General features: G+C 36.7%; 1 pseudogene; it reads right to left on the reverse strand.

Moving 5' to 3' along the window:
- Positions 1-16,086: 16,086 nt before the first annotated feature.
- LOC129034590 (transmembrane protein 248-like) lies at positions 16,087-39,119 on the reverse strand (annotated as a pseudogene).
- Positions 39,120-72,089: the final 32,970 nt, after the last annotated feature.

The raw sequence follows: 72,089 nt of genomic DNA on the forward strand, positions 1-72,089 counted from the left end.
CAGGGTTTCTTGCCTTGGTGTTCCGGAAGAACTGGATCACACGTGGGCTTGGAGAATGAATGTAAAGTTTTATTGACTGGAATAGCTCTCAGCTGATGGGAGAGCCAGAAGGGAGATGCTCCTCCCCAGGAGGAGCTGGGCCACTCCGCGGCCGCGGCTATCCTCTGACTGCCCCTGCCAAACTCTGCCTTCTCCCACCGGCGTGCGGGTGCCTGTGTGTGTGCTCTTCTGCCGGGGTGCTCTTCTGGCCGCCTGGCCGCCTGTGTATCTGCCTGCTAGGGTCTCGGGTTTCTGTAGGCCCTGGATGGGAGCATGGTGGGCCAGGTTTGTCCTGGGAAATGCAACATTTGGGCTGCAAATGCCCGTCCCTAGGTCCATGAGAGTGGAGCCCTAGCCAGGGACCACGCCCTCCTCTACCCAGCACTTCTCTCCCCGACTTCCTTATTATTTACAGAGAACACGCAGCCAAGTGCGGTGGCTCACGCCTGTAATCCTAGCACTTTGGGACGCCGAGGCGGGTGGATCACGTGAGGTCAGGAGTTTGAGACCAGCCTGACCAATATGGTGAAACTTTGTCTCTACTAAAAATACTAAAATTAGCCAGGCGTGGTTGCTTGCACCCCTACTCCCAGCTACTAGGGAGGTTGAGACAGGAGAATTGCTTGAACCTGGGAGGCGGAGGTTGGAGGTTGCAGTGAGCTGAGATCGCGCCACTGCACTCCAGCCTGGGAGACAGAGTGAGACTCCTTCTCGAAAAATAAAAAATAAAAAATAAATAAATAAATAAATGGGACCACACTCTTCCCTTCCCAGCACTCCCGTATCAATACCATCATAGAGGTTTCCTTGGCCTTTCAAAGACTTCACCCTGCATGCACAAAGGGCTTAAGATTACACAGGGGAGATGTCTTTCTCCCTACTGCTGCTTTTTCTGGAGATTGGCTCTCACTAGCTAATAGCAGAGAGGCAGCAGTTTAGGCTTCTTGGGTGCTATTAGAAATTACCTTCCCAGAGTTTTCCTGAAAGTCTCCATGTGGTTTCCAGAGCCTCTCATCATCCATCCATAGGGCAAGCCTAAATTAACATGAAGTACACCTTAGATGGAAGTCTTTGATAAATTGGGTCCCTTTACTATGCAAGCTATTAGATAAAACAATCCTTTTACTTCTACTATTAAAATATAATTTAAAATAATGGATATAGAATAAACTGCAGTAAGAAAACAGTAATACAATCTAAAAGGAGGATAACCTTCTGGTGTCAGGCAAGATGCTAATGCTTTATATGCACTATTTCATTCAACCCACTAAGCATCCTTTCAGATAACACAGGATAAGTAACTTGCTTACAAATTGCACAAGTAACTAATGGGAAAGAGCTGTCTAAGTCAAATGCCTATTTTAACAGAATATTCTAATTTTAATTGCTATACTATATGCCCTCCCTCTGGATTACTATTGTTTAAGGGTAAAACAGATAGCATCAGGGAGAATACTATTGTTTAAGGGTAAAAATGATAGCATCAGGGAGAATTAGGAAGAAGCCTCTCACGGTATTTAGGAAAACTTCATTCAAATAAGGCTCTGCTTCAAATCCTAAAATTTGTTTAAATTGAAAATACTTTTGAGAAAGCCAAAGTAAAAGCATCAAAAATTACTAAAGCATTTGGAAATATGCTTGTAAGAGCAGGTTTGTGAGGGCTATTTAGAATTTTGACAGCAAAATGATGGTGTGGGATTGGCTAATATATTTATTTTTAATGATGGAAGAGTAGTATCAGAATCCTACTCTTCACTTTATGTATTTAAAATACCCCCCTTCCTTTTATTTTTTTTTTAAATGATTGAGCCTAATCTTGAGCATTTCAATGCATTTGACTTTATTTGTAATGATTCATTTAGACAGTATCAACAGGAAGAGAGGTTTTTGAAAACCTAAAACAAAAGAAATAGATTTAGTAAAAGGGTTTGTGCTTCTGTGTCAGTATGAGTTAAAGAGCTAGTCTCAATTAATATATTTAAGTAGATATTTTGTTTAATGTCCCATTCCAACTTTTCTCATTTCCACCCCTTCATCCTGCCTTCCATTCTCTAATCCACCAACAGATATTCCTCAACAAACTCTTAACCCAGCTCTCAGCCACATCCACCCCTACCACCAAACTCATTCACTCAGATATGCTGTTAATACTTCATTCTTTCTTCTTACCAAACTTATCCTAAAAAAATAAATCACATGGCAGAAAGTAGCCTAAATTTTATCCTCAGGAGTTTTTTCCAATTTAATATAGGTCAAAGTAATCATTTAAAAAATTGAACTTTATAATTTTACTGCCCCAAACCTCCCCCTATAAATAGTAGAGACATTTGGGAGGAAAATGTCACTACTCCTTTTCTTTTACTCTGTCCTCAAAAATGTTCCTAATTCTTAAGAGTAAATTTTAACTTTTAGAGAATGTGTTTCCTTTTCTTTGAGTTGTATATTAAAGAGAATAATCATTGACATGAAAATAGCTCAAGTAATTGTGACTGGTTATGGATTATACAAAGAATGAATACTTCTCTGAATATGGGGAAAGAAAGAAATTACTTAAATAATACTGCATGATATTTTAAAAGGCCTTTTTATATGCAAACAAGTGCCACACATTTGGTAGGTTTTAGAAATTCCATTTTATAAAAATTCAAAATATAAAAAATTGTTAAATATTGGATTCTTTATTAGTTTTGGAAATTTTTCAGAAAAAATTATTAAGCTAGTTAAACTAGTCTGCTAGAAATCTTGAAACCTGACTAAATTGGAAATTTAGGAAGTTTTATTTTGCCTTTTGTATTTGATCTGCATATTTAGTTTTACATTTTAGCTGCTAACTTTAACTATCCAAAGATTTTTGAATGTTTAAGTTACATCTTAGTTATGGACTGCTGAATTGTGTCCCCTAAAATATATATGCGTTGAACTTCTGACCTCTCATACCTCAGAATTTGACTATATTTGGAGACCGGACCTTTACAGAGGTAATTAAGTTACAATGAGGCCATTAGGGAGGGCCCTAATCCAATATGGCTGGGATCATTATAAGAAGAGGAGATTAGGACACAGACAACACAGACAGAGGGAAGACCTTGTGAAGATAGAAGAAGGTAGCCATTGGCAAGCCAAAGAGAGAGAGGCCTTAGAAGAAGCCAAACCTGCCTACACTTTGATCTAGGACATCCGGCATCCTGAATTATGAGAAAATGAATTTCTGTTATTTAAGCCACTCATTTTGTTATTGCAGCCTAGCAAACTCAATAACAACCTTTCAGTCTAAGAGTAATTTAAAATGTACACTCTGACTTATTATGGTCTTTATTTAAAAGTATAAATCATTAAGTCTTTAAGTCCTAGAAATGTAGCTACTTTCAGACTGGTTAATGTGACCAGTTTCAGATGGAAAGATCCTATAAGGACCAAATGCAAACAATCTAAAATATAAGGAGTAAAAGATGAATTTAGTTATAACTTTGATAAAAGATACAAATTATAAATGTTTGTGACCATTGCGTGTTGTCATCCATAGTTTTACTAAAAAGCCACTAAGCATGTGCTTGGTAACATTTACTGTGGTTGCAGTTCATAATAGTCTGTACATCTCCTTTATCATATGGAAGGATGTGTCACCTGCCCTTATCTCCCAGATCTGTTAATTCCAGACAGAGAATAGCTTTTAGAGAAGACATGGACAGGGGAAGATTGCCTGGGAAAAGGTAGCCACCAGAGAAGCTGTGAACCATCTGTTTACATTTACAGGGGTTGTCTTCTCTGATCCTATAAAGCCTGTTGAATGAATACAAGTTCCCTTTGTTGCCTTATATTCCTATTTTTTTCTAATGCTTTATATAAGTATCAGAACTTAATAAATGATTTAATATGTATGAAGGGAATTCATACTACTCTCGTTATTCTTTTTGGAAGAGTAAATCAGTAAGGATTAAGAGGACAGAATTATATAAGGAAATGTGGTATTTGGCAAACCATATTAACAATATAGATGCTATACTGTTACTATGTCTTCCGAAATCTGATGTGAAATATTTATCTATATTAAACAAATCAGAAAATAGCATCTTTTCACTAGATTTATGTGATATTCTGTGTATTTCTTTTTAGAATTTTTTTGTAACATTCATTTCTAAAGTTTAGTCTGCCTGGTTTATGTTCAAATGGTTTATCATTATTACAAAATCTGAACTTATATCTGAGAAAAAATTAGAGTAATATTCCATTTTTCATTAAAAAGACAACATTGCTTTGCTAGCAGATTGTTTTTTTCTGGATGGCACAAATAAACTTCTAATACTGATTTTGGAATTACCTAATAGTGTGCATACAGGAAGAAATACACATGCTGCACAAACCTAAGCAAATTGTCTTTCTCCTCTTTATAAGAATTAAAATTTTGCTGTAAGGGTGTTTAGATTTAAAGGCAAAATTCAAAGAAATACAACTCACAATAGAAATATAAAATACTCAGATCAATGTCTCTGTCTTTTTTGTTTCTTATTCTAGTTGTCTTCATATCATCTATTTTGCTTGATGTAATGACTGACTGAGAATATCAATGGGTGTGTTTTTTAGGATAGAATAAGTACCATAAAATATATCCCCAAAACATACACTGGCTCAAACATAATGGAAGGGTACAGTAACCTCTGCTACATAACTTGAAAAATGTTTCTCTTTCTTCTTCCACATGGATGAAATACTTTTGTTTTGCCATGGCCCAAAAAGAGAACATGAACTCATTCTCAGATCCATATTGCTTGCAGTCATCTCATCTGGTAGATCAATTTAAAAACTAATATTTAATTTACCATATTAAAATTAAGTAAAAGTGATAAGTCTTGTTAGTTGCCTCTTCTCTGAGAGTGAGCAGAAGAAAACACATTCTTTTTTTTTTAATTATACTTTAAGTTTTAGGGTACATGTGCACAAGCCAAATGTCCAACAATGATAGACTGGATTAAGAAAACATGGCACATATACACCATGGAATACTATGCAGCCATAAAAAATGATGAGTTCATGTCCTTTGTAGGGACATGGATGAAGCTGGAAACCATCATTCTCAGCAAACTATCGCAAGGACAAAAACACATTCTTGATATGTGGATAGGAGAATAAATCTTTAAAATAATTTAACCAGAAAAAAAACACAAGAAATAAAATGATTTTCAGGACCTCAAAATGGCTTTATCTTCCAGAAATATATGCTGAATTCCTATTAGTTCAACTCTTTAGGTGATTCCTGAAGTTGATATAGACTGACAATTGCCGTTTGTGGCATGTGATATGGGAACCAGCATAAAATATTGGTACCAACACTACACAGTGATCTTCTTGAACAACTTCAAATTCATAAACTTCACTTTCACTTCCAGATATTACATTTTGATTCCTGAGTACTTACTCAAGGCTTATAATGAATAGATATTATTTAAACAAATATATTTTAGCTGTGTAATTTTAGACTAGCATAATGTCTGACATATAATACTTAAAAGACTTTTGTTGACTGAAGTAACAGATTTCCACTTGGGGCTAAGGAATAATACTGCTTTAAAAGTTCAATTTGAGAAGTTTATATTAAAATTTCATTCTCTAATGTTTTACAAGCCATTTTACCAAGGTAAAAACATTAAACTTCACAGCTGTATATATTTTTGCTGTGTACTATAAATATAATTCAAGAGTTTGCTAATAGCATTTATTATTTATCTTCTTTCCTCTTTCCCTTTTAATAGTTTTCATTATGAGCTCTTGAGGTATACATAGGGCAGGAACATTCCAAATAGCCTCTTTACTTTCTCTCTCTTCCTCCATTTGGTGATGGCTTATTGATCTCATATAAGTTAGAATTTTATTGACTGGTATTCTTAAGAATACATACATACATTTGTGTATATATACGTATATACACACACATTTATATATACACATACACATACATTTATATACACATACACACACTTGCATATATATGTGTGTATATATATGTGTGTGTGATATGGTTTGACTGTGTCCCCACCCACATCTCATTTTGAATTGTAATCCCCATGTGTTGGGAGTGGGACCTCGTGGGAGGTGATTAGATTATGGGGGCGTTTCCTTCATGCTGTTCTCATGATAGCCAGTGAGTTCTCACAAGAGTTAATGGTTTTATAAGGGGCTTTTCCTCGCTTTGCTCTCCACTTCTCTCTCCTGCCACCATGTGAAGAAGGACCTGTTTTCTTCCCCTTTTGCCATGATTGTAAGTTTCCTGAGGCCTCCCTAACCATGATGAACTGTGAGTCAATTAAACTTCTTTCCTTTGTAAATTACCCAGTCTCAAGTGTGTTCTTACAGCAGTGTGAGAATGGACTAATACCAATGCAATGGACCTTAAGGATACAAACACATAAGAATACACACATACACACACATATATATATACACTTTTACTACTGGATAGTTAAATTGTACATAGAGTAAAGTATGACAGCCAAAGAGCACTGTATTTGTTATTGTGATGGTTAATTGTATGTGTCCACTTGTCAGGGCCACTGAGTTCAGATATGTGGTCAAATCTGGATGTTTCTGTGACGGTGTTTTCAGATGAGATTAATATTTAAATTGGTGGACTTGGAGTAAAGCAGATTGCTCTCCATAATGTGGATGGGCCTCATCCAATCAATTGAAGGACTTAATAGAACAAAAGACTGGCCATCTCCTGGGCAAGAGGACATTCTGCAGCATATAACCTCCAGAGATGAACTACAAAACTGGCTTATTTTGTGTTTCCATCCTGCCAGCCAGTCCTTCAGATTTTGCACTTAGTGCTTGGTGATCTCTGTAGTCACATGAGCCAATTTCTTAAAATAAATCTCTTTCTCTCTCTCTCTGTCTGTCTCTCTCTCCAAACACACACACACACGCACACACACACACACACACACACCCATGTGCTATTGGCCCTGTTTCTCAGTTGTGGTTAGAAAACTAAAGAAAATGCATGTTCTGTTGGTTAAATGATATATACATTAGAATAAATTCATGTGAAATTGTGAAAAATAGAAATGCAATTACAGTTGGGACTCTTAATTGACTTCAGATCTCTCTCTCTCTCTCCCCTTCCTGTAACTTAACAGACTCAAGTCTTTAACAGAGAATAACACCACTCCTATAAAGACAGGCTTTTCTGGCCTCCAATGCAGATAATTACATAAGCATGCGATAGACTGCTGGTGCCTTCTGCTACTTTATGATATGATGTCTAGGGTTAGAGTTTAACTACCTTGAACCACAAGCTAACTTTAGAAATGAATAAAACAAGTCCATTTATATTGTAATAATAAGGTAGAAGGAGCCTGGATTTCCAAGGACATTTTGCACAGAGCCACCATACCAATCTTGGATTGCTTACTGTTGGACTTTTTACACATGATAAAATATACTTCAAATGTATCTAAACTACTGCTGTTTTGTATTTCTATTGCTCACAGTTTAACCTAATACTGATACAAAAGTATGATCAAAGTAACTTAAAATGGTTATATAATAGCCTAGATATTGCATTTTACACTATGAAATTCAGAGTTCATTAAGACACTGTAGAGGACATCTACTCTTTGTTCCTTTTCATTGCCTGTGCTTTTTCTTTGGTAACAGCATCCTGACTTTCCTTTGTGAATGGTATAGAGTCTTCTTGTGATGCTCATTCAAGGTGTCCTGGCATGCAATGTCTTTAGCCCTCCCTGGTAACTTAAATTCTAAGTAAAGAGTGAAGAATAGAAAGTATTTACTTCTGATGCAAAGTGGGAACACCCTAAGGAATTCCCCATCAGGTTCCTGGTATTCACAGCCCTGGCATTGCTAAGCTTGCAGAAATTTCCGAGCCTATTTCAATTTTATCTTTAATTCTATTGAGCTTCTAAGACCTATCATATAACTTTTTTCTGTTCTGATGATTTTATTCAGAGTTTGTTTGTTATTGCTCATAAGAGAAAAAGAAAAAAAATAAAAAAGGAAGGAAGGAAGGGAGTAAGGAAAGAAGGTAGGAAGGGCAATATTAAAACAACAAATTTAAAACTCAATAAGATACTGCAGTGGATGAATATCTGTGTCCCCTCAAAATGTATATGTTGAAATCCTAATGCTTGGCCGGGCGTGGTGGCTCATGCCTGTAATCCCAGCACTTTGGGAAGCCGAGGCGTGCAAATCACCTGAGGTCAGGAATTCAAGACCAGCCTGGCCAACGTGGTAAAACCCGGCCTCTACTAAAAATACAAAAAAAATACCTGGGCATGGTGGCGGGCACCTGTAAGTAATTCCAGCTACTTGGGAGGCTGAGGCAGGAGAATCACTTGAACCTGGGAGGTGGAAGTTGCAGTGAGCCAAGACGGCGCCATTGGACTCCAGCCTGGGCAACAAGAGTGAAACTCCATCTCAAAAAACAAAAACCAAAAAAAAAGAAAGAAAAGAAAAGAAATCCTAATCCCCAATGTGAGTGGTCCTTTTAGGTGGTATGGCCTTTAAGAGGTGATTAGATCATGAGGAAAGAGACCTGATGAACGAGATTAGTGTCCTTATAAAAGAGGCCCAAGAGCACTCCCTTTTCCCTTCACCATGTGAGGACACAGTAAAAAGATGGTTGTCTATAATCCAGTAAGAGGCTCCTCACCAGACAGTTCGTCTGTTGGCATCTCACTTTTGGACTTCCTAGCCTCCAGAACTGTGAGAAATACATTTCTGTTGTTTATTAGCCATGCAGTCTACAGTATCTTCTTTTTTCCCTCAGCCTCCTGAGTAGCTGGGATTACAGGTGCCCACCACCACGCCTGCCTAGTTTTTATATTTTTAGTAGATACGGGGTTTTACCATGTTGGCCAGGTTGGTCTTGAACTCCTGACCTCAAGTGATTACAGGCATAGTGTAATCCACTAGGATTACAGGCATAAGCCACTGTGCCTGGCCATCTACAGTATTTTATTACAGAAGCCCCAAAAGTCTAAGATGGATACTTAATCATTAAGCACCAGGTTACACCAATTACTTTGTAATTTGCTTATACTTTTCTCTCTAAATTTGGAGAAAAAAATGTTTTTCTAATTTTCTCTATAACTTTCATAGTTTCCAGAATTAGTCTATGGCTCACAGATAATAGACTCTGTCTTTAGTATTGAAAACCCTTTTATATAACCTCTTAGTAAAACTCATTTATTAGGGTTACTTTGAAGATCAGAAAGAAATATTTTAAAACATTTCCTAAGATATAGAATGTTTCAAATTAAAAGGTGATTATTGTTTTTCTAGAACAAGAGGACAGTATACTTCTAAAGTATTATTTTCTTATTCATTTATTAGAAGCCATTCATCAAAAACTAATCTCTGGAAAGTATTTGGAATTTTTTAAAACTATCTGTTGTGCCATCTTAAAGTTATGGTAAGAACAAATTAGAATTTTGCCTGACATTTTGTCACTTACGAGAATTTTGTTAACCAAAAAAGTGTAGGAAACTATAAAATCCCTAAATCTTTTGATCATGACAAACAAGGTTTATATATTAAGCAGTGTCCTGTTCAAGAGGAATTGTACGTTTGTACAGAAATGTGTTTTTTGGTGTTATTGGTTATTGCTCTAGATCAAGTGCAATACTTCCTACCCATCGCTCTGAGTGAAAGATGTAACATACATTTTTCTTGGCTTCACAAAGACTGCTTCTTGCTCTTATATGGAGAATCTTAATACCAGAAAATGAGATGGACACATTTTGTAGAAAACAGAGTATTTAATGTGAGGTGAAAAAGACTCAAGCCCATACAAGTTAAAGGAATATATAACTAGGTTTATTCCTGTCAGTTATATGCCCTCCCTACCTTTGCCTTCCACATTTTGTAGAAGTGAGAAGGAAGTATTAAAGTCCTAGGTGTTCTTAAGTTGGAGTTTGATAGAATTTTGTCCCATGAACTTGGATGAAGAGATTACTTAAAATAAGCTGGACACGGTGGCTCACACCTGCAATCCCAGCAATTTGGGAGGCCAAGGCGGGCAGATCACCTGAGGTCAGGAGTTTGAGACCAGCCTAGCCAATGTGGTGAAACCCAGCCAGGCATGGTGGTGCACACCTGTAGTCCTACTTACTCAGGAGGCTGAGGCAGGAGAATGGCTTGAACCAGAGAGGTGGAGGTTTCAGTGAGCTGAGATCACACCATTGTGCTCCAGCCTGGGCAACGAGCGAAACTCCATCTCAAAAAAATAAAAATAAATAAATAAATAAAATAGAATAAGCATTAATTAAAGAAACTAAAGAAGACCAAATAAATGGAGGGCTATCCCATGTTCAAGATTGGAAGAATTAATATTTTTAAAATGTTCATACTGCCCAAAGAGATTCACAGATTCAATGCAATTCCTAGCAAAATTCCAATGTCATTCATCACAGAAATAGAAAAAAAATCCTAAAATTTCTATACAACCACAAAAGACCCAGAAGAGCTAAAGCAATCTAGAAAAAAAGAACAAAGCTACAGGCACTACCTGACTTCAAAATATATTACAAAGCTGTAGTAATCAAAACAACATAGTATTGGCATAAAACAGACACATTGAGCAATGGAATAGAATAGAAAGTCCAGAAATAAGCCCATTTATCTACGGTCAATTGGTTTTCTAGAAAAGTGTCAAGAACACACAATAGGGAAAAGACAGCCTGTTCAATAAAGGATGTTGGAAAACTAAATATTCACATGGAGAAAATGAAAATAGACCTTTATCTTACCCCTTATACAAGAATAAATTCAAACTGGATGAAACCATAAATCTAAGACTGGAGATTGTAGAATTACTAGAAGAAAACAGGGGAAAAGCTCCAGGGCATTAGTTTGGATGGACCATAAGCTCCCTGAAAGAAAATGGCATTCCATTCACTCTTTTGGTTACCAATTAGTTGAATAAGCATATTTGAATGAATGAATGAATGACTACTATAAATGCTGTAAATTCATAACATCGCTTTGCTATTCACTCCCTTCACAACAATCCTGTTACACTTATATATGTTTATTTCCAAAGTTGCTAGGTGAGCTGAATTCATACACTTGTTTATCACAGATTGCAATGACTAGAGTCATTGTTTAGTTCTGTGGAGCTGCTGTAACAAATTTCCACAAACTACATGGCTTAAAACAATAGAAATTTATTCTCTCACAGTTTTGGTGGCTTAGAAGTCCAAATGCAAGGTGTCAGCCGGGGCACCTTCCCTCTGATGGAAGGATCCTTCCTTACCTCCTCCTAGCTTCTGACTTGCAGTGGGCTCCTTGGTGTTCCTTAGCTTGTGGCAGCATGACCCCAATCTCTGTCTCTGTCATCACACAGCCTTCGTCTGTGCATCTCTCCATATTTACAAATTTCTCTCTCCTTATATGGACATCAGTATTGGATTTAGGGCTCACACTAATCCAGTATGACTTCATCTTTATTTGATTACATCTGCAAATACCCTATTTCCAAATAAGTTCACATTCACTGGAAATTGAACATCCAACACTTATAATCCTAAGTTGTACTTATATAGTTCTTCCTATGTGCCAGGCACTACTTTAAGGAGTTTACCTATATTGGTTTATTTAATTATCACAAGGGTTCTATGAAGTAGGTACTATCATTATCTCCATATTGTAGAATAGCCAACTGAGACAGAAAGAGATTATATAACCTTCATGGTCACATTGTGACATGGTCACATGGTCAAATAGGACTGGCCTTTCCCTATGGTCACATTTTAGATTCAAAACCTGGACAATTGGCTAAAATGTTCGTGCTTTTAATCATTACAGACTATAGTCTCTTGGTTAAGATGGGACTCATTCAATGAAGCAAATATTTTTGAGGATCTCTTTTGTTATGGAACCTATGCTTAATGATAAAGCTAGAGGGATGAAGATAAAAGTCTAACATTTTAAGATATATATCTATATATAACTATATAGATATATATCTTATTTTCGTTAGCTTGCATTAAATGCTTCAATATGTAACACAGTCATCTTCCTTAGGAAGCGTATACTTGTGGAATTCCTTGTGGTATCTCTGGGAATCCCTTTACCGTGTATCCATGGCATTCTGCTTTTACTGGGCTAATTTCTTCCTACTGCCTGGAATATTTATCAAGGGAAGTTTTTCCTTTTCTCCTCTACTCTATAATATATATATAGCTATATAACTATATATATATAGAGAGAGAGAGCTATATAACTATATATATATAGCTATATAACTATATATATATATATACACACACACACACATATATATACACATATATATGTAACTTGAGAGATGGTTTGGATCTGGAGACAGACTGCTTATCCTCTCGGTGTGACCTTGGACAAATTATTATATATATACATATTTGCTTCAGACTTGTGAAGTGTTGAAGATTAAACAAGTTTATTGTGTATAGATTGCTTAGAATAGTGCCTGGCAAATATACTATTTTTATGCCATTAATTATTAACATTACCATTATTAACAATACCATTACTATTGAAAATAAATTCTAAATTATTTATTTTACATAGATGATCTATTAGGAGAAAATAAACCTTTACGTCAAAATGAATATTATTTGAATATATGTTTCACTTCTTCCACCTAACCTTGATGAGAATTGCTTATTTGCTTCAAAATACCTATAAACATCTGGACTTGAAAAAATATTCTTCTCTCTCCTGCTGTCTGGTGTGGTTCTTCTCACTCCACAAGTGGGGCAGATGAAACCAGAAGGATAGGTATATGCAGCATAACTTATGAGCACCTAAGTGTTAGGTCTGTGGCTGCCATCTCTCCCACCTTCTGTGAAATTCCTCCAGTCAGCGTAGGAAGTGACAAAGGTTCAGGAATCCTTGGATAAATATAAACACAAGTTTGAAAACTGTGACTGTGAGTTTGTTTGTTATAATGACTCATCCAGATGCAAGCAAACAATCTCATCAAGCTCTATACTTACTGGATTTCTAGAGTCACTTTCTTTTATGCTTAGTTATCAAAGTATGCCATACACCCTCAGAAGTTTTTGTTCTTTCTAGGTGGCAAACTTCCTGAATAAATTTGTATTTAAATTAATATGTAACAACTGAATTTCACTTAGAATTGTTTTATTCTGATGTCTCACCTTTGTTACTAGCTTGGTGCAACAATAATTGTGAGTTTTGCAATTACTTTTAATGGATATTAAATATTAATGTTTTTCCCAGTACAAACACAAATAAGGGCTTGTTTGCTTTTTATATTTCAAAAGAAATAGGTCATTTGCCTTCAAAATGAACACATTGATGGCTTTCAGCTAGTGAAGTAGAAAATTTGGAAATGATATGCATTTGGGACATGAATTTTACTTTGACTAAAAAGAAACCTTATTAATTATGTATTATCTGTCTGGACCACTACTGTCAACGTGATTTAAAAGATGAATGGTTAAGCTAGGATAGTGAAGAGAAAAACCACTGTACATATGTTATCTGATGTTTACACAAGCATATTTATAAAGTAATGTTTAAATGTTGGGGCACATTTGCATTTATTTTTTCAGGAATAACATAATTAAAGAATGTGGGAAAAAGAAGTTTTAAGATAAACTATCTTTAAGTTCATACGTAGACTGTATGCTTTGTAGCAGAGAATAGAAGTGTGTACAAAAATAATTATTCCCTTCCCATATTCACTCTGGCGAATAGGTATGAATGATGAAATTTCCCTACTTGGAAAATATTTGCTTTCTTCGTTCTGCTACTTTGGGCCTTAACCTAGGTCTAAAGTAAAGTAGTCTGGGGGTAAAGATGAGAGAAGAAAACTTCTGTTTCTGCCTTTAAGTAAGAAAACAGATACTGTGCAGTAATTTCTAGTAGTGTTAGATTCTTTCCTCAAATATATTGTTCTTTGCCTTTGCTTTCAGTTCAAAAACGGTAGCTTGGGGACAAAAAGCAAAACCTTAGAGTAGGAAAGGAAAAACTTCCCTTGATAAATATTCCAGGGAGTAGGAAGAAATGATCCCAGTAAAGGCAGAATGCCATGGATACACGGTAAAGGGATTCCCAGGGATACCACAAAGAATTCCACAAGTATACGCTTCCTAAGGAAGATGACTGTGTTACATATTGAAGCATTTAATGCAATTTAATGAAAATAAGCAGATACTATATACTGAAATGCACATATGCGTTACAGATTGGAGCTTTTCATCAGTAACATAATAACTCCCCTTAGGTTTCATAGGCCTTTCCCAAACAGGCAGACAGACACATGTGATACTTGTGGAAAAAGATGGCTTTGCTTTTGTGAGATACGTAGTTGGATTAAGCTGATCAGAACAGAGGTTGTTCATTTTGTTTCTACTCAATAATTTCTGGCCTCTTGACAAACCTAATTTACTTTTTTTTTTAAAAATAGAAAAGTACCATAAATATATGAACTACATAATGTATGAATCTATTAGGAAAATTTGACATTTTCTCCACGTATGTGTAATTTGTTTCATTATATAACACATTTATCATATATTGTCTGGCTATTTACCCCACAAAAATAGGCATGTGAGTTATGTTTGCACACAGTCTCTCAAATATAACTATCCCTGATGTGCAAGTATTTTTGAACTCAGAGGACTGTGTTGTAATTAATACTGATGGAGAAACCAGAGTTAGAAATGTCTTTAGCAGACACTATAACACATTTCCAGCTTGGGCCTGGACACTGTAGGTGGCACTACACATGTGCAACACTGGTTGAAAATAACTGAGCAGATTTAACACAATCATCTAGAGCAGGTATCAGCAAACTTTTTCTGTAATGGGACGGATAGTAAACATTGGGATTTGCAGGACATGTGCTCTCTGTACAACTTTTTAACTCTGCCACTATAGGCAAAAAGCAGCCACAGACAATGTGTAAATGAATGAATGTAGCTGTGTTCCAATAAAACTTTATTTAGATTTGGCTTATCAAGGCCTGATCTAAACATGGTAGATTTTTTAAAAAATTGTGAGTTTGGAATGAATTTGGCCATAAATGTGAGTGTCCTTTTGGATTTACATTTATTTCTACTTACTTGATGTTGTTCTTTCCTTTTTTACATTTTAAAGTGTTGATATGACTGCATTTTTTTTTGTTTTAAAATGCAACTATTTTATTTTTTCTTCAAAAAGAAAAAAAACGTTTTTTTTGCAAGCAAAATGGGAAAAAAGGCATTTTTTTTACTGTAATTATTAAGCCATAGACATGTAAAATCCACAAAACGGATTGATGACTTTGGAAATGCAATATCATACCAAAGGTACAGGCTGTTTCAAACAGTCTGTACATACTGGGCTAAAACAAAAACCAAACTAAACCTTAATTCCACCAGCAATGAAACGTGTCTGTGGCCTTGGTAGAAACATCATGACTTGCTCTAACATGGCAAGATCCACAAATCCTCTCTAGTGCTATGTGGAAATATCCCACCAGGTCCCCAAGTCCAGAGGTGAGGTGGAAGACTGTGGTTGCACCCAGTGCAAAGCATTTGCATCATTGGACCAACTTCCAAATTGATTTTTATAAATATGTACAAATAGGCTAGGCACAGTGTCTCACACCTGTAATCCCAGCACTTTGGGAGGCCGAGGCGGGCAGATCACGAGGTCGAGAGTTTGAGACAAGCCTGACCAACCTGGTGAAACCCCATCTCTACTAAAAATAAGAAAATTAGCCAGGTATGGTGGCACACACCTGTAATCCCAGCTACTCAGGAGGCTAAGGCAGGAGAATGGCTTGAACCCCAGAGGCTGAGGTTGCAGTGAGCTGTGATCGTGCCACTGCACTCCAGCCTGGGAGATAGAGTGAGACTCCATCTCAAAATAAATAAATAAATAAATACATACATACAAATAAGTTACAGGCACTTTAGTCTTTGGTTCGAATAACCCAACATTGCAAGATAATGTATTACAGATTGTCCAGGCCCAGGCTGGGTTCAACAGGCAAGGATTATGGTTCTCTCAATCTCTCTCAGAAAACAAGAAACTGTGGGATTAGGTGTCAGCCAAAGCTGTCTTCTCAGGACAATATTTAGGATTGCTCTGACACAATTTGTTGGGTCTGCCTTTGATAACAGTATAGCAAAACACTATTATCACCATCGTGAGGAGGAAGTAACTGGTATGCATTAGATGCAAATTTATTAATGAGCAGTCATCATCTGGAGCAATAACTGTATGCTTGGGATTAAAAGCACAATAGCCTTTTTCAGTGGGCCTTTTCTAACACCAGAAAAGACTAATCTTGAGCGTATTCTGTGTTGGCCTTTCTGTCTGTTCTAAAGATCTTGCACCAGAGTGTGGCATTGCTGTATGTGTCAGAAACATGGTGCGGTGGCTGCACAGTGATGGGGAATACACCCGGGGTGTCCGTGAGGGTCATGCAGGCTGTGAACACCATCTGCTCATGGTGACCATCAAGAGCACAGCTATCTGATGTCCAAGCTGCAGGCAGAGTAAAGGTAATATTTATCTCTTTGTGGGCTTCTCTGTCGGAAAGTCCAATCTGATGACCTAAAATGACTGAATACAGATGAGTGATGCCATGAGAGTACCCTCCAAATAATTTGAGTGGGTCCAGGGTTAGGGTGATTTTGACTGAGATGTTAACTGGGCCTGAATCCTCCAGGGCCTGGGAAGACCTGGTGGATGCTCTGGCAATGCTCTGGCCTGCATGGTCATGCTTCCCGAAGTTTTGGTGTCATTTTTGAGATGCCTTAATGTTTCATTTTCTGGTGCACACAAGTCCAAATCATTAAACCGTAGCGGAAAATATTCCAATCTTCTGCCATTTCTGGTGACTTAATCTCCTTGATTTTGAAGAAACAGTCCAGGGTTGGGAAAGCTATGCCATGGAGCCCACAGTGATCATAAAGACCAACAAGGAGGCTGACTGATGATGTATACCTTCAGATTCTCCAGGGGGTTGATGTTAAAAATTATTCTTATAAGCTCCACCCAAACTTGGCTGGCACCTGTATGCCTGCAGGCCCAGCTAGCCAACTGCTCAATGGTGTGCATCAGTCCCAGGGCCACTGGGCACCAGGCTCGCCACTGTGCTGGGGGCAATGTCCAGCTGGGTCCATAGGGCCAAGGTGAGGACCAGAGACCAGCTGAGCTCCTGAAGCTGCAACACAGGGTCTGCTTGACTCCTGTAACCACATTTAAATATTCTTAAAAATTGCTCAGTCTTGAACTTTCCCACAGAAGTTCCTTTGTTGAATATCTTTAATTAAATGTAAGGGATATAACCTGTTATATTTTAGAAAGTTTTAATAGATATTGACTAAGATGTCTGCAGGACAAGATAAAGTTAAATTAAGTAAGGAATATGAGACATAGGGTTACAGTAGGATAGAAAATTAAGATGTAATATGATGAGATGCACAAAAGACAGTATTCACATGCTAGATGTAGATCATGTTTTTATCTCAAAGCCTTCTAAACAGGTAATGTGAAAAAAGAAACATGATTTATGTCAGAATGTTCAAAAGTTGAAATCTTATTTGTGCCACCAGCAAAGTACAATGTGGGATTACTAATTCCAAGATATGAGAGAAATTTTTCTTGTGGTCTCCATCACTAAAACAATAGTAATGTCCTTGCAATTTATAAAATCTTTGTAAAAGGAGATTTTTGGTAAACACATTGGTTGCTTAGGGCACCTTAACTGAAACTTTTGGTTAAAATATTGGTTATATAATTGCTTCAATATTACTTTACAGTTGACCCTTGAAAAACATAGGGGTTAGAGATGCTGACCCTCTGCTCAGTTGAAAATTCATGAACAACTTTTCACTCCCCCAAACCTAATTACTAATAGTCTACTATTAACCAGAAGTCTTACTGATAACACAAATAGTCAATTAACACATATGATGTGTATGTATTATATAATGTATTCTCACAATAAATTAAGTCAGAGAAAGGAAAATAGTATTAAGAAAATTGTAAGGAAGAGAAAATATATTTACTATACAATAAGTGGAAATTGATCATCATAAAGGTCTTTGTCCTGATTGTGTTCACACTGAATAGGCTGAGGAAGAGAAGGAAAAGAAAGGGTTGGTCTTGCTGTCTCATGGGTGGCAGAGGTGGATGAGGTGAAGGAGGTGGAAGAAGAGGCAGGAGAATTAGGTACACCATGTGTAACGTTAAGGAAATACATTGTAATTTCTAACTTTTTTCTTTTTCATTTCTCTAGAAATGTTTCTAATGGTACCAATACTCTTTACACCATTTTACTTTAGTTTTAGCACTCATATAGAAAAATCCGTGTCATAAAAGAAGTCCAAAGCAGCCCTAAATAATCAGAACCCTCCGCCAAGTTGTCCAATGTCAATTTGTTTTCTGGCACTGCTTCTTCTATGACTTCTTTCTCATCACCTGGGACTGGGTCAGAAATACTGACCTCCATCAAGTTCCTTCTGTTAATACCTCCAGTGTGATGTTTATTAGCACTTGAATTTATGTAAGATCCACATCTTGAAACCCTTTCCTCCCTAATTTTTTTTTATATATATCCAGAAGCTCTTTCATTATTTCCTTGATTGGCTATGTTGTAAATCTGGTGATGTTACAGAATTTTCTCCAGCAGAAATTTATTGTTTTGATCTTGATAACTTTCATGACTTTTTCTATCACAATGTGGGCATCTTCACTGGTGTAATTTTCCAGACTCATGGTCTCTCAATCGTGTTTCTCTTCCACAGCTTTGACAATCTTTTTTATAGAGTACCATTTATTATGAGCCTTAATAATCCTTATGACCCCTTGATCTAGAAGCTGAATTAGAGATATGTTTGGTGGCAAATAGACTTCTTTGATGCCTTTGATGTTGAACTCATGGGATTCTGAGCGGCCAAGGGTTTGTCTAATCAAAAGAATGCTAAAAGGCAGCCCCTTACTGGAAAGGTACCTTCTGGCATCAAGGACAAAGCATCAATTGAACCAATCCAGAAAAACGGTTCTTGTCCAGGTCTCCTTGTTGTAAAACCAAAAGACTAGCAGCTGGTGTTTATCTTTCCCTTCAAGGCTTGGGGGTTCGTAGCTTTATACAAAAGGTCAGTCCTGATCATAAACTCAACTTCATTTATATAAAACAGTAGAGTTAGCCTATCCCTTTCTGCCTTAAATCATAGTGCTCACTTCTCTTCCTTATTAATATCCTTTAAGACATTTTTTTTCCAGAATAGGGTGCTTTTGTCTACATTAAAATCCCCTTCAGGTCGATATCTTTTCTCCTCAATACTTTTCTTAATGGGAATTCATCTGCTATCTCTTGGTCAATAGAAAGTGCTTCTCCTGTTATTTTGATATTTTTTAAGCCAAACTTCTTTCTAAAACTATTAAATCATTCTTTGCTGGCATTAAATCCTCCAGCTTTAGATTCTACATTTTCCTTTTGCTTTGTCATAAAATGACTTCATTTTTTATCAAATCATGTTAGAGTCTATCTAGGCTTTAACTATATTAAAGTCTAAAGACTCTATCTTATTGCTATAAAGAAAGAGAATTTCTTATAGCAATCTTGTATCCACATAAAAGCTACATTTTCAATATAAGATAATAAGATATTTTGCAAAAAGTACAAGGTTTGTTCACCTGCTGGCATAGCTGTAGAAAGGGCTTCATGTATCTTTTTTTTTTTTTTTTTTTTTAACAATGATCCTTACCCTGGATTCATTTATCTTGAAATGGCAGGCAAACACAACTGCAGACCTCAATTTAAAGTATATGTCAAGCAATTAACCTTTTTTCTTGCAATTTCATGACTTTTCTCTGCTTTTGGGAGCACTTTCTGCATCACTAATGGCACTTTATTTTGGGTCCTATCATGTTATTCAAGGTTTATGATATTGCACTAAACGTGGCAAATATATGAGTATAATGAGAGATCTCTTTTTACTGTGATAAACAGTTTACTGTAGTGAGGAACTGCTCACATAGAGATGATTAACATCACAAGGTGTTTTCAGCAGATACAACACTTCAACTCACTGCAATAGCAACAAGAGGTGGCTGCAAAATTATTACAGTAGTACAGTATGTATTGCAGTTAATTTTATGTGGTTTTGATTTAATACTGGATCTTTACATTTGTTTACATTTCCGTGGACTGTGAATGAGGTCATGTATTTTCAATAAGTGTGTGTATAAATTTTGATAAATTTTAACTTTTGTAATAGATTTGTGTGTATTTTATGGTAGTAAAGGATAAAATAGAATAATATCTACATATATTTTACTCATTCATGACATATAATTTTTTTTTTAGTTATTTCTAGGCTATGAGGTTTATCTGTGAGTTTTTTCAAATTTTCTCAAGTCTCCTGAAAATTTTCTAATATATTTGTTGAAAAAGATCTGTGTATAAATGGTCCTGCGCAGTGAAAATCCCTGTTATTCAAAGGTCAACTGTATTTTGAAGAAAACCTTAGTGTTAATATAACAGATCTCTAAAGGGGCAATGATAAAATGTGTTAAATAAAGTAAAAGGGAAGATTGGAGATTAAAATAGTAATTGGAATTAAACCCATCTTCAATGTACTGAGAACTGTGGCTCAGAAAACACCAGAAGTCACAGAATCTTTGGAAAAGAATAGAGGGAAAAACCTTAACAAGTACATTATTTCTTATGGCATAGGTAGCCTTTTGCCCAAATCATAAGGCAGAGGAATGTTCTCCTGGCAGCCCACTGAGGGTGCGAGAAAAAGACAGAGCTGAGAATCAGGCTGGGACAGATATGAAGAAAATACTGTACTTGGGGTTTGTACCTCAAAAACATGTAGGGAGGAATAAAGGCAGCCAGAAACCAGAATTTAGTGCAACACTGGGAAACTGAAAGCAACAAGAGTGGAGTCATGGGATTTCTGTATAAGCAGAGACAGCCAGCTACAACTTAGTTTTACAGTATAGTAAATGAATAGGTAAAGCCAAGGAGACAACAAAGCAGTGGAATGGAAACAGTAGCAGCAAAATTCCTTGAATTAGAAAAAGAACTCAAATCTAAAGGAAGTCTTACAAACATTTTCAAGAATTACCTTTTTAGAGTTATTTCTCTCAGAATATGATCACCTTGGCAGTAACAAGCTTGGAATCCCCAAAAAGGATGAGTAAAAAGCACCTGAGTACATAAATGCATAAATATGAAACAAAAGGAAAATAGGCAGAGGTCAGATTTCTACTGTAAAATATGAACCTATAATTGAATCTTAATATTTGTCTATTTATAGGTAGCTTGGGTGAAATTATACAAGTCACTTTGTGTAGGGAAGAGCTAGCATTTACTAGGTGAAAAAAATACACTTCATTTTACGTTTGCAATTTCATTTAAACTTTGGAAGAATGCTGATTCTGCATCTAAATCGCAGGACTATTAAACAGCTTTCCTAAGGCCTCACATCTATGTGAGTCAGTCTTGAATCTTACTTTCACTTCCCTGGCTGACTCCTCTCCAGGGCACTCCTTCCCATCACAGGTTGACGTTGGGTCTGGACACAGCATTGTTGCAACAAGAATGTAAACTAGAGCAACTGCTGTGCTTTGAATCCTGACTCAGCCACTCATGCCTGTCTAGGACTTGAGGCATGTTAGTTACTTTTCCTGCACGTCAGTTTCTGCCTCTATAGAGTGGGACGACAGAACCTGCCTCACAGTCACAGAGCGAGGATGAAATGAGATAGTGAAAGCCCAGCACTTCTTTGGAGCTCGCAGGACTGCCATATCTTAAAGTTCCCATTAAATATCTGGACAGGGGCAAAGCTGCAGCACTGAATTACAAGCACATAGTAAGCACTCAACATGAAGTTACTGTGATTCAAACAAAGCAAAATGGATATTTTTGACAATATTTATTGGCTACATATGACATTATTATAGCTTCTTCTACAAAAAAAAATGCAAGAAATCTTTGCATCCCACCAAAAAATAGCTAAAATGGGAATTTCTTATCATTATAATTCTTCATTTCAACTTTGTTTAATTATAGCCTAGACAACGAGGGATTTAGTTTATTTTCTTTAGCTATTCTAGTAAAAGCTTCACATACAAATGTTCAGTTTCATTCACAGCTAATATTTTTTCAATAAATAACATAATACTTCTTTTACAAAATACAGTTAGAATCTATATTTGCCTGGCTTATCATAAATAATCACAATTCTTGCTCCACATTCATTGAAGTTAATACAAAAACTTGTCAGAAAACCAACAATCTAACCACAGTAAGTTATGTAGATTTTAAAGTCATGTAGATTTTACCAAATATTTCAACCCCTCTTAACATAAACTTTTATGAAATACATTCCGGGCTGAGCATAGTGGCTCATGCCTATAATCCCAACACTTTGGGAGACAGAGGAGGGCAGATAACTTGAGCCCAGGAGTTCGAGATCAGCCTGGGCAACATAGGGAGACCCTGTTTCTACAAATATACAAAAATTATTCGGGCATGGTGGTGCGTGACTGTTGTCACAGGTATTTGGGAGGCTGAGGTGGGAAAAATGCCAGCACCCAGGAAGTTGAGGTTGCAGTGAGCTTTGATCACGCCACTGCACTCCAGTCCAGCCAGGGCAAGGAGAGTGAGACTGTTTCGAACACACACACACACACACATACACACACACACACACACACTCTTAAATTCTTTTAGTTTTATCCCTTTAAGATCTCCCTGCAATTGCAACCTCTTTCTTCTGTCTTCCCCACACAGTCACATCCAATCCTTCCTATTTTGCACAGATTCTCTCCTTAGTTTAAATTACTTACTCAGGAAAACAAACTAAAAAATTAGCTAATTTTTAATGAAAGCCACTGAGAAAAGAGCTCAGCTGAAAGAAAGAGCTGAGTCCCTTGTTTCTTAAATGTTGCCTTCCTGTTCTCACCCTGAGAGATGTCATCTACCCCAGTGAAATCTTTGTCAGAAATAGTTTCAATGCTTGAGAGATACTTGAAGCTACCTATTTGTACGTTTTGACCACTCTGTGCCCTTTCTCTCTACCTGAGTGTTCCTCTAGACTAAAGTAGTCTCAGACTGGGGCTAGCAGGCCCTCCATGGTGTCTATGCAACCTTCTGTCCCTGACCTACCAGCAGCCAGCACAGACTGAGGCAACAGTATTCAAATAGGATGAAAAGATGTTCATAGCTTATTTGAATGTTAAGTGTCTTTCTTTATGCAGTGGCTTTGTTGTTTATGTTGTCATAGAATAAATAGTATGGTGGTTTATTTTTGTTTCTTTTGAAAAGTGCATAGCTGATTTAATGTATATTCATGTTTCATAATGTATTCTCTGATATGTCTCTCTATATATGTATTCTGTATTCTCTCTCTATATATATTCTCTCTCTCTCTCTCTCTCTCTCTCTCTCTCTCTCTCTCTCTCTCTATATATATATATATATATATATATGCCCTTCTGGCATATATGGAGGTTACTTTATGATCTTGGTATAGGGGAGATGTTACAACGTCATGTTTCTTAAGGCTTTGATGCTGTCTCATTATTTTTACCTAGATAATAAATACTCTTTTCCAGAAACATATGCAAATGTAGGCTTCTTTATGAACCCTTCCTTTCCCTTCCTGAGACAAGTTAATCACAGCCTCTTCTGAATTGCTTCTATTGTTTGCTCCTCAAAGGCATTCCATATTGTTCTAATATAAAGTTTCTTCTCCCTGACTCTTACAGAGGTATTCCTGTTGCATAGAAAACTACCTGCCACATAGAACATGAAATATTTATGTTAATTGAATATATTGAAGCCAGTGAGGCAGATTACTGGTTTGAATTTTCAGATATTAATTTTGATAAGCAATGGTTTTGCAATTGGTTTTTAACCAGATAAACAAAAATGTATTTAATGTAGATGGGCACAAGTGAACAACACTCATGATTGGACTTGCAAAACAAAAATCTCTATGTGCACTTTTTTTGAAATCAAGGCAAACCAAAGGATTTTTTATAAATATTGTTATTCTACTAGAAATTACATCACTTTTCCCCATTGCTATGAAATTTAGTGGTTTATATTGTTCAGTGTAGATATGTTATCATAGAAATTATTGTTCTGACTTTCCTCAAAACTAGCTTTGTGAACCCATGTGTGTGTGCGTGTGTGTGAGGGAGTATACAGAATAGAATTAATTCTTGTTCAGTGATCACATTATGGAAAGTGCATTGAACAACGGCCAGTGGCAATTATATATGTGCATGTAAACACAGCAACACACCAGCCCTGGCCTCCTTCTGGTGCAACAGCCAGTGTCATGACTTTACTATGTCCAATGGAATTAAAATTGGACATGTGTAATTCTATCATTCATCACTGTTTCTCTTTCTTAGATATGGTGATAGAGTATATTATTTATTACAGAAAAATTTAAATTAATACCTATAAACTCTTGCAAAATAATTGAAGAATACACCAATTAACCTTCCTCCCATTTTGGAGTAATTTCTTTAAAATAATTTCTGTCTTCTAAGTGTTTTAATTCATTTTGCTTGCAACTATTTCAAGAGCAGGCTGTTGTCTTTATAAAGCTCTCTAAACGGGCTCCAATGAGAAAAGAAGAAAATGTCTTTACAATTATGAATATTTCTGTAAATTTCAAGAGATTCTTGTGTTATTTGCCTCATTTCCCAAAGTGTTAGATGGAAGTGAAAATTACTCCCTACTAATAATGCCAACACTATAATTCAGTTACTTTTCTATGCTCAAATAATTATCTGACATTAAAATTAAGAATAACCGACTTGATCTCACTTAACTTTATGTTCAGGTCTTTCATCTTGTGCACTGATGACAGCTGGAGTCCTGAACTACTCTGCAATATTTCCTTCAAAATACCAGCACTGAGGTATAGTCTTGTGACAGTTAATAAAGACAGGAACATGGCATAAAAATCCTCTAAGACTTAATCACAATTGGATAGATAGCAACAAAGTATTCTAAAAATGTAATAAAATGTCTGTATTGATGATAATGAACCTGGAGGTGTTTTCTGGAGAGAAGAATTGTGTTTATAATTACTCCTCAAATGTATTAATTTTTACTTCTTGGGGATTCTAATGGTATTGCTGATTTTGTTAGCTTGGTTTGACTTTGGGTTTTACAATTTTTTCCTTAACTCCCTTGTCTGTATTGAATATTCTTCACTTCATCCTCATCATCACTGTCCATCATCATCACAGTCCATCATCACTGTCCTAACCAACATCACTGTCCTAACCATGATTGTAAACAGTAGGACTAAAGAGAAGGAAAGTATCCTTTCTTTCATTTACACTGCTTACTTTTATATGTAAGATATCTCTTACATAGTATTTTGTTTACTGAAAATGGGCAGCTTTAAGATCATATGAAAGAACTTATTTCCCTTAAGATTAAATTATATGAAAATGTTGAATCTAAATTCAGGCTTTATAATCAAGCTAGAGGGAAAAATGCTCCTTCTGGAGTTCAAATTTTTGGCAGCACTTTAGGATGGGACCGGTGGCTGTGATACTGGATAGCTACTGAACAAGAAATAACATCACTTAGAGTTTGGAGCCCAGTGCTAGTTTGTGCCAAATTCTTTGTCTTCATAAATATTTATGAGTGATTTCTGCCATCTCGTTAGAATGTAATTCAAAGACAACAGGTGCAAGCAATGATTGCTCAAGCTAGGCCAACTAACTTTGTTATTGTGTTCCAAGTTTTACATTTAGAAGAATCTGTAGAAAGTTGTCTCTGTGACATCTTTGGTTTATTGATTTCATTTAAAAGATGTTGGTTGGGCACTTCTAAATTTCAGTGACCTGCTTCCAGTGAGCTGCAGTCTAGTTTGAAAAACAAATGCTAAAGGAAAAATTATACAAATAATCCTTTAGTTACCTTTGGGAAGAGTGTCATGGAAGAAATATAGAGTGAACTGTGAGAGTCTGCCTCATACAGACTGTTAAACAAGGCATACTGGGACTTGCAGAATGAGTCGGAGTTCCCCAGGCCAAGTGGAGCTGAAAAGGAATGGAGGGAGACCACTCAGGAGAGACTGAGATGCCTGGGTTAGGGTCTTGAGGCAGAATGGCACTTGCTCCTCCTAAAAGCAGAAAGAAGACAACAGTGGCTGGGGCACAGTGAGTCAAGGAGTGAGGTGAGACTAGCAAAATAATCAGAAATGAGATCTTAAAAAGTTTTGTAAGTCATGCTAAACAATCATATTCATCCAAGGCATTGGACAGACATCTGTTGATGGCTTACTGTTACTGTGTACCAAGCACTTTTCTAGGTGCTGGAAATATGGCAGTGATTGAAAGAAAAGAAAACCACTCTTGCACTTAAACATTAGGGAGACAGGAAATATGTAAGTGAGTAAAAATATGGTAGGTCAATAAGGGTTATGGAGAAAAATAAAATAATGAGGATATAAAATTGCAAACATGGCCGGGTGCGGTGGCTCACGTCTGTAATCCCAGCACTTTGGGAGGCCGAGGAGGGCGGATCACGAGGTCAGGAGATGAAGACCATCTGGCTAATATGGTGAAACCCTGTCTCTACTAAAATACAAAAAATTAGCTGGGCATGGTGGCACACACCTGTAGTCCCAGCTACTCGGGAGGCTGAGGCAGGAGAATCGCTTGAACCCAGGACAGGAGGTGGAGATTGCAGAGAGCTGAGATCGTGCCACTGCACCTAGCCTGGGTGACAGAGAGACACTCCGTCTAAAAGAAAAAAAAATTGCAAACAAAGGTGTGCTATTTTATTAGGATACTCAGAGAAAACCTTATTATAAAGAGACACGTAAGTAGATAATTGAAGAATGTGAAAACTGAGTAACATCTTGGAAAATGATGATTCATTAAACAGGAGTTTTCAGTCTGGCCTCCCTCCTAGAATTCAGGTAGCCTATGAACTTGATTTGGAAAAAAATATGGAAATATTCCTCCCAATAACCTGTATGTGAAATTTAGTGTTCCCTTCAATTTTGAATTTTGTCAGTAATCTACAAGAGTCCTAGCAGCACCTGTAATGTTGTTACTCAATTTACAGATATTGTATTTTATATAACAGTGTTAAGACACCCTGAAATATCATTTACTCTCATCTCTATTTTGGCATTATGATTATTCTTAGATGTGCTGCTAGATCTCATTTTGATGAATTAATTAAAAAGCATATATGTTACTATAAAAATTTGCTTTAAAATATTTTTGATACTTTTGTTTCAATATAATTGATTACATTTGTAATTCTGTGAGTTTTGTATGCATTATGAAACATCATTCTGAGAAACCTCTATCTGCTTTACTCAACCCTCCTTCCAGAAAGGGTCCATGGTGCAGAAAATATGAAGAGTCTCCATGTTAGAGGGAATAAGGGGAAAAGCCCTGATATAAAAGTGTTCTTGATATGTTCAAGAGACAGCTCTGAGAACAGTGAGGAGGAAGCAGAAGGGTCGGGCAGGAGTGGTGAAAAAAGAGAGCAGGAGGTAGAAGGCAGATCAGCCGATCATGGCAGGGCTTTGCACCTGAACAGTGAGAGGTTATTAAAGGGTTTAAAGTTAGGGAGCCAAATTAAAAACATTCAGAAAGCCTAGTGATAAAGAGAAATATTAAAAACTAATTAATACCAATAACATTTTATCTAACTGAACTAATCGCCTTGCTCCCTATGAGAGCTATGAAAATACATTGCTTTCCTTCGAAGCACTTTGCTTGTTAAATCAAATGTTTCAGGGTCAAGGCTGTGCTATACTTTATCAGTTGAAAATTAAACCTTGTGAATTAGAATACTATCTAGAAACAATTTCCTTCTCTGTTTTCAATTTTCTACATGCTGAGCTTTCTAAATTTGCATTTGCTTTTTTTTTTTTTAACCAGTAAAGTCGCATCCTTTTCTCTTAATTTATTTTACATCTGCAATATCAGGGTTTTCAAGTGTAAGACTTGAAGTTAAATGGCAGCATTTACTGTCTTACGTACTAGGAGAGAAAGCACATGTGTTTTTATCAGCTCTGCCACTGTGTGATTTTTAACACTGCATTTGTCTGGCCAGGCCTGCCTGTACTTCTCAGTGTTGCTCTGTGACATCTCGTCCTCCCGCTCACATTCCAATCGAGCTGCTCATTGCCCTCAGAGTGGATTCCAGTGGATGATTCTTTCTTGTGACATGTGAAAAATCATTTTCATTCCTATTACACAAACCTTTCTAAGTTACCTCTTCAGGTTTATTTACCAGCTTATTTTCTTTCTCCAGTCAAGAACAGCCTGGTTTTAACTGCTTTTTTTTAAAAAATTAGCAAATCTGATGTTATTTCCGTTATTGTTCCAATAGAAAATTTATTCTCTTAGACTTTTCATAGATTCAAATTTCAATACTTTTTTAAATCATAATTTATACTTTTTTCTTTCCATGATATGTTTGATTTGTTTATCTTCCTCAATTTACTTTCTTGATACATTATTTTCTTTTTTTCTTAGCTGATATTTACAGAACTGTTAATGACTTTTTTTCTAGGATAAAGAAATAGCTTTTAAACACAGAGAGAAATGAAAGAGTATAATGATTTGCAAAGAGACATTACACAAGTTTTCTCTTGGCAGCTAAGAATTTTGAATGGGCTTCTTAAAATTGAAACAGCAGCTTGGGGAACACAAACTTGGCCATAATAATGATTGTTTTTGTTCACTCACTTATCAAATATTGAATGAGTTTTTACTATATATTAGGCATTGTGACAGATATTTTGGGACACAGAGATGACCATGCTTGGCATGATTTCTTGCCTTCATGGTACTTGCAGTAAAAAGGAAAAGGTAAGCATTAAGAGAAATTATATTATGCTCAATTATTACAAGTTTAAAAAAATTTTCAAGCCCTAAAAGGCTTGGTGGAAATGCATGTAAGAGGAAATCAGCATGACTTCTCTAAGGAGATGATGTTTACAGTGACCCCTGAAGAATGCATGCTGGTAACCTAGGTGATGGGAGCGGGGAACATTTCGGGCACATGAATTGGCATTTTTATGCATTATGACCAAAGCTGAGAGACTGCAGGGTGCAGTGTTCAGAAATGAGACTGAAGCAAAGCCAGATAGATCATGGAGGTCATTGTAGGCCATATTAAGCATTTTGGATCACGTTTCCACGGGAAGTGGGAAGAAAATAAAGAATTTATAGCATAAATTTGAAGCTTATGACTTGTATTTTATAAAAGCAATGTTTTGAAAATAATATGTGAAATAAATTTAAGAAATAAAAGAGTAAACCCTGGCATATTTTTGAAGGAAATAATTTCAGTGGTAGCTTTTAAATGAGACAAGAATGAATTGTACTTACTTAGGCAATATAAGGGAAGCATAAACAATAGAACCCAGTAATAGATTGTGTGTGAGGTGAGGACAAGAAAGGAAATAAGGATGTCTTAGAATATTGGACTAAAGACTTGAATGGGTAATAGTGCTTAGTACTGAGCAAGGATACACTGGAGGAAAGCAGTTTTATGGAGAAGAAGAGGATTATGCTCTTAGTTTGAGTTGTGTTGAGCTTGAGATGTTGGTGAGAAACTCAAATGGAGATTTCAAGTGGTCATTTAGGTATATGAACCCAGAGCTGACTTGTCTGGGTTTAAGACAACAAGGAAACATAGAACATAGATTCAGAGAATGAACAAAGCCATGGCTTTGAAGACTGTGAGCCCAGGAAAGGGCCCAGAAAATGGTTATGGGCATTTAACATTCAAAGTTGGCGAATTTGTGGATGGATGAAAAATGTTCATGTTTTGTCAGGTTCAGTTGAATCTGGCTTCTTACACAGGGATCAGATACAGGCAGGGGCATGTGACTTTGCTCTGCGTTAAGACTAAATAGAGTTGTCAGAGTGTTTCAAGTTCTTGAACTGTCCAGTAACCACATGTCTGGGGTGCAAACCTGAGAGGACTGGAGGCCCACATGAGCCACATGAGAGTGCTGGTTCCTGGAGATTCAGGTCTGTCAATCTAAGACCCAGATGGGGAAGGCTCATGAAAAACACTGGAAAAGTTTACCTCATTATTGAATCTTTTCTTTCTACTGGATGACTGATTTGGGGAGGCCTTCTCAAGTTGTCTAAGTCTCTAATGCAGAAAAAAAAATGTGGTAAGGAAAGTAGAAGAACAAACTCACTGTCCTTTCTGCTGCACCACAATGCATATTAAACTCTGGCTGGCGGCTGGGCACGGTGGCTCACGCCTGTAATCCCAGCACTTTGGGAGGCAGAGGCAGGCAGATCATGAGGTCAGGAGATCGAGGCCATCCTGGCTAATATGGTGAAAACCCATCTCTACTGAAAATACAAAAAATTAGCCAGGTGTGGTGCCATGCGCCTGTGGTCTCAGCAACTCGGGAGGCTGAGGCAGGAGATCGCTTGAACCCAGGAGGCAGAGGTTTCAGTGAGCCAAGGTCATGCCACTGTACTCCAGCCTGGGCGACAGAGAGAGACTCTGTCTCAAAAAAACAAGCAAACAAACAAACAAAAAAGAAACTCTGGCTTGCTTTGATATCCAGAATGACAGAGGAACCAGAGTCAACCAATGTACCAGCAACTTCATGTGTTGAAATAAGCAAAATTGCCTGATCAATCTTTCTTCTCCCTAACCTGTAAAACCCAATTGAGGGCTTAAAATTTAAATACAAATTCAGTTTTAATAAAATTGTACCTCTTTGATACTTATTTATATTTTCTATGTTTCTTCTATTTTTAAAGATATTCTTAAAGCATTAAATGTTGGCCGAAGGGAGCAATATCTGAAATATTCTAAATACCAATCAACTTAAAATTCTCTAGTACTTATAACTGACTTCTAAAGAATGAACAAAAGGCCGCATGGTGGCTCACGCCTGTAATCCCAGCACTTTGGGAGGCAAAAGAAGGCGGTTCACTTGAGGCCAGGAGTTTAAAGCCAGCCTGGCCAACATGGTGAAACCCCATCTCTACTAAAAATACACAAATTAGCTGGGCGTGGTGGCATGCACCTGTAATCCCAGCCACTCTGGAGGCTAAGGCAGGAGAATCACTTGAACCTGGGAGGCAGAGGCTGCAGTGAGCGGAGATCACACCACTGCACTCCAGCCTGGGCGACAGAGTGAGATTTGGTCTCCAAAAAAAAAAAGAATGAACAAAAAACACTGCCAAAAATTGATGAATAAATCTGGGATAGATACTGGAGGATTTTAGTAGACATTGAGGGAAACTACATATTAGTAAAGTTTGTGGGGTTGAAAGGGTATTGCTCTTTGGTATGCAGATGTAAATGTTTGCATGATTAAATTCATGATCATTTAATGTTAAATTATTAGGGAAAATAAACAGTGGGTGAGGGAAAGAATAACAATGATAAATTAATTATATCTCAGCTCCTTTCTTAGTGTTCAGTAGTTGGTTATCTTCCTGGGCACATACAAATTTTTTTTTTCCTGTGACTTTCATGGACTTTTATTAATAATATCTAGGGAAAATCTTTCATATACATTAGAATATATTGCTATAATTTCAATTTATTTGAACTATTTAGATGAATAAGAGGAAAGATAACTGGAATTAAGTGTACTCCATGACCAACTAAGAAGTATCTAGAAATCAACTTATTCAACCATTCCACACTTTCTTATTGAGCGTCTGCCACTTGCCATGGCCCGCTCTCTCCTCATGCTTGGGGTGCCACAGTAAACAAAACAAAGTCTCTGCTTACATGGGCCTTACCTTCCTTTGAGGAGAAATTTTTTTTTTTTTTTGAGACGGAGTCTCGCTGTCGCCCAGGCTGGAGTGCAATGGCGCGATCTCAGCTCACTGCAGGCTCCGCCCCCCAGGGTTCACACCATTCTCCTGCCTCAGCCTGCTGAGTAGCCAGGACTACAGGCGCCCGCCACCTCGCCCGGCTAATTTTTTGTATTTTTAGTAGAGACGGGGTTTCACTGTGTTAGCCAGGATGGTCTCGATCTCCTGACCTCGTGATCTGCCCGCCTCGGCCTCCCAAAGTGCTGGGATTACAGGCGTGAGCCACCGCGCATGGCCGAGGAGAAATTGTTAATAAATAAACACAGGACAAACAACAGGTGCTGGAGAGGATGTGGAGAAATTGGAACACTTTTACACTGTTGGTGGGACTGTAAACTAGTTCAACCATTGTGGAAGTCAGTGTGGCGATTCCTCAGGGATCTAGAACTAGAAATACCATCTGACCCAGCCATCCCATTACTGGGTATATACCCAAAGGACTATAAATCATGCTGCTATAAAGACACATGCACATGTATGTTTATTGCGGCACTTTTCACAATAGCAAAGACTTGGAACCAACCCAAATGTCCAACAGTGATAGACTGGATTAAGAAAATGTGGCACATATACACCACGGAATACTATGCAGCCATAAAAAATGATGAGTTCATGTCCTTTGTAGGGACATGGATGAAACTGGAAATCATCATTCTCAGTAAACTATGGCAAGGACAAAAAAGCAAACACCACATGTTGTCACTCATAGATGGGAATTGAACAATGAGAACACATGGACACAGGAAGGGGAACATCACACTCTGGGGACTGTTGTGGGGTGGGGGGAGGGGGGAGGGATAGCATTAGGAGATATACCTAATACTAAATGACGAGTTAATGGGTGCAGCACACCAGCCTGGCACATGTATATGTATGTAACTAACCTGCACATTGTGCACATGTACCCTAAAACTTAAAGTATAATAAAAAAAAAATCCTAAATAAATAAATAAACAAACACAGGACAAACAAGTAAATGTATAGAGTGTATCAGTGATGCTAAGGGCTATGAAAAACATAAAGTGGGGAAGACCATGGAGATAGAGTAGTGTGTGCGATTTGATAGTCATCAAAAGTTACATTTCTGCAGAAGCCTGATTAAAGGAGAGAGGCAGACTTGCCAGTCTTGGGGAAGAGCATTCTAGGGAGAACATGAAGAACAAAGCATCTAAGGCAGAAACATGCTTCGTTTAAGATGAGCAAGGCAAAGTGCCCTTCATACTCATCACGCCCTTGGTCAATTTTTGTTTTCTTAACACTGACCTGTCCTTAAATAAACGCTTAGAGGAAAAAATGAATTACATAAGCAATGAAATAAATTCATTTTTATAGACATAGACATGATAGATTAAATATGTAATACTCTTTCTGACATAGGTGAGTATGAGAGTGTGTTTCTTTTTCAAATTATGCAATTATGCTTTTCAGTATAATGTTCCACTGAATGTTGGTTCAACACTCAGTAATCATCATGATATAAAATGTGTCTCTATTTCTGTGGTTCTCTTTAGAGTGATTTATTCTCAGAGTTGCTCTGCAAAATGAAACACATTATTTAATCCATGTAAGTGCAGAACAATGAAGTTCTACACACCTTCAATACAGTTTGTGTCTGAATTTTTCAGTCCACAGAGCCTGCAAAGTGTATTGGGCTATGGAATGGTGGGCTTACTACTGATTCCAAACTGTTTGGAACTGGAGATTTTTCTCACAGCTGTGGCTAGGTATCTGGTAAGTGGTTTTAAGATCTGATCAGCCTCAATTCCTGAAACAGTTTCTTGCTTTACTGCCTTCCCCTGCCTGCCTCCATCACATGAAAAGAAATACAACTTTCTCTTCCTGTTAGTCTAGCTGCTTAAAAATAACACATTCCAGCAAGGAGGGAGGGAGATTACAAGCAACAGGACATATGAGACTTGCCAAGGGGCCAGCATTTCCTGGCTCACAATTGCAGGAAAGGCTTTGCTCCGTTATCAATGGGACCTGGATGCTTTGATAGGCAATTGTTTTAAAAGCTGAACAACATTTGCAGTTGAAATATTGTGTGTGTGATACAAGGCTTGTGTGGAGGAAATATAGCACCAGATGGATCAGACAATAGTCTTGTCTGATGTTTTGTTCTTTTTACTGGTAATACAATTAAAAACTTAAGAAATGGCCATATACAACTTTGCTTTTAATAAAGTCTCTGTTGTTTTAGAAAAGAATGGTGTAACTGTCATGAACAATACAGATTTCCTTTTCAATAACTGTCGATTTTAAAATGTACTGAGTTAAAATAGAAATTGACCAGAAACAATAGAATGGCTGTGACACCATGATCATTTTGAGTAAGAACATTCCTTATGAAGCACATTGACTCCATCATCTCCAGCGAGATTAGAAGAAAAGATTGACTACTTAGAAATATACTCCCCCTTTAAATAGAATAGAACCATGACATCCAAACAATTCCTGCTATTTAAAGAATATCTTGACTAAGAGTGTTTTGTTCTTGATTCTGGCTCCTAGGGAAGGTATATAAATAAATAAATATATATATTTATATATGTTATATTTACATTATATAGCTATATAGAGACAGTATGTTAATTATTAAATTTTATTTTTATTGAATATATATATATACACATATATGTTCTCCCTTTCGCATAAAATTCACTAGTTTCGAGGCTCTTTCTGGAGTATGGATCAGGAAAATAAACTGTATGGTAAATAGTAGGTGCTAAATAAGTATCCATGGCTTCCACCTCCTCTCCATTGTTGTTGATTATACTGAGAATTCTGATAGTGAAATTGCTTCATGAATCAGTATATATAATGTATACTAGCTGAAAGTGACATTATGATATCCCAAAATAAAGCAAATCATCCTGTAGAAGCTAGTGTTTGAGAAAGTCTGTCTATATTTTTTGTTTTGGAAATTTGATCTGGTATATGTATAAATCTCCTTTTGCCCAAATCTTTCAGAACATCCTGAATTCTGAAGATCCTACTTAAGTAGCAAAACTTCACATTTATAATATGCTTAAGTAAATGTATAGAAAATCATTCTATAGTCCTGCCATAATTCTTCTTTGATATATCCTGGAGCCCTTAGAGGTTAAAGGTGGTAGGTAGACTCATAAGGGTAGTTTAAAGAACCTTATTTCCAGGAAGAAACATATTATCTGACATATAAAAGAAGAAAAAATATTTTGTAATCAAGTTGAAGAAGTTAAAATTAAGAAGAGAATCAAGCAAAGTATTTAAAAAATTGACAATATTTACAAAGTAGAATTAGGTTCAGACTTAATATTTACTTTTATTTTAATACTGACTCCTGATGGAACTTAAAAACAGCTGGCTTTGTTGATCTAATGGTTCCATGTAAGGCTACATAGGCAGAGTCAGAATCATTAAAGTTCCATTCTCATCAGATTTATGCTTGAGAAAACAGTATTCTCTTATAGTAATTTATTATAGACACTTCTTTGTTTGGCTTAGATATATTATTAAAATGACAGAAAAGGATGAAATGAAATAGTATAGCAATTACACAGTTTAAAACTTTTCATTAATAGAGAAGGATTGAACTGCATCTTTCATTACCACCATCTGTGTTGTATATAGCATTTTAAGATTAATAACCAGGCAGGGTTTTGTTTGTTTCTTTGTTTATAGGGAATTCAGACCAAGATAGGTTTTCTCATTTCTGAAGAATATTGTTTACAAAAGGACAATTATCTTTCTTGCATTGCAGGGACATTCTCAAGGCCTTCCCCAGACTATCTCTTCCCCAATAAACCTACAGTGGTGCCTCAGCACTGACATATTTTTATTCAAAATAAAGAATACATTATCGTTTTACCTAACCCAGTAAAAGATTTTTTTTTTTCTTTAGTAATGGCCTGTTTTCATCTTCTCGAATGCCAACTACAACATTGGTTTAAATTTCAATACCTAAATAAGACTCAGGGTGGAGAAAAGATGTCATCTGTGGTTTCCCAGCAATAATTTAATATTCTGAATTGCATCTCCTCCTAGTGGTCTCATAGAGTAAACACAGTTTCCAGTGTGGGTGGATCACTTGATTCGATTCAATTCAATTCAATTCAATTCAGTTCACTTTCGTTCAATTCAGTTTCACAAGTATTCATTGAATACTTTGGAACAGATGATCACTCTTTTAGATGTAGATTGAAAAGTACAAGGAACTCGTATCTTTACCTCAAATAAATTAATATTATGAGACAATGATTTTAATAACCAGTTGTGGCACTTTTCTTTAGTTCTTTTGATCTTTTAAATTAAGTAGTAATACAGCAGTGGCTCAAGCCTATAATCTCACCACTCTGGGAGGCCGAGGTGGGCAGATCGCTTAAGCTCACGAGTTCGAGACCAGAGTGGGCAACGTGGTGGAACCCCATCTCTACAAGAAATACAAAAATTCTCTGGGCATGGTGGCATGTGCCTGTAATCCCAGCTACTTGGGAGGCTGAGGTAGGAGGATGGCTTGAACCTAGAAGGTGGAGGTTGCAGTGAGCTGAGATCATGTTTCTGCATGCTGCACTCCAGTGTGGGCAGTAGAGCCAGACCTTGTCTCAAAAAAAAAAAGTAATACAATTCTGCATTTCAATACTAATAGTTACAGAAACTCTCCTGTGCAAAGATGGCAATACTGCTGAAACTAAACCAGTGTTTGGCAGATAGAATCACTGTGCTAAGGTATCAAAGTCTAAATTCAGAGTGTTTTGGGGGTGATTGAATGTAGTGAAAAGCATGGTGCAATGAAAGGCTTCTAGGAAGGCACAATGTTGGACCGGAAACACATTAGTTTTTTGACTGGGAGAGGAAACACTGCTTTCTAGTCCTGACTTTGCTACAGTTGTGAGATCTCAGATAGTTACCCAAACAGCTCAGTCAGTCTCCTCAATCAAAAAGTGATGGGAAAGACCAAGTTCTCCCTAGGGTTCCTTCTTGTACTGGATTTATACAATTCTGGTTTTTAAATTTCTACAGGATAATACCCAACTTGTTGTCAAACAGTGATGGGCTTCAAATTGTCTTTTGACTGCTATATGATTTAATAGGACTAGAATCCCATTCCTTACTGATTTTTCCATTATAGAAATCTCTTTCAGTTTTTAGTATGATTTTTCAAATGCAAAGTAAAATAATGTACAATACAGATTAATAGTGATATATGGAATAAATGTATAGTAGATAAAAACCAGCATATCTGCTTACCTCTCAATTATTAAACAGCAATAATTACTTAAAATAGTCACTAATAATATAAACACTTAAATAGTACTTTATTAAATTATTAGCAAATGCAAATTTATGTAACTCTCTAAACAACTTGTCCGAGTTAAGTATTATTTTTTATTTCTCTCTTTTATAAAAACAGAAAATTAAGTAACTTTCTCAAGGTCTGAAAGTGAATAAATGAACAAAGCTAGAATTTGAAGTGAAGAAGCGTCACTACAGAGTTCATGTTCTTAATACCTACAACTTACTGCCTGGATGCAATGCTTCTAGCCCAATGGCCATGTCTTTCAACTTTACCTTCCATCACCTCCACTCCAGTGTATCCCTGACCCCAAACTGACCAATCAATCTCTCTTTCAGGAAATTGGAATAAAAACTCACAGCTACATGTGCTTGCGGTCAGATTAGATTAATGGCAGACCCCAGAGGACAAACATTCAAAAATAAGTCACAAGGGATCTTGATCAAGCCTTCCTGGGGCATAGTACTTGAGATTGTTCTCCAAGTCTATGAAGTATTGCACTATCTTTCTTTAAATTTTCGATGTTTAATTTAGTTTTGGTTGCTTGTCATCTACAAACATAAACTAATACAAACAAAATAGAAAACAAATGCATTGAACCAGAATACCACAATTAAAAAAATCTATTACAGGTACTCATCAAGACACTGGTACTGTATTTTGTTTTTAGAATATATTTCACAATATAAGGTGAAAACTATGTTATATAAGTACTTTCTTAAGTTTCTTTCTTCATTCTCACTCTAGCCTTGAGTTTTTGGTCTAAATAATCCACCATGGATAGATAGAATGAAGCAGGAAGAAAGGAAAAAAAGGGAGGGAGGGAAGTGGGGAGGGAGGAAGGAAGGGAGGCAAGTAGATACCCAGTTGGAAAGATGAAATTTGTAATAGCCTTTTCAGATAATTGTAGGTATTGTTTTTAGATATTAGACAGAACTCAATGTGTGTAATTTATTGAAGGTAATTTGTAATGTGGAGCCTGAATATATATTTATCTTTTAGTACTATTACATTAAACCCCATTATTTTAGTTTCTACTTTGAGTGGATATTTTATACCTGGATGACAAACTAATACCATGCATTGGTCAATTGGAAGATATTGGTTCACTAAGTTGTAGCAATCTCTTTTTTTTTTTTTTTTTTTTTGAGATGGAGTCTCACTCTATCACCCAGCCTGGAGTGCAGTGGCACCATCTTGGCTCACTGCAACTTCTGCCTCCTGGGTTCAAGCAATTCTCTGCCTCAGCCTCCTGAGTAGCTGGGACTACAGGTGCTTGCCATCATGCTAGGCTATTTTTTGTATTTTTAGTAGAGAGGGGGTTTCACCATCTTGGCCAGGCTGGTCTCAAACTCCAGACCTCGTGATCCACTTGCCTCAGTCTCCCCAAGTGCTGGGATTACAGGCTTGAGCCACCACTCCCAACCACTTGAAGCAATATCTTAAATCTGAACACAGTGTACTACCCAGTAGCTAAAAGTTGAGTTTATAAATATTACTGCCAAGGTCATCTCATAATGAGAGGTGACAACATGCTAGCAGCCCTCGCTTGCTCTGGGCACCTTCTCAGGCCAAGGTGTCCACTCTGGCCGCGCTTGAGGAACCCTTCAGCCCGCTGCTGCACTGTGGGAGCCCCTCTCTGGGCTGGCCTAGGCCGGAGCCGGCTCCCTCTGCTTTTGGGGAGGTGTGGAGGGAGAGGCGTGGGCGGGAACCAGGGCTGTGTGCCTTGCTCATGGGCCAGCGTGAGTTCCGGGTGGGCTGGGCTTGGCGGGCCTGCACTAGGAGCCACCGGCTGGTGCCGCTGGCCCTGGGCAGTGAGGGGCATAGCACTTGGGCCAGCAGCTGCAGAGGGGGTGCCGGTTCCCCCCAGCACTGCCGGCCTGCCCGTGCGGTGCTCGAATTCTCGCCAGGCCTCAGCCGCCTCCCCACAGGGCAGGCCTCGGGACCTGCAGCCCGCCATGCCGGAGCGCCCCCAGTGGTGGGCTCCCGTGCGGCCAGAGCCTCCCAGACGGGTGCTGACCCCTGCTCCACAGTGCTGGGTCCCATCGACTGCCCAAGGGCTGAGGAGTGCAGGCGCATAGTGAGGGACTGGCAGGCAGCTTTGCCTATGGCCCTGGAGCAGGATCCACTAGGAGAAGCCAGCTGGGCTCCTGAGTTGGGTGGGGACTTGGAGAACTTTTATGTCTAGCTGGAGATTGTAAATGCACCAATCAGCACTTTGTGTCTAGCTCAAGGTTTATAAATGCACCAATCAGCACCGTGTGTCTAGCTCAAGATTTGTAAATGCACCAATCAGTGCTCCGTGTCTAGCTAATCTGGTGGGGACTTGGAGAACTTTTATGTCTAGCTAAAGGATTGTAAGTACACCAATCAGAACTCTGTGTCTAGCTCAAGGTTTGTAAACGCACCAATCAGCACCCTGTGTCTAGTTCAAGGTTTGTAAACACACCAATCAGCACTCTGTGTCTAGCTCAGGGTTTGTAAACGCGCCAATCAGTGCTCTGTGTCTAGCTAATCTAGTGGGGACTTGGAGAACTTTTATGTCTAGCTTGAGGATTGTAAATACACCAATCAGCACTCTATGTCTAGCTCAGGGATTGTAAATGCACCAATCAGCACTCTGTCAAAACGGACCAATCAGCTCTCTGTAAAATGGGCCAGTCAGCATGATGTGAGTGGGGTCAGATAAGGGAATAAAAGCAGGCTGCTGAGCCAGCAGTGGCAACCGGCTCAGGTCCCCTTCCATTTTGTAGAAGCTTTGTTCTTTCTCTCTTTACAATAAATCTTACTGCTGCTTACTCTTTGGGTTGGTGCCGCCTTTATGAGCTGTAACACTCACTGCGAAGTTCTGCAGCTTCACTCCTGAGGCCAGCCAGACCACCAGCCCACTGGGAGGAATGAACAACTCCGGACAGGAGGAAGGAACAATTCCAGATGAGCCGCCTTAAGAGCTGTGACACTCATCGCGAAGGTCTGCAGCTTCACTCCTGAAGCCAGCGAGACCACGAACCCACCAGAAGGCAGAAACTCTGAATGCGTCCGAACATCAGAAGGAACAAACTCCGAACACACCATCTTTAAGAACTATAACACTCACCGTGAGGATCCGCGGCTTCATTCTTGAAGTCAGTGAGACCAAGAACCCACCAATTCTGGACACAATAAGACTTGAAATATTGGGAAACTGTCAGGCTTATGGTAGAAAATACAAATCTTCCAAACCCTAATTTTTGCTTATAATCTTGACTTGGTTGTTGGAAACAAATGTTGTCAGTTGTTTTAATATCAAGTTGTTTAACATTATATTTGACATTACATTTCATTCATTTTTGAGAAAATGTCTGACAAATACACAAGTCTCAATAACTACTATTTTTTTCTGTCAGTCATTCTTTAAAGCTAAAATGGTGTCCATTAAAAAAAGTAGCTGGTTCAGCTCACAACTCCACTGTGCAAGGGCCTCTTCTCATTTCTCACTTTTGCAATGTGAGAAAAACATTACACATTTTATCATAAAAAATATTAAATACATGTGTGCTCAATTTAAATGTAACAATATGATTGATATTTACTGCTTCATCAAAGATATATTAAAGAAAAACTGGATTAAAAAATCTGAGTGGCAATGAAGAACGAAAGGACCAAGAAGAGTATAGCACATTTGGGTTTCACTGCCTTGGTCCATAATAAAGCACCAGTAGTTTTACTCAACATTATTTTTATACCTTCAGGGCAAATGTTAAAACAGTGAAATAGGTAAATCCTATCTATTACTATGATTAAGTTACTATGAAAACAGTTTCGATTTCATTAAGCCCAGTAAAATCTGTTGGAGACCTCCAGACCTCTATGATCTATATTTTGAGAACAACTGACAAACAGGAAGGGCATAGCTCTGAATAGGATCAACCATACGACCTCATGTTAATGAATAAACAAATAGATAAAATTAAAGTGACTTATTGACATTTCTAATAGTAATTATCAACCACAGGCGCATGACTTGATTCTTAGGAAAGATGGTATTGTGGGTAAAACTTAGATCTAAAAATATCTCTAAATGATTTTCATGTATTGAGAGTTTTTGCTTCTTCTCCCGAAAAAGAAACAAAAAAGCTTTTTCCACCCAAAAAAGAAAGTGGTAAATTACATTACTTACAAATGGCAAAATATTTAGTCTTCCCCATAGAAGAAATTATATAATCTGACTGTGTTGATATCAGACTTAACCACATGATTTGCTTAGCTAGTGAAATGTGAGAGGTAATGGGTGCTATTTCTAAAAAGAATTAATATATTTCATATTTCCCATTTCTTTTGCTGCAATCCTAGTAATTTCCCAGAGTGAAGATTATGTGGTTCCAAACACAGCCAAATGTTCATGTAACATGAGTGTAGGCAACAACACATGGATTCTTGAAAGCCATTGATATTTTGGGTTTGCGTTTTACTGTTGCATAACTGAACCTGCACAGGTATAGCCTCAGTGAAATGTGATGCAACAGTCATAAGAAAAGCAGGCTAATGTAGAGATGCAAGGATAAAAGGAAGAGACCTCACTATGAGATGATATTAGGGGTTTCTGAGGTAAGAAAAATGATAAGGGAATTACAATTCAATAGATAAATGTGAATTATCATTGGAAGAAATAAAGGACAGAATTCATGCTGCAAAAAAATGAAGTTAGAAAACTAAGTAACAACCACTACAGTTTACACTTATGAACTGCTTATTGTATGTACCATATCTGTGCTAACTCTTAAGAGGAATTGTGTCACCAAATCTTCAAATGATTTTGAGATATTAGTACTGTTATTGTTATTCAACTCATGAAGAAAAAAGATCTATAGAGATGAAAACATTTTCTAGTTTGGACAGGATTTAATCCCATGCAGTCTGAGTTAGAAAGCCTTATCCCTTAATCGCTCTACTGCTTTTCCTTCTTTCTCTTTCTTTCTTTCTTTCTTTCTTTCTTTCTTTCTTTCTTTCTTTCTTTCTTTCTTTCCTTCTCTTTCTTTCTTTCTATCTTTCTTTCCTTCCTTCTTTCTTTCTTTCCTTCTTTCTTTCCTTTCTTTCTCTTTTCTTTTTCCTTCCTTCCTCTTTCTTTCTTTCTTTTCTTTCCTTCCTTCTTTTTTGTCACTCAGCATTGATTTCCTCTTCACAACAATTCTAGAAATTTCCTTTGGAGTAATATCCATCACTCATTTTCAATCATTTGATTGGGATAAAGTTCACCAAATGCACAGTGGTTGGTTCAATTGTGGGCACATTTAAATTAAACTATTTTGCAGTAATGGTGGTACAGGCCAGTTCCAACATTTGAGAAACCACAGCTGTGAAACAGAATAAGAAAACCCGAGTTCAAGGCACATTACTTGAGCCTTGACCCAAACCATACCTGAAGTCAGATTGTCCCTGGATGCTTTGAGTTTGTGAAACTGAATTCCTTTTTTATGCTTACATTAATTTAGTTCAACTTTTCTTTCACTTCCATCTGAATTGTTCCTACTGTAAGTCATTTGTCTTTTTGTTTATGAGTGTGTCACTCATTAGATGATAAACTCTTTGATAGCAGAGGCCATTTCTACCTGGCTCTTCTTTTTCAAGACCCAGGACAAGATAAAGACTACAGCAAATTTTCAATAAGTAACAGAATAATCTCATTTTGTTTTGCTTGATGTAATAGTAATAAAATGAACACAATGCATTTAATTCTACTGTTTGGTCATTTGCTGGAGTAACATTTATACATTTATGATTATAGTCAATGGAATGATCCCTCATCTTTAGCCAAATTGTCTGTAAAAACTTCAGAAGAATTTGAAATCTTGGAAGCAGTCTATAGTCATACCACCCTGAACATGCCAGATCTCATCCCAAATTATGGAAGCAAAGTTGTGAGTTCGTGTGTATGTAAAAGAGAAATAATTTGTTTCTTTTCCATTTAAATATTAAATATGAGTATGATTCAACACATATAAAGTGAGTCAGCCTGTTGTGTGAAGGATTAGGCTGGAGTGCCTGTGCCTGTCTCATTACCAACTGCTCTGTACACTCCAGGGAGTTGAACGGTGGTGGAGTGAGGTTGGAGGGAATTCCAACAAAAGAAAAGGAAAGATTATTTGGCATTTTGTTTCACAAATTGGTCTGAAAGGATTAAATTAAATTTTTGCTGATTTACTGTTAACTCACACTCTCTGCCATATGCAAACTAAGGAAGATTTAGAGATCTTCTTTAGTAAAATCCCTTGTCATATGTGGCTGCTTTCACTGTCAAATAATTCAGCTAAATGCAGGTTGAATGCAGGGACTGAGTCAATTGTGGAGGTCTTGTGAACATATAAGAGAAGAAAGGAAGAGTCTTTAGAGCCATCTATCAGAAACTTACTGGTTTGCAGACCACTGGAGAGTGGGTGTTCTCTGTCTGCTGCAGGATTTTGTTTGGCCTAGTCCCTTCTCAGGATGTTCTGCTGGCATCTGCTGCTGACATCTGGGGCTGATGAACATAAAATATAATTTTTCTCGACTCAGTCAGTGGTTCTGTCCTGACTCAGTTCTTGCTGTGTTGCCCATTCTCTGCCACTTTCTCCATCTGGATCCTTGGCCTAATCACTCCACTCTCTGTAGCCACATGGGAACCAGGAGAAACTTGGCAGATCATTCCGGACCCTATTTATCTGTGGTCATTTTACTCCATTTCCACAGTGTTACTGCTCCACCCAATGGACACACAAGGTCCTTTGCTCCAGTCTCTTCCAAGCATCCCAAATGAAGAAGCGGACAAGAGCTCCTTGTCCTCAGCTTCCTTATCAAACTAAGTGACACCTCCCCTCCTCAATGCCAAACCCAGAAAAGAGAAATGAGACATATCTGAAAGCTTCCCTGCCTGGTATTTTCTCTATACTCCCCTAGGACTTGGAGTGTCCACTTATTTCTTCCTGTCAGCCTAGGATGTCCCTCTGTCATCTAGTTCATAGAGCTGAAATTATGATTGGTAATTTCTTCTTCAGAAATGCTTCACATTCAAGTCTAATGACTTGTTGAAAAATCATATTTGTAATATTTTAATCTGAATATTGGTATTTTGTTTTCCTCTTGCACTCCTACTCTAACTTTAATTAATTTGAAGTTGACATGTGCCTGGGGCTGACTAAGGAGAAGGTAATATTATTAAAATGCAAATGATAGCAGCCCTTTAAAACTTTGTTCAAATATGATTTCTATTACATGCACCAAACTACTGATTCCTTTCTATTTAAATTTATTATATTTATGATAGCATATCAATCAACTATGTAAGAACTCAATACCCAAACCATATTACATGACCTTAGTTCAAGCCATTTTGTTTCTATTAATTTCTATCAGTTAATGTATTACCCTTTGTCAAACAAGAAAAACACATATTTTGATACTCTATGAAAATAATCTTTTGCTATAGCTTGTATAACAATAAAAAGCAAGGACAGGCATGATGGTTCACTCCTGTAATCCTAGCACTTTGGGAAGCTGAGATGCACAGATTACCTGAGCCTAGGAGTTTGAGACCAGCCTAAGCAACATGGCAAAATCCCATCTCTACAAAAAAAAATCCAAAAATTAGCCCGGCGTGGTGGCACATGCCTGTAGTCTCAGCTACTTAGGAGTCTGAGGTGGAAGGATCACTTGAGCCCAGTAGGTTGTAGTGAGCTGAGATCGAGCCATTGCACTTCAGCCTGGGTGAGTGAGACCCCATCTCAAAAAAAAAAAAAAAAAAAAAAAAAATGATGGTTCTTAAATTGCTTGTGACATTGAGTAGAATTTTTAATGAGTATATAATATTTTAAGTTAAAATAATTGAAATGCTAATTGTAATATATTTAAGTGCTATTCAAATTAGTCATCAATTTACATTTATTAATGTAAGTATGGGTGAGCATTCTTTCTCCTAATCTCTCCTTCCCTTTTTCATTCTTTTCTTTTTTTTGTCTTTCTCTCTCCCTTTTTTCTTTCTTAATCCATTTTATTCTTTCTCCGGGGATTCCAGCATTTGTCCCAGCATGTTTTATGCAGAAAGAAGTGATCAAGGAAAGTGTCCAAGACATGCTAAGCCAAATGTAGAATGAGGCAGTCATAGTGAGAGGATTGTCCACTCTGTTATGCATGATTGAGAGTCATATTTATTCCTAAACAACATTCTTTTATTATTACTGTTAACTTTTCTCTTAAGTCCACATTATTTAAAATTTACTTACATGCTTTTCTTTCACAGTTAAATCCTCATGCACTTAAGTTCCTGAAATAAAGCACTGCCTTCTTAAACAGAAATACTAATTTATTACAAATATGCATATTAAATCCTGAAAAAAGTATAGAATTCCTCTTACCATTAAAATAAAGGAGATAACTTGCCTGGCCATATGAAAATATCTTGTCCAGAGGGCAGTGGCAAGGTCATAGCTATTTCATATTTTCTTATTGATGTTACATACATCTTCTTTGAAGATGTTATCCGTTGTATAAAATTTCATTTCCATGTGTTTAAATTTTTTCCTTAATACATTTAATATAATTAATCAAGTTTAAACGAATATGTTTAATTTTTATAGGTCACATTTTTTCTGAATTGAATTCTCTTTCTTTACAATGGTATTAAAATTTGATGAAATAAAACTGGTACAAAAATTGTGATACTAATCAATAGGTCCTCATAAGTTCTTGAACAACTGGAGATGAAAAATGTCATGTTTAAAAATGAAGAGTTAAACAAAAACGACAAAAATATGGAAAACCTTGGGATTTTAATTTGTATTTTATTAAAGTTTAACTGACGTTAATAACCTGAAATAGTTGGTTTTATACATATATATATGCTATCTACAACCTAACTATTCATAATGAATGCATGTATTTTACATATTTAATAATTTAAGATAAAATGTAGTAGTAATGACTGAAGTGTTCTTTATAATTAATGTAACACATTTTCTTTTTGTAGAGGAAGCAATGAGATAGGAAGAAAATAAGATCAATACATCAAAAATGGTAAAACAAATAATGCCAAAATGAAATCAAATATAGAATTTTCACACTGCTGTACAAATTTAAGACATAAAACTACTTGTGCTTTTTTTCTGTTTCAGCACATGGAAATTCATGATTGGTTGATTACTTTTGATTTTATCATTTTCCAATTTCTAAAAACATTTATTAAGTATTTTCCACAGAAAAGAACAGTATGGGCTCTTTAAATATTGGTTAAGAAAATTCTCTTGGATAAAATAAATATTAACACTTTGGCATCAAATGTAAGTTGTGACCATATTTTGCTCAAACTATCTCAGTATTTTCAAGTTATTGGAGGAATATTAAAACTTCTAAATTTAATTTTTGTGAAAGTTAAGAGCAAATCCACAAGTGAATAGCAAATGATCTCTTGTTCTCAAGCCTCAAGAGCTTAGTCTGTAATATTGTGTGCTGTGTTCTTTGAAGGCATTCTTCTTGATTCAATTTGTGGCAATTAGGCGCTTATTAGAGTAAAGCAGAATACTACTCCAGTCTTGTTTTCCACTAAAGAAATACTGTGTCTCATCTCTATGCCAGAAGTCAGTATACTTCCAGTCTAAGTGGGAATTCGTGGAGTTCTGGAATGCTTCTGTATTGTTAAGGTGCATGGATAGATGGCTTGAAGTTTTGGGCCAATGGAAACTTTCAGGTTCTTTCTTTTTTGTTTGTTTTTTTGTTTGTTTGTTTGTTTGTTTGAGACAGAGTCTCCTCCTGTCCCCCAGGCTGGAGCGCAATGGTGCGATCTCAGCTCACTGCAACCTCCACCTCCCAGGTTCTAGCAATTCTCCTGCCTCAGCCTCCCAAGTAGCTGGGATTACAGGTGCCCGCCACCATGTCTGGCTAATTTTTGTATTTTTAGTACAGACAGGGTTTCACCATGTTAGTCAGGCTGGTCTCGAACTCCTGACCTCGGGTGATCCACTGGTCTTGGCCTCCCAAAGTGCTGGGATTACAGGCATGAGCCACTGTGCCCGGCCAAGTTTCAGTTTTATATGAATGCCATATGCTTATCATATATACCCCTCCCATACACACAGAGAGAGACACTGAATTAGGGAACCAATTAGCAAACAGATACTTGGTAAGCAAGGCATCCTCTAGCAAACTCATCAACTAATACCTTTCTCTGCAAAATTTGAGCTCATGCTGTTCTGATGGTTAATATAATAAAAGAAATGATTGAGCTATAAGCATTGCAAAATGAGCTCAAAGAATCAAGTAATATGTAAGTTAGATTATGTCAAATCCCTGTTCAAAATCTTGTAGAAGTTTCCAATTTCACTCACAGTATAAATCAACACATTAAAATTGTCTTTTAAAGCCTGCATGGTGTACATCCCCTTCTCAGGAGCACTCACAGACAATGAAATCAGATATTGACAGTGATGTTATTTTTATTTCTGTTTTTAAGTATTCTATTAACAGGAAGACATGATTTTTTAATATATTTAACATAAAAATATATTTTACTGATCCATTTATTATCCTCCTCTACTAACCACTATATACTGATCATGATGCTAATATATATGCATGTGAATTATATATATATCTCTCACATAAAATGTTGATTATGTTTATATAGTACCATTATGCATTGTGTCTTTAGTGTATAAATTTATCCCAAAGAGTCTTACACTGAACTAAAATCTTAAGTAAACAAAAAGAAGCAAGAGCATATTTAACAATAAATAACATGCTATATTCATATGACGTGATTATATTGTCAGTAAAAGTGCTTTCTATGCTCATTCATATTGGTGTAGAAAATGTTTATGATAAAAGTTTTAGTAAAAGCAACAGGATCAGTGACATATGATTACAAGTAGGTAAAAACAAACAACCTTAGAACAGCAAAGCAAAAATAAGAACAAAGATAAATCAGGTATAGACAAGAGACTGGAAAAAGTAGGTCACATTTTTATGATTTTTTTTTTCTTGGATAATGATTTTAAAAGTTTAAAAATGTTTCTGATCTAAATTTTATTTTATGGGCATGTGTTATATGTGTTATATTAATAATGGAAAAGTGATCAGATTATTTAATTAAACACAGCTTGCATAGATGATTTGATTTAATTTATAATTGTACTTAGAGTAAGCAATTCATGCTTCCCAAATTATTATATTATTTTATCTCCTTTAGGATAGACATGATTTTTAAATCATGATTAAATAATATATAATTTTGATGTAATTTACTTATATTCACATGATTTATTATTAACTTATGTAGCTAATGCGGAGAATTATTCAACAACTCTTGAAATACATTTTCATAGATGTAATAATCTATATATTTAGTAAAAAAATATGTGTAGAAGTTTGAAAGAACAATTCTGCCCCCTTCCCTCATTAAACTAGTTTCCAGCATTTCTTTATAATGGAATAAAACAGATCAGGTAATACATATTACCTTATATATTTGTTTATGTTTTCCTTTCATAAAATGAAATATTGTATGCTATGAAAAATTAATTTCAAACATTCATATTGTTATTAAATACATTTTTTACTTCTGGTTTTTAATATTATATATATTTATCTTAATGCTCTCATTTCTTTCTTAATATAATAAACGAACTTGCCTTGCTTCGCTTTCTCTCTTCTGCTTCTAATTGGCTTCATTTTGCTTTGTTTAACATCCATTTTTCTGCCTAGTTATGTCTCTGAGGGAATGCTTGTCAGATTCCTCTGCAAAGGAAATATACTCCTGTGATGACCCAAATTGGAGGTCTGGACCGATTCTCTTTCAGCACATTTTTTTTTCCATCTTATTTGTCATATCGCGTTTTGTAAAATACTTCCTATCCAGGGTTCTTCAAAAGGACACATTTTATCTGTGGTAGAAAACAAAAGTTGTTTATTTTTTAGAAATATACATAAAGAACAAGTATTAGAAAGCATTTTATTTTGGTAGTGGATAGAATCTGAGGTTTTTTCTTTTGCAACATGTAACCTGGAAAAATACCAGACAAGATGTTTTGGGGAACATTAGTTGTAAGACTGTAACAAACCTTAAGATCAGAAAAAGGAAACATCCTTTGGTGTAGAGCTATGTCTATATTACAACATTTTTGCTTTTGATGCCTCTTCTTTCCATGTGGATGCACTCATTATCACCTCTAGTTTTTATCTGCCTTTGAAGGGAACTCTCTTGTTAAAGTACCCACAGAACTTCGCAAAATAAACTAAATTACTGCGAATTCTCTAAGGAGAAAATGCATTTTTGAAATATTAATAAGAGGTTTGCTTAGCAAGATTACCTAATAGCTATAAAAGAAAGAGCATTTAACACCACCACCCATGGAAAACAGATCCATGGATTCTAAGCCAAACACTGTATCACATATACTAATACAGGAAACTTGAAAAAATGTTCCTAGAATAATGAAATAGAATTGTTTCCAGTTATTAAATCAATTATAATATACTAATGTATGTTTTTTAATACTTTCAAATACAGATTCTTTAAGTTAAATTGTTCCATTATGTCTTTCAATTTCAGTGTTAAAGGTACAAATTAAAACTTTGGTTAACTCCACTTCGTAAAAGAGGAAGGGAGATCGATTTTAGGCAGAGAGTGAATGTAGAAAACAAAGAGAGTAATTAAAAAAACTACTTTCAGTTCCAAGATTCAGTTAGGTTTTCAGAAAACATTAAAGATGAGGAAAGGGGTGGGGTTGAAAACATAGGTTTGCTTTTAACTGTAGTTTTGTTTAAAGCACTAAGTTGCTGAGAAATCTCAAATAACAGATAGCAACTGCTGTTGTAGCATTTTATTGGGTGCAGGGATTTATGGTCAAAGAAAAATTTAAGGGCATTTGGACAAGCACTATAATTGTTATTGGTATTTCTTTCATAATCTCCTACCACTGATTTTACAGCTAAATTGGAAACATTATCTGAATTAGATACGTGGTTAGCACCTTGCTGACCAACACATGAGAGGCTGCTGGATTGTTTCTTTCCTTCTTCCTGGTAATTGTTTCCCATTCTTCATTTTGCTATAACTTTAAATGATAAAAATCACATTTTCAGGGTGGGGAGGGAAGGACCTCAAATTTAGAAAACCCCAAGAACTATGTGTCCGTGTGTGGTGGAATTGAGAGTAGGTGGTCTAAGGGGTCATTTGACCTACCAAAGGGGTCAGTGGCAGAAAAATAGTGTGTGAACCATTAATTTTGCACTTGTTTACAGAAGTGTAATTTTGTTTTGCTTGTTTATTGCCACTCTGATGACAGAAACAGTTCTTCCTTGTCTTAGCAGCAGGCTTCTGGTCCTCTTCCCTAAAAAATACTTTGTGGTAATGAACTTGATGATTATGTTTAATAGAGCTGTCATTAATCTGATACTTTTAAGTATGGAATGACCTGTGACTATTTTGAAGTCTTCAAAGATTAACTCTAACAGATAGGTATTGTGGCTTTAGTGTTTACTTTTCCATAAAGGCATCAACTTAAATTTGAAGCAAATAATATGTTTCTGCAATCTAGAAATAAGTACTTTTGGAGAATAGGTTTTCAATAATAGCAGATTATTGGTTTAATATATATCTTTAAGATGTTTTATATGCATTTTATTCATTATCAGTGTTACAAGATCTTGGGTATTATTACCATACTATTTCAATTTGATATCTATCTCCTACTGAGGTCTGTTTTAAAGAAATATAATTAGGTTAAATTGTCCTTCTGGCAAAGTAAGTTGGCAGAGTTTCTGCATAATGTTATTATTTTGTAATATAAATAAAGTTCAAAATGAATTGAGAAGATCTCTTTTTCACCCAATAAACATCTTTCATTTAAAAGTTTCATTGAATGTTTATAATGTACCAATCACTATGCTGAGGATGGAACATCAGACATAAACAATCTCTAGACTCCTAAAGCTTATAGTGTATTGGGAAGACTAGCATTGAACAAATAAAATCATTCCATAATATGAGTATGCCATACTATGTTGAAAAAATAATTTAAAATGTTTAAAATTCTAACAAAGATAACTCATCCCTAGAAGTTTTCTTGAAAATATTCATGTAATAGTTTAAGATGAATATGAAGTTTGAATAAATATTTCACTATACACCCCAAAATGTGTTGTGAATACAAAAAAAAAACTTTTCTGAATATTTTATTTAATAATTGCTAAACAACTAGTTTAACACTCTTTACTTTCCTGATTTGATTGATGGTTCTCAATCTTTTGGCCATCTAAATACACTTAAGGAATAAAATATATATATTTCTGGCAGTAAACTGCCTCAATTAGGTATGATCCTTAAAATATGGAAGGTTTATATCAGAATCGTATGTTGGTTTTAGAGTTGGCATGAGTAGGTTGAAAAAAAAAAATCCCATTTCTTTTTTTATTTTTATTTTTTATTTTGAGACAGAGTCTCGCTCTGCCGCCCAGGCTGGAGTGCAGTGGTGAGATATCTGCTCACTGAAACCTCCACCTCCCAGGTTCAAGTGATTCTCCTGCCTCAGCCTCACGAGTAGCTGGGACTATAGGCATATGCCACCATGCCCAGGTAATTTTTTTTTGTATTTTTAGTAGAGACAGGGTTGCACCATGTTGCCCAGGCTGGTCTCGAACTCCTGACCTCAAGTAATCCACCCACCTCGGCCTCCCAAAGTGGTGGGATTACAGGCGTGAGCCAGCGTGCCAAGCCAAAGATCCCATTTCTTAATTCACTTTGGCACCTCCTACTAATAGGCAGAAAAACTTGTTCCCTTATTTTTCCTTGCTATCCTTTCCACTAATGACAGGCTCACAAGTTTAGAAATTCTTACATACATGGTAGGGAGTTCAGAGAATTCATAGCTAACTAGAAGTAGTCTCTCAGTGGAGCTGACATGACAGATACAGCAAGAACCTGATAAAATTAATAATACAGGATGTGTAAATGACTACAAATATTTAATCACATAACATTTATTCTCTAGAAGTAATTACTACTGTTTACAGGATGAGAAAAAGGCACAATTTTTCCTGAAATTAGACTTTTTTCCATTGAAAAAGTAATCACATGCTATACCACTTATCTGGCCCTTCAATTAGCTTTTAAAAAATGAATATGTACATATATATGTGTATGTATAAAGGATCTTCAAACAATCTTAAATGTTTCCATTATTAATGAAAAGCCATAAGAGTTATTTTAAAAATCTCCAAAATTTTCTAAAACTCAGCCAATATCTTAACAATGCTGAAAAACATCCTTTAAAAATAAATAAACTTTTGGAAACAGAATCTGTTGCTTGAAAGGCATAGTTTACTTTTTGGAAGGCAGATTTTCCAGCTCATGTGGAACTAAAAATTAGGTCACATACAGAAGTAGTTTCAATGTCATGCATAGTCCCTTACTGCCATGTACTCAGTTAATGTGGAAAGAAAGGGATCTATGGTAAAAGTGGGGAGGAAGTGAGGGAAGAGGGAAGAAATGAGATCCAAAATCTCTCTGTCACTGACAGAAATCCAGCACCAGCAGTCTTCTCACTCACATATAGGCTGGAAGCCAGGCTGACCCCAAATGATTCTCACTGGAAAAGGAGTGCTACTTGCAGTATTAACTACTCATTGAGTTTAAAATGTTAAGTCTTACCCCTTAGACATGTGCAATGATTGTACATACAGAGCAGCTGGAGGAAACTGACTGAGGATGTCACTGATAACAGAGGGAAAGAAGGGTGGGCAGAAGGCATCAAGGGGAACTAAGCTAATGCATAAGTGTATATGCCTACAACAAGCATTTCGGTATTACAGCCATCATCTGCCCATTTAGTTTTCTTCTTTTATATTGCTATTCTTAATTGTTCTCAAAAATAGAAAAAACAAAATAGATTTCTGTGAAAATGAAAGCTGTGAATTCAACCTCCTACAGTCAAATAAAACAAAATTACAGCTTCTTCCTCTATCCCAGCATTTCTTCTTTTTTATTTTTATTTGTAACCCATTATTCTATTGCTATATACATTTTGTTAATGTGAAGAAAAGAGAATTACCTATGAGTTTTAAAGCAAAGTGTCTGTTTTACGTTTACCCTCCCAAGAGAGCCTCCGTGATTTTATTTATATTAACTGAAATGACATTAAGTTTAGTCTGTTCAGACTGTTTTGCCCTCCCCACCTGTTGGATATGTTAATTCAATAGTCTCACTTTCCTTGTAACCACCATAAAAATGCTGGGCACATGGCTTAGGGCACCAGAGTGCTATATTACCTATTTCACAGATAAGCATGTGACCTACGCCCAGCCAGTGTTAGTGCTGTTCATTAAAAATAGTTCAGAATTGCCTATTTATTTCCTCAGAAGAGGGATACTAACCTTTAGTAACAACTTACATACAAATAGGCATAAGACTAGAGACTGAAAGGAATTAAAATGTAAATTAAAATGAAAAATCAGTTGATAGTAGAGAACTCTTCTCTGAGGACAGGCAGGAAATCATTAGGATTATTTTATTTTCATTAATTGTATCTAAGAAAAGTACATGACTATGCAGAAATAAAATAAGTTAAGATTTGTTTCAGGAAAATGTAATCATGTCACAATATAGTCAATCATAAAAATTCATTAGTTCATTACTCTTAAAAGTCTTCCTATTCCTGAGAAAACTCCATTGATTATGTCTGGGAGTTCCCAAATGTCACACGTATTGAAGAATCCATCATTTCCTCTAAGTTAAAGTCATTCTGCAAGTCACCTTCATTGTCACTTTCATCACTGGTGAGGACTCTAGGGCACTTTTATCTGCTCAACGGAAATTCATGGATTTCCATATTATAGCAGTTCTCCAGTGGTGGATACCCTAACCCTGGAGAGGTCAAAGCAGTAACGCAGTCTGTGGTGGACTGGATGTGAGGGAATGACCACTCTCTTTTGTGAGACAGCAATGCTGATATTCTTTGATAAGGCATCAATGTATTTTAGAATTCTCAAGTTCAAGGAAATAGGACAGAAATTGATTTGAAAAATATGATCCTCTAGAATTAGCATTTCTGTTCATTTCCAATGATAAAGTTTTAGTTATTGAGTAAAATTCAGCATATCCAGTTTATTTTTCTTTTAACATGTGATAGCCTTCGCAAAGCTCCTAGGCCACTTTGCCTATATTTTATTTAGTCGGTACATCCAAGGGGTTTTCAAAAGCAAGTTATTTTATTAAATGACTTAATTTCAAGTCAAATAATTTTGCAGTCACTTTTAGTTTTAGATTATATTTTATTTAATTTCAAATGTAACACATAATCATGGTAAGCAAGAAAACTCAAACAATAAATGAATGTACACAAAGAAAACTAAGTTGTTTTTCCATGCCAGGATTATGAATTTCTCCTTCTTATGGAGGAAAACAAAACAAAACAAAAACTCAGTAATTTCTTGCCTATCCTTTTAGATAATATCCATATTGAAATAAATACAAGAAGCTGTCTGCAGTGGGTTGAATGGTGACCCCCAACAAAAGATATTTCCATGACCTAATTCCCTGTAGCTGTGAGTGTTATCATATTTGGAAAAATGAATTTTGCAGGCATAATTAAATTAAGGATCTTACCTTGAAGAGATCATCCTGCACTGTTTGAGCCATAAATGCAGGGACAAGTGTATTTACAAGCCACACACAGAAGGCAAGACAGACACAGAAGACAAGGAGATGTGACAATAGAGGCTGAGATTGGAATGATTTGACCGCAAGCCAAAGAAGTTGGCGAACACCAGAAGGTAAAAGAGAGATGGAACGGATTATTCAAAAGAGCTTGTAGAGGGAGCACAGACAGCCCTGCTGACTCCTTGATTTCAAACTTCTGGCCTCCAGAGCTATGAGAGTATAAGTTTCTGTTGTTTTATACCAGCAAGTTGGTGGTAATTTGTTACATCAGCCCTAAGAATTCAATATACTGGTCTTTAATTAAAATAGTAACACAGTATAGGCACTAATTTTTACTATTCATTTTGCACTTTGATTCCCTTGGATTTTTTTTTCATGTCAACATATATAAATGCACCAAATTTTATTAGGCTCTTAAAAGTATTTTATTATTTCTCTGTATCATAATTGATCTAACCAGTATTCTACTAATAAATATTTATAATCTTTATTATTGATTGGTACCTATCTTAGTCCATTTACTGTTGCTATTGTCAACTGAAAATAACCAAAAAGGCCAGAATCTAGTTCGAAGAGGGTTTTTTCATTTGAGAAGGTTGAAGATGGTCACATAAGAACATAGATTCAATTTGTCCTGAATATGTACGAGGATTAGCAGCAGTAATAAGTCAGTTTTTAAAGAAGAAAAGAGGCAGTTCCTAAACTTTTTACCAAGAATTTGAAGAAAAATAACGTAAGCTATTAATTGGTTGTATATTGGTCTTTGTCTCACAAATTCCAGAAACATGATGATACTGGGTGAAGCAGGTAGTTGGGAAAAAAATGTCTTTAAAAAATTGCCCCTGGGTATGGGTGCCTAGCCATGACTGAAGTCCCATACTCAATTTCATGTCTCTCTGGGCCTGATAAATTTGGCTCCCTCACGTAGTCAAGACAGCTCTGTACTATTTTTCTTTTCTCACTGAAAGGGAATAGTTGAGACTGGGTAAAGAGAGAATTGTGAGAAAGCAGATCAATTTATCAGTGTACCAGTTTGTAAATAAATTGCTGTCTTGCTTGGTATGTTTCAAGAAAATTCAAACTCATTATGTTAAAAATTGAGATTTTATTTCTATTTAGTGATCTTATTGCATGCTATATCTCAGTTAAGAAAACCCCAAATTTTTCAGGTAAGCAGGTAGAATCTAAATGATTCGTTCCAGTGCTCTCATACCTCATATCAATTTGTCATCAATTACTAGAGAATCCCAGCGATGTCTTAAATTTCTGGTTTTGCCTCTTCATCCTTATTTCCACTGAACTTTAGTTCAGATGCATATCATGTCTTGTAAGGCCTGCTTCAAATCTCTCTCCTCTGGTCACTCATTTCTCCTCTTTTCATCACCTGTATTTTATTTTCCACATTACCAAAAGAGCTGCCTGTCAACAAAATAAATCTGATTACCTCGTTTCCCGGCTTCAGACCTCCCTTGGCTTTCTCTTGCCCACAGGATTGAGTCAAGCCTTCCAGTCTTACTGTAGTCTACCCTCCCAGCCTCTTTGGCACCTGTTTGAATCATTTCTCAAGTCCAGTTATAGAATTTCCATCATTCCCTGAGTACAGCAGGTTTTGCCATGGCTTCATGCCATTTTTTGAGCTGTTTCTCTGCCTGAAAACCTTATCTCCTTCTTTATCTGAAGGCTCCAATGATTTTTTTAAAGGCTGAACTTATTGCTTCCTCTTGGAGAATTACCTCATAATCCATGGCAGAGCAATTGGCTCCATCCTCAGTGTGCTGTGACCACATTTTATTCTTACCTACATAGTGGCACTTCCCTTTCTTTATTATAATTTGCGTGTTTACATGTCTGTTTCCACTGGCTTTCATGTTTACGGTGAGCACAGAGCCTAGCCCATTACCTGACACATTTTAGTCATGATTTTATGATTCTTGAATAAATAACTAGCTAAAATTATACTTCTCCTATGAGAACATACCTGTTGTCAGTGAGGAAAATGCACTCTGTATATAGTCGAGGTTTACAAAGGCCATGATGTTCTCTGTGAATAACTGAGGCAGTGGTAAGCAGTTTATTTCAAAACCAGAATTGATTATGTATATTGTTTGAAGAATTGTCAACCTTTATTAAATTTGGTTTTAATTTAAATTTGATCTTAATGTCAGCAGAAGACTAAATACTGTTTATATAAGACATATGACATATTTTAGAAAATATTTAAATTTTGCATGGTGTTTGAATGAAATCCTAATCTGATATATTTATGAAAGTGTTAACTACTAGTAAAACTAGTAGTTAACTAGTTGTTAACTACTAGTAAAACTAGTAGCACAAAATTTTTAAAAGCCTAATATTATGTTGCCCTATTTTCAACTTCAGTGTAAGAACTCAATAGAAATTAGCAAGAAAAAACTATGAACTAGATTGACCTGAGGCTTTAGACTACCAGAAAAGAGGATAGCCACCTAATGAAGACAAAAAACACATTCTCTTTAACTTTGAAGTTACAGTTATATTTGGGTGGCATTTTATGACTTCCCACAGCCTAATTAACGGTCATTAGGCTTTCAAAACACAATGTGACATTGAAATATGAATGATACATTTTTTTCTTGTTTAAATGATGTTAACTTAACAAATGTTTCCCATCTTTAATACCCATTATGCTATATCCCCAAGGACCTCTAGTAAATTTAGGCATCACTTTCCAAAGAAGATTTCTTAACAAAGATGTAAATATAGTGAAAGCACACTCAGAAGTTCAATGCAGGTTCCAATGACTTACTGTGTTTTTGTGCACTGAACTCTTATTCCATTTTCCTGCAAACTGGTATGTATTGAGTACAGAGAACACTGTATGTAATACTCTTAGCTTCCTACTCTTTACATTTTTATAATTCTGTTTCTCTTTTCAACTAGGGTATAATTTCTTTAAGAGACAATCCTGTGACTTTATTTTCCCATGAATTTTATCCTACCACCTCATACAAGGCCATGTTTAATAGACATAATTTGAATGAATGAGTAAATGAATGAATGAACAATTGTATACCTTGCCTAAAAATAAATTTAGTTAGGAGAAAATAGAATATACATCTATCCTATTATCTATATAGATATCCTATCTCTATCCTATTATCTGTCTATCTAGATAGATAGACAGATATCATATAAGAAAAATGTATATATTTGTAATGCCTAAATGAGTGTGTATATATATATATAAATTTGAACATATATATATATTCAAATTTCTCTCTATATATTCATTTAGGGCTTAAAATTTATCCAATTTGAGAGATGAGCTTACTTAAGATTTATAATAAACAAAATTAATATGAAATTGATATGGTCTTCTTAGTGTTGTGGAAGGAGTCCATGCAAGTGAGGGTCTCTGAACCTCAACTTTATTAATTTTACGCTAATTCTGCTTCTGCATTTAGTACTGAAGTAGCACAGAAGTCTTCTTTGTGGCTGGATTTTGAATCTTTTAGGTCATCATTATCTGATGCAACTCTCCCTGCTCTGGATGAACTCCAGAGAGATGACATCACAGGGTTTCATGGAGGAGATATGCCCTGGAGGAATTCTGTTTCCATTAAATGCAATAGAACTTACTTTGAGAGTAATTTTAAAACTATATAAGAACTATTGTCATTTTTAGGTATATTTTTTAGTTGTCTTGCATAAAATATAATTCATCTAATTATTTAATAGAGATATGCTGATTATTAAGATTAATCTGAGAGTCAACTTTATGGATACATATATAAAGTGTGAGGATGAAATAAGAGTGAGAGATATATGCATAAATGTATGTATAGTCAGAGTGAGCCTGGGAGAGTTCAAATACACATATATGCATTCTATTCACTCAGTAGTGAGAATTATTTTTCCCAGCACACCTAGTCACCCTCACACAAAATGACCTTACCTGCATTTACTTCAGGGCACAGCTGGTCATTTGAACTCCAAGGCCTAATGTTACATCTGGGAAACCTGGGTTTTTTCCAGTTGGTTTCATCTGAGGTCTAAACCACCTGATCTCCATTCTTAATTCCTGTCTTGCTTATATCCAATTTAATGACCGTCTGGATTCTGTTGCTGGCCAAAAGATGTTACAAATCCCAGTGGTCATTGGTGCAGGTTTTAGCCACAGCTACAGAGGCAAGAGAGGACTGGAAAGACTCGATTTGGCTGCTATTCACGCTATTTATATTGAAACTGTCTCATAAAGTCTGACAAGTGTATAACGGTTACTTCTTCTGTTCACTGCCAGCCCGGCTGCTGATCCCATGTCGCACTGCTCTCAGGCTTCATACTTGAGCCCCCTGAGACTTTAGTTCTCTTGAATTTATTCATCATTCTGTAAACCAATTCCTCTCAGAGGTCAGCATATTGGATGTATTTCAGATTAGGTTTGCCAGTGCTTGAGAAGTATGCTCTGATAGAGCAAGTATATATAAATACAAGGCTTAGCGGCCACCTAGGTCTAATAACTGCAGTGTAAATCAAGATATTTACAAGTTTTCTATCTGTGTTATATCTTTTCCAAATTTGTCATCCAAATTTGTCTAACTCTTCTGTGACAATGATAGCATGTTAGTCAATTACTTTGATTTATCGGTGTCTTAAACTGTGAAAATAATCCCTTCTGTAAACCTCACACACAGATTCTGGTATCAGCATGAAAACTTAAAAAATTAAACACTTACTCATATCTCCAATCTTTTATCCATTGTCCTGTAACAGAGTTGTCATAAGTCATTTGGCATTTAAAACTTAACTTGGTCTAAACTGATGAAAGGCTCTGTTTAGTTGTTTTTGTTGTTTTTTTGTCCATGTGTTTGTTTTTTTTTGTTTTTTCCACTGTTAATTCCAGGAAGCCAGGAGTGGGGCCTTATTCAAATTTGCATACTACAATTTATGGAATGAAAATGAATTTTATAAAATGCATGAATCCACTCTGGATGTTTGGTTTTTCAATAGAAAACATCTTTATTACTTTTGTGGATCATTTACAAGTAAAACAGTGTAGTGAAAAGCATCCTGGATTTTAGATCAGTTTAGCACAACAAGCACAAAATGAGCTTTGACCATTTGTACTGTCAAAAGAGCTCAAAGGATGATGGAAAAAGCCCCAGAAGTCAGCTTGAATGGGGACTCACTGACTGAATAAAGAATAATTTGATCATCAAAGTAAATACTAATATTAATGAATTTAATCTATTAAATACAATAGCAAATAATGACTCAATAAAGATATAAAACAAAGAGTAGATTGAAAGTTTGGTGAGGAATAAGGTATTTATTGTTTCAAACTACTTCCTTACAAAAGATATGTTAATCACAAAGGAGTATAGCATAATTTAATGGTGGAAAAGCTTGGCTCATATTGCCTTAATCAAACAATCAAAGCAAACATCATCAGCAAAGGGACAAATTAAAACCTGGTGTTACTTGATAAGGCACAATAAGAAGACCATAGTACCACTTCTGTGATGTTACTGCTCAACACCTAAAACCCAAATCTAATCTAATCCAAATTGGAATACATTGTACCAAATAATTAGCTTATGATCTTAAAAATGTCAAGGTCATGGAAAGTAAGGAACGACTAAGGAAACATCACAGAGTTAAGAAATATAAAGTCATGACAATTAATGCAATGTGATTGTGAACTGGATTTTTTTAATAAGCCATTATTGGGACATTGGAAGAAATTTGAATGTGATCTGAAGAATTAATGGTAATAAAGTATAAATGTTAATTCATGGTTTTGGTGGTATATGGTGATTGTATAGAATAATGGCCTTATTTGTAGGAAATATGCCTGAAAATATTGCAGGGTAATGAAGTATCAGATTGACAACTTACTACTCAAAATATTCCGGGAGAAGCCCAGGAGTTTGAGACCAGCCTGGGCAACATAGTGAGACCCCATGTCTAAAAAAAAGATAAAGAAAAAAAAATAGCCAGATATAGTGGCAGGTGCCTATAGTCCCTGCTACTGGCCAGGTGAGAGGACCTGAGATGAGAGGACTGCTTGAGCCCAGGAGGTCCAGGCTGCAGTAAGCCATAGCCATAATCACATCACTGCACTCTAGCCTGGGTGACAGAGTGAGACCTTGTCTCAAAAAAAAAAAAAAAAATGAACTTTTATTCCAAATTTAGTATAAGTGGGTAACATTTTGTCAAAATAAAAAAGTTAAAAACTAAAAAGTAATTTTAGCATGATGATGAATTTATGAGAAATTGCACTATACTATTTCTACAATCTTAACCTGCAAAGTACACACACACTAAGACCAACCTTCAAAATAATGTGAAATTAATGGTTGAATTTTTAAATATTAAAGAAAAAGAGTTTAGAAAGTAGACACAAACTGCAGTAGGTACTACTGATTTCAGTAGGATGCCTAAGAAATACTTAAATATAAAGAGATGTAATTCCATGCGCGTTACTTTCTCAGTGTGACTGTTGCTTCTCGGTCTCAGAAATTTTTATTTTTGCTATTATTTTTATATACTGGAATGTACTTTTTGGCATTTAGAGTACATATATTTACCTGGAAAAAAATATTATGAAAGATTCATACAGTTTGTGTTTATTGACCTCATTAAAAACCTAAACTATAATTGGCAAATAGAAAATCCATCTGTTTTACTAGAATGTAACAGATTTTGACTCTCAGACAGGGTAACTGAGTTATGTTTGGTATTGATATACATTTGTACCCACTTGTTCTTTCTCCATTTTTATTAGGTTATTCTTTCAAAACAAGCTCCCTAATGTTAGTTGTAGGCACTATGAAAAAATATGATCTATTCACTTAGTTGCATATTACCATATTTTTCTTCTGGTAAGATAATGAAAATATGTTACTCATTAAACATTAATATCTTTTTTATTAAATCATGTAACTTGAGCTCTAAAATTGTATATGGGGTCTAATTATTAAGTTTAAGAGCTTGTAATAATTAAAATATTGAAGTATTGAACTATTCATCATTTTTGTTCTTAATTAACTTTTGCCTGATTTTCAGACTTCTATTGAAGAGAATATTTCAATAATATTTCATGTTTTCAGATAAAATAATTGCTTACAGGATTATTACTAACTATTCACTGTGATCCAAGTTTAGCACACAATTTTCAAAGATCATCAATTTAGTCATCTATGAAAAGGGAGAGGACTCCAATACAATGACAACTGGTGATTAAAATGTCAAAATCAGAAAAAGATACAATGAAAATCAACCAAAGGACCGTCAGATTATCAAACTATTTCCAAAGTTTGTCCTCCCTATGCAGAGCCAAGGTAGAGAAACCTTTCCATGGGGTGTGAAGGTCTGAGATATAAAAACATGGAAGTATTGCCAGTAACTACAGATGCTGAGAGAAGGCCCACATCAAACTGAGTCCTCCCAGCATGCTATACAGGTTTCTTGCCAGTACACTGTTGAGTATAAATGGACTCAATTATTCTGGGCCAAACTGGTGGAAATGTTTTCCGCTAATGGTGCACATGGACACTGATTTAAACAAACCCATATTAAACATACACGTTGGCAACTATAACACTTGAAGTGTATATTTTTCTGTGTATCAATGATCATGTGAGCATGTAATAGGATCCTTCATTCAAAGGTTCCTAAGTGAAGGAAAATATTGTTTATCTCCTTTTTTTTTTTTTTTTTGAGTCGGAGTGGTGCCCAGGCTGGAGTGCAGTGACACAATTTGGGCTCACTGCAACCTCCACCTCCTGGGTTCAAGAAATTCCCCTGCCTCAGCCTCCTGAGTAGCTGGGACTACAGGCACGCACCACCACACCTGGCTAATTTTTTTTTTTTTTTTTTTTTTTTTGTATTTTAGTAGAGACAGGGTTTCACCGTGTTGGCCAGGATGGTCTCGATCTCCTGACCTTGTGATCTGCCTGCCTTGGCCTCCCAAAGTGCTGGGATTACAGGCGTGAGCCACCACGTCCGGCCTGTTTATCTCCCATTTTATAAAAGTCTTGCAATGATAAGTAATTGTTTTTCCAAATATGACATACCAACTAAAGTACCGTCAACAGACCATGAGTAAATCAGCCATAGCACAGCTGATATTATTTGTGTCATGTCTAGAGTCTCTTCCCTGGATTGAACATACTATTGACTTTTTGTGTGTTTTTTGTTTGTTTGTTTTTGGCTATAATTATCTCCTTTTCTTATTCTATATATTACTAGTTTCTATATTCAAAAGAAGTGCAACTATTAACCTTGGCCTTTGTTTTCTTGACCCTTCATTTTCTTTTCTCAAGTTTGATCTTTGACTCTTTCTTTGTAATGCTTACAGAATGATAGAGAAAATAACTCAGAATCCCTAGAAAATAACTAATCTTTACTCATGTAGCTGTCAAATAACAGAGATCGTGATCCCTACTTGTCATCTAGGAATGTGACAATACACCACACCACCAATTCATCACAACAACCATCAGTCTGAAGGCCGATAAGATAGGAGAGGAGAAAAAAGAAGCAGTGTCTGAACAAGTCGTAATCAAGGTTGAGAGTCTTTGTTGAGACAGGCTTGAATTGGAAAGGTTATGATTTAGAAATGAGATAAGGTCTCTGACAAGACATAGGAAATTAGATGTTCCCATTGCAGGCAAAGATAGTCATCTGGAAAGCACAGTGGTAATAATTCAGACAAAAATGAAACTCAGGGAGGTCTAGCAAAAAAGTCGCAGTGAGTGACCTGACACTGGGAAATCGGGTACTCAAAAAAGAGGCTTAGTTATTAGAACTGGTAGATAAAGTAAGGTTATGGTCACAGTAACAATTTTGAGATGCACTTTATAAACCTAAACTCACTGTAGAAAAAATTAGCCATATAGTTAATTAGATTGCGTTGCTTAAGCTTTTAAATTAGGTATTTTTTTCACTGTCTCTGGGATAAAATAAATTCTGATATCATGAGTGACAGAGTGTAGAATAAGACTGCACATTAAACACAATGGAAGGAAACTACAGAAGCAGGGAAACATGTTAGTTATTATAGAGTTAATGTACTTTTGCGTGTTGTTTGTGATCCTCTGAAAAGCGGTGAAATAGATTTTTTTTTTTTGGAGACGGAGTCTCACTCTCGCCCAGGCTGCAAACTCTGCCTCCCAGGTTTAAGTGATTCTTCTGCCACAGCCTCCCAACTACAGGCGCATGGCACCACACCCGGCTAATTTTTGTATTTTTTTGGGAGAGGGGGACAGGGTCTCACTCTGTCGCCCAGGCTGGAGTGCAGTGGCACTATCTCGGCTCACTGCAACCCCTGCCTCCCAGGTTCAAGTGATTCTCTTGCCTCAGCTTCCTGAGTAGCTGGGATTATAGGCGCGTGCCACTACTGCCTGGCTAATGTTTGTATTTTTAGTAGAGACAGGGTTTCACCATGTTGGCCAGGCTGGTCTTGAACTCCTGACCTTGTGATCTGCCCACCACCCTCCCAAAGTGCTGGGATTACAGGTGTGAGCCATTGCACTGGGCCGGTGAAATCAATTTTCATCTTATGACTATCAAACAAAACCACGGAATTAATTTCTGTTGGAAACCTTATTCTTTCTATATTCTATCTGGATAATGTAAATTTTCAGTTTCTATTTCCAAAAATAATACCATCTCTCTTTCTTTTTTTTCTAAATTCTGCTAGAACAAAACTGGTGAGTGCCAAAGTCACCCTTTTTCATACCCAATATTCTCAAAAATATAGTCTACAATCTGAGTCTTCACTTCCTCAAGAACTTTGTGTAATTTAGTCTTATTTGGTCTTTCTGTAAGGTAATATTGAGCCCTCCTATTTTCTAAAGTGCATTCCTCTTGTGGCGTCAGATTTACACTTCTCTTCTGAGTTTTCTTTTATCGTGTCTCTCTGAACGGTCCTTCTCAGGCTCCTTTCCTTAATCTTCCCTTTGAATGTTTGTATCCCCTATGGTTACATACTGAATCTTCTTTTTTATTTTATTTTATATGCTTTTCTTTTAAATATATCATTCACTTGTTTGAGAACCCATTTGTTCACTGAAGACATTTTCTGTTTTTTTTTTTTTTTGCAGCTAGTTTTCCACTGATGAACTCTCTTGAGCTTAATCAAATTCTTAACTACCAATTTATATCTTTGGTAGGACATTAAGCAGAAAAATTCATAGATCTCACATGGAATTTGTTTTCTTCTGTGGAGAATTTGCTCCTCCTCATTATCTTCTTATACTTCCTATATTAATTAACAGCATCAACCACATAGTCATTTCCAAGAGTTAAGCTTTAAGCAATTACCTTCAGTTAGTTCCTCTTCTTGAGGTTTCAGGTGTAATAAGTTAATATTTCACAACTCTGTCTAAATTGTATCTACTTGTTTGTTCTCACTACTGCTGTCCTGGACCAGGTCATCATCATTTCATGGATCTTTCTTGTTGTTTCTAAAACATAAACGTTCTCCCACTTCAGATGCCTTGTTTTTAGAATAATTTAATTTTTTTGCCCAGTAACATAACCTGTATATCACAGAGGTCAGCAGTCTAATCAAAGTTGCTTTAATCTTAAAGCCTAAATTGAAATGCATATAATGTTCCATCCAACATTCAAGAAATTAAATTCTGCTCCATGTCTGCCCTCCTTCATTCTACTCCCATTATATTTGAGAATATTCAGAATGAAGTGTCTCTATAGATCCAAGTAAAAGTCTGGCTTGGTCTTTGCTATATCTCTCCAGCACATAAGCTCTCTGTGATAATGCTAATATCATGATATGTTTTAATGGCAAAGACAATCAGGTTGCTGTCTCTCTGTGTACATACATTAGTCAACTGATGGAGTGATGGAGAAATTCTGGTTTCAACATAGAGATGGTAAATATCTCCATTCTCCAACTTAGTGAGATGCTTTGATAGCTTGATGTTGAAGTGACACTGCTTGTGACCTTAGTCTTACAAAAGTCTGAACATCAGCTTTTTTCCTCGTAAATAAGTGTTCGAACAATAGAAAGATTAACTCATCCACATGTTCCACTAAGACAAGTGGGGCTGAATTTTATTTTAAAAATTGCTTTATAGTTTTCTGTTTTTTGTTTTTTGTTTGTTTGTTTTACCTTCTGTTTAACAAGATGGAAAGTGCTGAGTTTGCTTTCTGCTTGTTAGGTTTGTGGAATAATGGGTTGGTTTTATTTTAAATCTTGAGTCCATTGATATTAAGCAAAGTGCTCCAAAAAGAAATATCAAGAGAAGAGGATGTGAGTATACTGGAAAGCAATATTTGGAGAAACTCAGTGGTTTCCAAGTAATGAAGGTAGAAATTAAGTCTGTCCTGTACATAGGAGGAAAAAAAAAAAAACATTTCCCCAGTCCATTGAGAAACAATGAGATGCCTATGGTTTTGCTTAGGACTAGACCCCAGTCCAGCTTCTCAGCAGTGTGCCAGGATATGTGACAGAGAGACAGATATTCTGGATGGAAATCGCTTGTAGTATGTCTGGGCCTTGTCCCAAAGTGGAATGAATATTTAATTTGAAGCAATGGGAATTTGAAAGATTAAGCACATAGAGATGCTGAGGATGTTAGTGGAAGCCTTGGGCCCAATGAGACTAAGGATTATGACACAAACCTTTAACAGCTTGAAATAGGGCTACAAGCCCAGACCCTAAACCTAGGAGGAGGGGAGATCATGCTTTCTATCATTATAGTAGGATGTGATCTCAGTCAGAGAGTAAACTGAATAATAGAAAACAAGTATTTATTCTGTATCTGAGTTTTGGACTCAGTCAGACTTTATAACATGTAGAGGCTCATCAAGAATGGCTGAGTCTTTTGAACAGGAATGTTTCTGAACCAGTAATGGATTAAAACCCTTGGAACTCGAGTTCATTACCTTAGGAAAAAATGTAATTAAAGCTCTTGGAGAATTACTCCCAGTCGTCATTGCTGATTTCAGGTATATGAGAGGCCTATGAAAAGACTGAGCTTAAGAGAACATTGAAGATGATTTTTAACCTCAGATGTGTAGAAACTGCAGAAAGAAGAGAGTGCCAAATGTCAGGTTGTTGTAGTCACTGAGGAGATTAAGTTTTCTGATACTCTGTAGAATTCTTAGAAGGAAATGCATCAAAGCTGCCTTTTGAAGTCCCCTTTCTACTCTGAATTCTTAATAGCTCTGACCTTTCGTCGGAACAGAGAAACATTCAGTAGAACCAGCATAGTTCCTTCCAAGTAGCATTATTGAAAGTGCTAATTCATTCATTGATGACATTGCATATTAGTGGTCACTCTTGCTGTGTCTCCAGCAACTAGGTAAAGGGATCACAGTATAATGACAAAGGGGAATATCTCCTCGATATTCCATTTAAAAGAAACTTGCTGTTAGAAGACAAGACTATAATAAGTCAGCAAGAGAGGATACTACCTCACTAGAGAAGGGGAGCATTTTCACATTACAAATAATTTGGAAGAGAAAAAATGAGCCACCCTTTAACTCATTCATGGACTTTCTGGTTTTGTACCTGTCTGGACCCAGTTGGAGCCCATTTTTTTTTCTGTTTAATGGACAGCTGAGATTAAGTTTTTTTAAATGAAGTCATAGACACCCCACCTAGTGAAGGTAGTAACTGAGTAGATAGTGGGAACCTCTGGTTGGCTTCCTGATGATGACAAACTTGTTCAGGAGGCCAGCTCTCAATCTACAGGACACAGTCTGAATGATGCATGTTTGCTCTGAGGAGCACAGGACATAATCAAAAATTCTGATTGGAGATTAAACCCACATGTTCTGCCAAAGTGAAGTCCTCACAGAGCAGGCTAATAATTAAAGATGACTGAATGTCTTAGCAGGACTCAGAGGAAATTATTCGATATGGTTTGACTGTGTCCCCACCAAATGTCATCTTGAGTTGTAGCTTCCATAATTCCCACATGTTGTGGGAGGGACCTGGTGTGAGGTAATTGAATCACGGGGGTGAGATTTTCCCTTCCTGTCCTGGTGATAGTGAATAAGTCTCATGAGAGCTGATGGTTTTACAAATGGGAGTTCCTCTGCACAAGCTCTCTTGCCTGCTGCCATATAAGATGTGACTTTGCTCCTCATTTGCTTTCTGCCATGATTGTGAGGCCTCTACAGCCATCTGGAACTGTGAGTCAATAAAACATCTTTTCTCGTAAATTACCCAGTCTCAGGTATGTTTTTATTAGCAGTGTGAGAACAGATTAATACAGTAAATTTGTACCCAGAATGGGGCACTGCTGTAAAGATACCTGAAAATGTGGAAACAACTTTGGAACTGGGTAATGGGCAGAGGTCAGAACAGTTTGGAGGACTCAGAAGAAGACAGGAAGATGAGGGAAAGTTTGGAATTCCCTAGAGACTTGTTTAATGGCTTTGACCAAATGCTGCCCGTCTCAGATGGAGATGAGGAATTGTTGGGAACTGTAATAATGGTGACTCTTGCTATATTTTAGCAAAGAGACTGAGACATTTTGCCCCTGCTTTAGAGATCTGTGGAACTTTGAACTTGAGAAAGTTGATTTAGGGTATCAAGGGTATCATTATGCAAGTTTGGAAAATTTGCAGCCTAATGATGCAATAGAAATAAAAACCCATTTTCTTAGGAGAAATTCAAGCCTGCTGCAGAAATTTGTATTACTAATAAGGAGCCAAATGTTAATTGCCAAGACAATGGGGAAAATGGCTCCAGGGCATGTCAAAGACCTTCACAGCAGCCCCTCTAATCAAAGGCCTGGAGGCCTAGGAGGAAAAAATGGTTTTGTGGGCAGGGCCTAGGGCCCCCCTGCTGTGTGCAGCCTAGGGACTTGGTGCCCTGCATCACCCAACTGCTCCAGCCATGGCTAAAATGGACTAAGGTACAGCTCAGTCTGTAGCTTCAGAGGGTGGAAGCCCCAAGCCTTGTGCTTCCACATGGTGTTGAGCCTGTGGGTACACAGAAGTCAAGAATTAAGGTTTGGGAACCTCTGCCCAGATTTTGGAGGATGTATGGAAACACTTGGATGTCCAGGAAGAAGTTTGCTGTAGGGGCAGTGTCCTCATAGAGAACATCTAGGGCAGCACCGAAGGGAAATGTGGGGCTGGAGCCCCTACAGAGTCCCTCCTGGGTCACTGCCTGCTGGGGCTGTGAGAAGAGAGCCAGAGTCCTCCAGACCCTAGAATCGTAGAGCCACTGACAGACAGCTTTCATCATGCTCCTGGAAAAGCTACAAACACCCAACACCAACCCATGAAAGCAGCCAGGAGGCAGGCTGTACTCTGCAAAACCATAGGGGCGGAGCTGCCCAAGGCTATGAGAACACACCTCTTGCATCAGCATATGAGACATGGCATCAAAGGAGATCATTTTGGAGCTTTAAGATTTGACTGCCCCACTGGATTTGCATGTAGCCTTCAGCCTCTTCATTTTGGCCAATTTCTCCCATTTGGAATGGGGACATTTACCCAATTCTTGTATCTCCATTATATCTAGGAAGTAACTAACTTGCTTTTGATTTTACAGGCTTATAGATGGAAGGGACTTGCATTGTCTCAGATGAAACTTTGGACTGTGGACTTTTGAGTTAATGCTGAAATGAGTTAAAACTTTGGGGGACTGATGGGAAGGCATGATTGAATTTTAAATGTGAGGACATAAGATTTGGGAGGTGCCAGGGGCAGAATGATATGAGGTGGCTGTGTCTGCACTGAAATTTCATCTTGAATTGTAGCTCCCATAATCCTCACGTGTCATGGGACCCAGTGGAAGATAATTGAACCTTGGGCGTGGGTTTCTTCTGTGCTGTTCTCATGATAGTGAATAAGTCTCGTGAGATCTCATGGTTTTATAAATGAGAGCTCTCCTGCACAAGTTCTCTTGCCTGCCACCATGTAAGATGTGACTTTTCTTCTCATTTGCCTTTTGCCATGATTGTGAAGCCTTTCTAGCCATGTGGAACTGTGAGTCAATTGAACCTCTTTCCTTTATAAATTACCCAATCTCGGGTATGTCTTTATTAGCAGATGAGAACAGACTACTACATTCTTCCTATTCTGCTATTCTATCTCTGGTTGTCTAAAAAAGAGAGGAGTGTGGTATATTGGCATAGCATAATGATTAAGAGCATGGGCTCAGGACTGGGTGTGGTGGTTTACACACTTTGGGAGGCCAAGGCAGGAGCTTTGCTTGAGTGCAGGAGTTCAAGACCAGCTTGGCTGACAGAGTAAGACTCTGTCTCTAAAAATAAAAAAGGAGCATGGGCTATGGACACAGATCAGACTGCCTTCCTACTTCCTAGTGCTGGACCTTGAAAAATCATGTAAACTCTCTATGCCTTAGTTTCTTATCTGGTATAGAAAAGAATAATATTACCTTTTTCATATAGAAAAATAGTGTAACAATTAAATGAGATCACACATGGAAAAGGCTCAGAAGAGCACATGAGTACAAAGTGAACATTGAATATGATAGTATTAGTATCCCCCATTGCCAGCTCCACCCTGCATGCCAGGTGTGCACATTGAATACCCTGTGAACAGCCTTGACTTTCCATCCCAGATGATGCTATACAAGTAGGATATAGTTTCCTAAATAACTCATTTAATTAAGGAATATAGGTTACTCCTTCCACTTCAGGGTTAGGGGTGGGAGAGAATGCATTCATTTTGGTTTTGAGGAAGCGTGGATTTTACTAGGGGATGAGCTGTCAAAATAACATTTTGAGACATTAATTCATTGTCCCCTCCTCAATCAGGTTTCTCCCTTTCTCTCTTCCCCATTCAAACACAAAGCAGAAAGGCTACTTTTATTTTTATTTTTTTTTGCCTTTAATTTTTATTTTAAGTTTAGGGATATATGTGCACTATGTGCTGGTTTGTTACATAGGAAAAAGTGTGCCATGGTGGTTTGCTGTACAGATCATCCCTTCCCCAAGGAATTAAGCCCATCATCCATTAGCTATTCTTCCTGATGCTCTTTCCGCCCACTGACAGGCCCCAGTGTGTGTGTTGTTCCCCTCTCTGTGTCCATGTGTTCTCAATGTTCAGCTCCCACTTAGGAGTGAGAACATGTGGTGTTTGGTTTTCTGTTCCTGCATTAGATTGCTGAAGGTAACCGCTTCCAGCTCCATCCATGTCCCTGCAAAGGACATGAACTCGTTCCTTTTTATGGTTGCATAGTATTTGACGGTGTACATATACCACATTTTTTAAATTCAGTCTATCATAGATGGGCATTTGGGTTGATTCTGTGTCTTTGCTATTGTAAATAGTGCTGCAATTAACATATGTGTGCATGTATCTTTGTAATAGAATGATTTATATTTTGGGGGGTACATACTCAGTAATAGAATTGCTGAGTCAGACGGTATTTCTGCTTTTAGATCTTTGAGGAATCGCCACACTGTCTTCCACAGTATTTGAACTGATTTACACTCCCACCAACAGTGTAAAAATGTTCTTTTTTCTCCGCAACCTCACCAGCATCCAGACAGGCTACTGTCTTCCCCCAGGGAGAGTGTATGGTGGGATGTTAATTCCCAAAATAAATGATCTAAGTAGATCTAAGTTTTCTCTCATAGATGCTTCTGAGATAAATCACAAAAGAAAAGTCCTTAGAGTTATAGTGTGTGCTGTAGAAGGTGAATTGTGTGTGAAGCTTCCCAACTGAACAAGAAAGGAAGTTTCCCCAGGATGAGAAGAGCCTGAGACAGGAAGATTTCAGGAGCCAAAAAAGCCCGAGCTTGGTGCCAGTCAATCACGAGGAAGTTGTAAGACTCTGGAGGAAAAAAGTTTTATGGTGAAGCTAGATAGAATCTGAGTGTATCATAGAATGTGACAACGAATCCATCAAGGACATAGCAAGATCTGAGAAATGGTTTTATGCTATGGCTATACAGAAGGACTTAAAGGACAATAGAGTGAACATTTCAGGCCTCCAGCATGACCCAGAAGCATGAGGGTGCCACTGTACCTGATGAAATTCTGTGGACCTAGGTAGCAGGCATCTCAAAAATCATGTATAAAACAGTAACTAAAGACTAGAGGAACTCTAGTATCTGCACGTCCTCCTATATGTGGATGCCCACGTCTGCTCCTACTACAGATGTAGACTCCAGAAATTATCATTGGTGAGGGCCCAAGAAATGAAGTCTGGAATTGTAGGGAGGGATCTCACAAAGAAGACAAACGTTTGGCTTTCTGACATCTGAATGGAATGAGAGCTAAGAATCTGAAATTAATTTGAGTTATACAAATAAAGTGTTTGGAATGAGA

The sequence above is a fragment of the Pongo pygmaeus genome, chromosome 3, assembly GCF_028885625.2.
Source record: "Pongo pygmaeus isolate AG05252 chromosome 3, NHGRI_mPonPyg2-v2.0_pri, whole genome shotgun sequence".
Classification (NCBI taxonomy): Eukaryota; Metazoa; Chordata; class Mammalia; order Primates; family Hominidae; genus Pongo; species Pongo pygmaeus.